The sequence below is a fragment of the Pseudorca crassidens genome, chromosome 7 (genome assembly GCF_039906515.1).
Source record: "Pseudorca crassidens isolate mPseCra1 chromosome 7, mPseCra1.hap1, whole genome shotgun sequence".
Lineage (NCBI taxonomy): Eukaryota > Metazoa > Chordata > Mammalia > Artiodactyla > Delphinidae > Pseudorca > Pseudorca crassidens.
This window is the reverse complement of record NC_090302.1, coordinates 62,842,733-62,914,821: the sequence shown is the minus strand read 5'-3', so window position 1 is coordinate 62,914,821 and position 72,089 is coordinate 62,842,733. Positions and strand designations below refer to the sequence as shown.

At 38.6% G+C, this 72,089-nt stretch overlaps 1 long non-coding RNA gene across 1 annotated transcript; it reads right to left on the bottom strand.

Annotated features, from left to right (window-relative positions):
* Positions 1-27,875: 27,875 nt before the first annotated feature.
* LOC137227057 (uncharacterized) lies at positions 27,876-56,101 on the bottom strand. Its single transcript, XR_010944673.1, has 4 exons — positions 55,894-56,101; positions 51,650-51,792; positions 30,665-30,721; positions 27,876-29,097 (listed from the first exon to the last, which is right to left on the bottom strand). It is a non-coding gene; the product is annotated as an uncharacterized lncRNA (long non-coding RNA).
* Positions 56,102-72,089: the final 15,988 nt, after the last annotated feature.

Below are 72,089 nucleotides of genomic sequence, written 5' to 3'. Positions count from 1 at the left end.
CTTGTTTCTTTCTTTCAGCAAAATCAGCCTGCCTTCTTTCTGACTTTTCCTGCCAAGCATATCGAATTGTGTGAGGTTTATGGATGTACAATCATTCCTGGGCAACCTGAAAGCCAGGGGGATGACAAGGAGATACTGCAAAACAAAATTTACAAAAAAAAAAAAAATGGTAAAAGTATGAGTGAATACTAGAAGACAGATTTGAGATAATTATTGGAGAGATGACAGAGTATATCAGCCATGATTTGTTTTGCCAGGTTGTCGTTTCAAAGATAATGAAGAACTATTAAATCAATTTCTTTTTTTTTAATCCCTCGGGGAAATGAGTACACAGATATTAAAGAATAAATGAAATGAATACACAGATACTAATTATAAATACTAATTATGATAAGTTTGAACAGCTAGCTACTTTAGATAACACTGGAAATATTCGCTATGCAAATGCATAAACTCTACCCAACGGCTTTCTAGATCCCTGGCATTAGGTCCAGAACTATTGTGCAGAAACAGGATGGTGGCTCAACTTGGTTGGGGGTCATTTTTATTGCCAATTTAACTCGTGTTAAATTAGTGGGTATTTAACTATCACTAAAACAATTTAGGGCTCAATTCACCAAAGTATCATTTTTACTAATATTTTAGTGAAAAGTGAAGAATTACTCCTCCCCATGCTGTCCTGTGATGCCAGAAGCACCACTCTCTCTAGTCTATAGTAATGAAACTCGCATTGCCAAGGGTGGGCTGCTTGCCTACCAAGGAAAACAATAGTCTCCTTGAGAGTTTGGTATCCTGCTGTATTTTATTGCTGTAAAAGCGTTTTACCATCCCTCTTCACTGAATGAGATTTTTAAAAAATTCCTAAATCACGAGCCAAATTAGCCTAATCCAATGCAGTATTTCATGGAAGACCTTCAATGTAGGATTGTTACATCAAACTACCAACTTTTCGTTTCAGGAAAGAAAAAAAAAAAAAAAACATATTTCTCTACCAACAAGAAACATGATCCACTCCGCATTCAGAAAGATTTACAAATGCCACAACACAGTTATCTACCAGCAAACATATCATTTCTTTGTTTTGTAGGACACCAAGGATGAATTATTCATGAGCCCCCATTTCAGATGCTTATTGTGTCTGGTGGCAAAGGCTCCGCCCGCTCAGCCTCAGGAAAGCTCCAGCGCTTTGCTGCAGGCACAGTGCTCTGTGCCATCCAGGGACCAGCCGCGTGCTCTCGAGTTACTGGAGCAGCGCATGCGGTTCCAGTGGCCTCAGCTGTGGAGACAGCTGTTTGCCCACAGTCTGTGATGGCAGAAATGTGTGGTAGGCTTCCCCCTAACAGCATGCACCCCCCCACACACACACACCCTCACACACTCCCATGCCATGCATCATACATCATACCACCAAGCGGATGCAAAGAAGCCCCATGATTTGGGGACCAGAATGAGCGATGCACCACAGTTTAGAATAGCTCTTTATCTTGTATGGAAAATTATTGGATAGTAGGCTGTACAGCCTCAGAATCTAAACCCTTCTTGTAATTTATGTATCAAAAGGTTTGTGCATGCGTGAAATTCAGAATGATTTATTGTTTAGTTATTGCCTTATTTACTTACTTAATGGATTGATTGATGTGCCAGGATCCCCAGACAGCAGCAGCTTTTTTTTTTTTTAAGATTATTTTAAAGGAAAGAGGTGGTTGTCAGGAGTTTCACCAACACAGTCAATGCCTCCCTACTGGTGTGTATTCACAATGAATTCCTTTTGGCTCTTGCTACCTGTCTGTGGCTATTCGTTGACACAAAATACTGCACCTTGCACACAATAGGAAGTGTTAGAGACGAAAAATAAATTAGGCGTGGAAGGGTAAACTACAGGGAGAAAATCTGAATGGAACACCAGAGTTTCAGCCAATATAAGCATCTATACTAGGCAATCCCTTATGTGGAGCTTGGGCTGCAAGCGATAGAAAAACTCCTCTACAATGGGAGTTATTAAAATTCCATGTGGCATCATTTCTTCACAGAAGAGGGAGGTGCAGACAGAAAAGTCCCACAATTTGAATTCCTCTTGTAGACCTCGGGTCATCTGTTTATCTTTCGGACACTGACTTACTTTCATTTTGTAAGGACATGCTACACCTGAATTAGTCAATGTAATAAAATAAAATTCTCCACAAACGTTGAAAAGGTAGTTACAAGAAAATTTTCACAAACCTCTTACTAGCACGGCCCTTGAATTCTATTTGTTACTTTATAAGGGGCTCAGGACAGGAGAAGGGTGGACCCGTTTCTAGAAATGGGATGTTGAATTTCTCTAGACTTTTATTCACTCAGTGTTCTATGCGTGCAATGTTTACGTAAGATCTTTGTACCCTCATTCCCAACCGAGCTCTAATTTGACATAATGCGGCGTAGAATGGCACCAGTCATCGGGCTTGCATCAGAAATGCATTTTATTTGGATTCAATTCAGACTCTTAACGAACTGATTCCTGTAAATGCAGCAGATGGGAGTGAGGCAAATGGGAGCGTGTGTGCGGCCTCACACCCAGCATCACTGCTGCTTCCCTGTGCTAAAGCCTTTCCTGAGTTAGCTGGTTAGTTAGTTAGCTAATTAGTTAGGCACACTCCAACTGAAACTTTTCATTATAATTAACACATTTATCCTAACAGTCCACCAAACTGAGGCATGAAAAGCTACCGTCCAGCCAAGGCAATTCGATTCTTTCGTTTGCTTTCTCTCCCCTCCTGATAAATGCACTGAATGTTGCCAGAGATGGTCTAACGGTTTATAAACCTGGCAAAGCTGTAGCCAGAGCTTCTTTTCTAAAAGTCAATTAAAAATGCTAGTTGCACTGTAAACAGAATTCTCCATAGAAGAATGCCACGCAGTGCCCAGAGTGGTCTCTTAATACAAAATATCAATCTGATTTTCCTCAGGAGATTTGCTCTCCTTTTGCAATGCAAATATTTTCAAGTGTACTAAACACGTTTTAGCACCTCAACATAGGCACTAAAACTATTTGCATGCAAAATTACCCAGAGTAGGCAGACAGGCACAAGCTTATGCTAGCACCATATGTGCTGAAGAATTTGAGCCAGGAAACAACTAGTATCTGGACGTTATTTACAATTTAAATTTAATTTTACATTATTATTCAAACCAGAGCTTATATATAAAGTCTCTATTAAAATTAATGTTTCACATGGAACAAAATTTCACCTAAAGTTACATGTTTAATAGTACTGGGCTTTTTTGTTCCAGCTGTCTAAACCACTCAAGAAGGACAATACGGGCACTTTTGTCCCTTGCCTTCCAACTCTACCTGCATGCGTGGTTCATTTTTCCCTCTAACAAATTCTCTCGGAAAGAGCAGCAAAATTAATGTTGATTGGAAAGCCCAGAAAGCAACACAAAACAGAGACCAAGCCAGACACATGGAAGCGCAGAAGTGATTTGAAGAACTACACACCACTTGGAAATAGCGTAGAACATTGTTCACATTCAGATTTTTTTAAAAAAAAAAATCTTTTTTTTTCTTCCTAAGAAACTCCCTTTCATGTTTTTTGAACATGAGCAATGACTCCGGTTTAGCATTTAGTTTGCAAATTGCAATGTGTCATAGTGTCCCAAGAAAACAGCACTTCTTTATGTACTCGGGAATACTGTTAACCCTTTATCTCCATTATGCTTTTAGAGCACCTTGATGGAGAAATCCGAAATCTGTTGGCAGTGTTTGGATGGTGTATTTAAAAATTACTTGTTAATGCAGATCAAAATAGAACTCTACTTTCTTCTTTCTCTCTTCAGGTAATTTAGCATTTCAAGTTTGGTGAGATTTCATCTCATTGTTTTAAATGTTTACTAGTTTATTTTTATGTTCATTTTAGGAGAAATATATTCAGCTGAATCAGAATGAGTATTTCTAACCCACAGCTATAGAAATAAATTTAGAGTGGAGGGAATATAAGAAAAATCAATATACTGTATTTCATCACAAGGCACGTCAGATATGCCCAGAATCTTAACTACAGAGAGTCCTTTCCCTTGGATTAGAGATACTCAAATTTTTTATAAATCTAGCATATATAATTTTTCTTTGAGAACTTCAAGTATTGTTCGCAGTTTAACAGCTTTTTGCTTTCTCTTTCTTTCTTCCTTTCCTTCTTTCTTTCATAAGAAGAAGAAGCTGCTTTCTTTCTTGACTTGCAATCAGCCTTAGAAATGTTGAATCATTGCCTAGGTGCATGAACTCAATTCTGAGTAGCTTTAATTTAGAGCTGCCAACATTTCTATAACATAAGCTCTCTAAAAGAGGCCCACAGAAGAACCAGAAATCTGTGGTTGTGTAGAAAGTTGAATGGGAATGGAAAATCTCCACGTTTACACGTCTATCCTTGCATATTAATATCATTACATTTAAAGGCTGGTTTGATTTCAAACATTGAATTAATTAAGGGAACTTCCAGGTCGAGTTATAAGGCCAAATCAAATGCCAACAGCTCCCTCTACTGGCTACTGGAGGAAATCATTTGATCTCCATCAATGAAAAAGAAATTTGCTGTTTATTTAAGAAGCATCTTCATCAAATTAAATTTTTTGCAAAACATAGAAGCTTCTGGGGAAAGCTGAAAAATGTTCACTTGTAGGGATATAAAGAAAAACACTAAGAATTATAGAAATAGAAGTTGACAGTCATGTGAATTTTCTGCCATCAGTAAAGAGTTCCTGTCTCCACTAAAAGAACATCTACTTATTCTCTTGCCCAGCACCCTCTATTATATAGAGTTTGGGTTAAGGTTAAAATATAATTAGGGCTAGGTTTAGGTTTGCATTTTCCCAAATCTAACACAAATATTAAATTTATTTTCTGGAAGTTGACAAATCTTAATAGAAGCTAAATATTTTTCATGATATTTCTTTGTCACTTGCTGAATTTTAAAAAAGAAAAAACCCAAGACTATCTTTATTGTTATTTCAGTGAGAATAAATAGAACACTTTTAACTTGTATATCATTTGGAAGCAAAAATGTTGGCTTCTTTTATTTAAACTCTAGCATTTGATATAACAAGTAGCTTAATTAGAGCTATAAAAGTAAAACATGTAAAAAATAAGCTGCGTTTTCCTCGCAGACTCTGTGCCTCAGCCTTCATGGAGACTACTGTCTTCCACCACCTGAAATAATCAATCTATTGGGTTTCACTCATTTAGAGCTGTCTCTCCCTTAAGTCTCCCCCAACCCCTCTGCAACACTTGGCCACATTTTCACGTAGCCATATTCCCTGAACATAAATGGAAAATGTAACAGCATACTCAGAACTTTTCAAATCCCACTCATTTCAACAAGTGAGACTTGACAAGGTTGATACTATAGGCGCATGCGAGAAGTTTTAGAATTTTGACGTAAATGCACCGTGAAGGACAAAACCCTTCTTTTTTAGAAGGGAAGAAATACAGCACTGCAGAGGCATCAACATCCCATTCTATGGGTGGGCCTTAACAATGCTGTCCCCAACCTCCAGCCCAGTTTACCACATAATTTGAAAACAAACATGTAATTTTTGAGAGATTACCAAGATAGAATAATTATTTCCCTCTCTCTACCAACCTGCCATTCCCCTTCCCCCTCCACCCACCCACACAGCCTCGAAATATATGTATGTATCCTTCATCTTTGGGAATAGGGCCATTTCTTTTAAAAGAACCATCCTGCATCTTAAACTTGATATCTTAATTTAGGAAATCACACTTATTTCCTAAAGCACCCATAATTGGTGTCAAAAGCCTCAGAGAATCTTTTTATGATAGGTTCTTCCTTGTTTAACAATATAATTATTGTTGAATTACAGTACATATTGGCATGCGGTATTTTTCGGGATTTTCTTATTTCACTAATTCTCTTCTAACACTAATTCTATTTTAGAAGTTGAATTTTTGAAACATTCAGTTAAAAATGTGGTTTCGGAGTCAGGCAGTTCTCCTGTATTCAAATCTCACCTCTGTCATTTACAAACGTGTAACCTAAGGTAAGCCACTTAAACTCAGGGAGACTCAATTTCCTCTTTGGTTAAGAGAGGATAATAATACATCTCTACCCCATTGCGTAACTCACTGAGGTTGCCTTGAGATAACATGTGTAAGATGCTCTAGCAAAATGGCACATAACAAACAACCAACGTTGCTATTCCTGCTTAATAAACAAGAAAAAGAAGTCGTATGTGAATGAAACAATGTAACTGGTCATTTGATTTCCTGAAAACAAATGCCACCATAGTCAACCAAGGGAGCATTGAATACCAATGGCTTTGACTAGAAAACTGAAAAGAAGACATTATCTAAAACAAGGATTCAGATTTGATGGGTGAAGCAACCATGCTTCTTACCTGGGAGAGCACAGCAGAGTTCTTCCCTGTGATGGGACAGGCACTGGTTTGCAGTGGGGCAGTAAGTTAGAACGTAGAACCAGAGAATAAAGTTGTCCTTCAGGGCTCATCTGGAGGGAACATCTACTGGACAATGGGTCCACAAAAGATGATGAATCATTGGCAGAATCCTTTGAGAATCCAAGCTTTGGAAGTGGATAGACCTTGTTCCAGTCCCACCACTGGGCAACTTTGAGCTGTGTGACCTTAAGCCCATTTCCTCACATGGTCTGAGCTTCAATTTTCAATTCTGAAAAATAAGGATATTGTCTAATTCACAGAGCTGGGTGAGAATTTTGATCACAGATTATTGTAAAAGATTCTACACGGTCCGGCTCCTCCTTTCCTCTGCAGCTCTTCTGCTTCAGTCCTCATCTTTGCTCCTTCTGCTGCAGACGAAGGGGCCTTCTTGGAAGCCTGAGGTCCTCATTCTTGCCGTGTCCCTCACAGTGCATCATCTCTTTAATGGCAGCTTCTTCATCATATCTTAGCTCGGTCATCCCTTTCTTGTGGAGGCCTTCCTTGATCTTGCTGAGTGGGCCAAATTCCTTCTGTGTCTTCTTCAACTACCTTATAGTTCTCCTCCATCGTGGTGCTTATCACAGGTTTAATTTAGTTTGATTGACTGTCTTCCTACTAGACTATGAACCACTTACTAAGGGCAGGAAGTGGCCGGGGTTTTTTTCACCATTACATCCTCCATGCCTGGTAAAGAATAGGTACCTAATAATTACTGTTGAACAAATAAATAGAAATCCAACACATAAGAGATACTTGGAAAATGGTCGTTACTACTACAAAATCTTAGCATCAGAGGGAGCTGAGAGGTCATCTAGAGATTAGTCCAAATCACTTTTGCTTCCACTATGTCTCCACCAAGTTCACACCCTCTTTAGATCCATGAGCAAGGAATCAAGATCTCAAAAATCAATGGATGCCTACTAAAGTCTACACTTATTATCCAATGGCATCCACATTTCCCTTGGTTCTCCTAAATCACATTCCCTTTTATAATTAAAACAATGTCTCAGTTGTAAAGAGCTATGAGTGTGATGACAGTAACTCTGAACCATGCCCTCCAATAGGGGATTTTATGCAGTGATGGGACTGGAAATTATTTACTTTGGGAAGAGAATCCTGTTGGGATTTCTGCACAAGCCTTTGTATACTGAGAGATGCTGCGCATATTTATGGGGCTGGGAGGTCCTAGAGCTGCATTTTCAGATGTTCCTTATTTCTCTATTTGTGTATTTATTCAACTCCCCACCTTCTGGAAATTCTGTCACTGGGTAGAAATGGTGATAATGGCTGGGAAACATTTTAGCGCCATAATAAAAGTCACTAGAAGTGTGGTAACGCAAGAAAGAAAATGTAGTGGTAAAACCATAGAAACATTTAACAAATTGTTTTCCACTAATTAAAAAAAAATAACCCTTGGAGACTTGAAGGGCAGGAAATGCTGCCACTCTATTGCCTTTTTAGTCAAATGCCTTCATAGGCATATCCCTTTAACGTATATTATTAATATTGATCCCGCAGGGCCTGAAACAGTTTCCACCTCATCCCTGTTCTAACTACCCCAGGACGCTCTGACCTTCTTTCTGAATTCCCATTATGCCTCTTTGCACTCTTTACTCTTTTGTGAATTGTTTTTGATATTCATTTTTCTCTCTCAACTAGCTTGGAAGTAGGGACCCCTTGGAGGAGGGCTTGGGACTTTGGAAACACATACGGATTTTGGAAGAGCAAAATCCGATTGGAATTCCATTTCTTTACCCTTACTACCAGGATCTATGCCTTATTTAGAGCTATCTGACCAAATTATTAGAATTAAAATAGACGAAATGTGGTGAAGTAGCAATAGTTTACCTTATCACCCTGCCCTCATCGTGTCCTTGGTTACAAATTTAGTTAAATTCATTTCAATACTTTTTATAAAACTTTTGTATATTTGTTTTTACTTTCTGGTTAGGAAACATAGACAAGTTCTTTTAGAAAATTTGAACAATTCAGAAAACTATAAAAGAAGAACTTACGAATTAGCAGCTGCCATGTTTGAGGGCTTACTGTGTGCAGAAACTGTGCTGTCTGTTGTGTATTTCTATTACCCCTTTTAATTTTGGCAGTAGTGCAGAAGGTAGATAATAATATTATTCCCATTTTACATGTGAAACAACAAAAGTAAAGGATCCCTGAGGGTATACAACCAGTGATGGATTTGGAAATCAAATCCAGCCGCTCACTCCATAGCATAACCATAATACTACAGTAGTTACTAAGATTATCCATAAATCAACCATGTCCCATCATAGAGGGAAAATCCATGCTATTCATTTTTTGTAGATTTAATAATATTTCCTTCCAATTACATGTACACACACACACACACGAGGCATGCACACACATATAGGGGGAGCTGTGCAGTATTTTTAAAATAAAAATTGGGATCATACCATATGTACAGTTTATTTCATTAACGTATATTTGGCATTTTCATGGCATAAAATTTATTCAGATATACACCTTTAGTAGTGACTACGTAAGCATTTTTTTACCCTCATTGAACCATCTTTATCTTGGACTTTCAAATGATTCCCAATCCTTAGCATGTAAGTTTTCTCCAGGTTAAATTTACTGCATATTAGGATTATGTACATTATAATCTCCAATGTATAAATTAGTTCTCATAGGAAGGAGATAATTATGTAACCTCCCAGATGTACCACTTGTGATTTAGACCTTGTAAAAAACAAAAGACTTTTATAATAATCCTCCAGCCCATTCCATTATATCATTCCATTTCTTAATAATGATGAAAAAAAAAGACAATCTACTTAATCCAGTTCTGCCCACAGTACCAAAGTACCTGGAGGCCAAGAATGAGCCCTCATACATCATTTCACCAAGTTTGGTCACTGGGCTAAGAAAGGCAATGTGGTGTCACAGAGAGGAGTTGGACCTATAGACAAAGGTCTGGGACCCTAACCATTGTCACCATTTATTACTGTGACTGTATTCTGAGCAAGGAAAATTGATCGTTGTAAGCCTCAGTTTCTTTGTTGTAAATTATAATAGCAATACATTCTCTCCTGTCTTGGAGGGTGGTGGTGAGAATTAAATGCTAGAACACTCTGTACACACTGTATTTTATTATTATTATTATTATTTAGGCTTGTCTAAACAACCATACACTTATTTAGAAAGAAAAATCACAGAAAATTTTTGGGTCCATCCTTTTCAATGCATGGAAATGTCTACAAAATTCACAGAAGCTCTATTTGTTCTGAAAAAAAAATTTTGTGGACCATTTGTGCCCCATGGAAGAGAGGAATGTATCAAGAATGGGAATTGACTTTATTTTTAATAGAACACATTTCTTATGATCCTTGATTTTTTTTTTTTTTTCTGTTGTTGAATTCTATTAGAAACTTAAAACCACTTCTGTGTTTCTCATCATCTCTACTTTCCCTCTTCTTGGGCCCATGACACAAAGCCTCATGCTCTTTAGAAGACAGAGTAAACAAAAATTAGTCAGAATTCCTCCCTTTAAGGCAGGCTTGATGCCCTCTCTGGTTGTGGCTCGTATGGGTTCTTTGTGGCTTAGAGCAGAATGTCTGGCCTGGAAAGCAGAAGGCTTTTAGCTGGCTCTTGGCATGCGTGTTTTGAGAACCTTCTCTGCTCATCGTCACTGTCTCGGTCACCCTGCATTTCTCTTCACACCTGGACACTGACCTACCATGTAAATAACCACATTGCATAAAAATCCAGTGAAGGGTGAACCTTCTCACTAGTGTGAGTTTCTAGGGTCCTTCTCATGAAAAACTTTGGTTAGGGCTTCCCTGGTGGCGCAGTGGTTGAGAGTCCGCCTGCCGATGCAGGGGACACGGGTTCGTGCCCCAGTCCGGGAAGATCCCACATGCCGTGGAGCGGCTGGGCCCGTGAGGCATGGCCTTTGAGCCTGCGCGTCCGGAGCCTGTGCTCCGCAACGGGAGAGGCCACAACTTTGGTCAGAGAATCATACCACAACTGTTGTGGAAGGGGGACACTTTCCAGGGCCCGAGAGTGGGCTCTCGTCTGACACTCGGAAATGAATTGTCCGAGGAGACACACGTGCTGACAAAGCAAGAGACTTTATTGGGAAGGGGCACCCGGGTGGAGAGTAGGTGGGTAAGAGGACCCAGGAGGACTGCTCTGCCACGTGGCTCACAGTCATGGGCTTTATGGTGATGGGATTAGTTTCTAGATTGTCTCTGGTCAGTCATTCGGACTCAGGGTCCTTCCTGGTGGCGCACACATCACTCAGCCGAGGTGGATTCCAGCGAGAAGGATTCTGGAAGATTCGTAGGACATATGGACTGGCGTCTCTCTTTGACCTTTCCTGAATTCTTCTGATTGGTGGTGGCTTGTTAGTTCCCTGTTCCTTACCAGGACCTCCTGTCGTAAAATAACTCATGCAAATGGTTACTGTGGTGTCTGGCCAGGGTGGGTGGTTTCAGTCAGTGTTTCCCCTAACACAACTGGTATGTTAGCTGTAATGTCTGTTCTCTTATTTTTCTCTGAAAAATTTCCTTGTCACATTATTTTCATTCTCTCAGTGATTATTTGGGAATATAACGCTTGAGTTGAGAATTCTCTTAGGGTTATCAGAATGCTAATCTGGGCCTGCACGGTGTGATATGAGCTTTATCGCTTTCTTTACTGAATTTGCCCCTGTGTTTTTTTTTTTTTTTTAACATCTTTATTGGGGTATAATTGCTTTACAATAGTGTGTTAGTTTCTGCTTTATAACAAAGTGAATCAGTTATACATATACATATGTTCCCATATGTCTTCCCTCTTGCGTCTCCCTCCCTCCCACCCTCCCTATCCCACCCCTCCAGGCTGTCACAAAGCACCGAGCCAATATCCCTGTGCCATGCAGCTGCTTCCCACTAGCTATCTACCTTACTACGTTTGTTAGTGTGTATATGTCCATGACACTCTCTCGCCCTGTCACAGCTCACCCTTCCCCCTCCCCATAACCTCAAGTCCGTTCTCTAGTAGGTCTGCGTCTTTATTCCTGCCTTACCCCTAGGTTCTTCATGACATTTCTTTTTCTTAAATTCCATATATATGTGTTAGCATACGGTATTTGTCTTTTTCTTTCTGACTTACTTCACTCTGTATGACAGACTCTAGGTCTATCCACCTCATTACAAATAGCTCAATTTCGTTTCTTTTTATGGCTGAGTAATATTCCATTGTATATATGTGCCACATCTTCTTTATCCATTCATCCGATGATGGGCACTTAGGTTGTTTCCATCTCTGGGCTATTGTAAATAGAGCTGCAATGAACATTTTGGTACATGACTCTTTTTGAATTTTGGTTTTCTCAGGGTATATGCCCAGTAGTGGGATTGCTGGGTCATATGGTAGTTCTATTTGTAGTTTTTTAAGGAACCTCCATACTGTTCTCCATAGTGGCTGAACCAATTCACATTCCCACCAGCAGTGCAAGAATGTTCCCTTTTCTCCACACCCTCTCCAGCATTTATTGTTTCTAGATTTTTTGATGATGGCCATTCTGACTGGTGTGAGATGATATCTCATTGTAGTTTTGATTTGCATTTCTCTAATGATTAATGATGTTGAGCATTCTTTCATGTGTTTGTTGGTAGTCTGTATATCTTCTTTGGAGAAATGTCTATTTAGGTCTTCTGCCCATTTTTGGATTGAGTTGTTTGTTTTTTTGTTATTGAGCTGCATGAGCTGCTTGTAAATTTTGGAGATTAATTCTTTGTCGGTTGCTTCACTTGCAAATATTTTCTCCCATTCTGAGGGTTGTCTTTTGGTCTTGTTTATGGTTTCCTTTGCTGTGCAAAAGCTTTGAAGTTTCATTAGGTCCCATTTGTTTATTTTTGTTTTTATTTCCATTACTCTAGGAGGTGGGTCAGAAAGGATCTTGCTGTGATTTATGTCATAGAGTGTTCTGCCTATGTTTTCCTCTAAGAGTTTGATAGTTTCTGGCCTTACATTTAGGTCTTTAATCCATTTTGAGCTTATTTTTGTGTATGGTGTTAGGGAGTGATCTAATCTCATACTTTTACATGTAGCTGTCCAGTTTTCCCAGCACCACTTATTGAAGAGGCTGTCCTTTCTCGACTGTACATTACTGCCACCTTTATCAAAGATAAGGTGTCCATATGTGCGTGGGTTTATCTCTGGGCTTTCTATCCTGTTCCATTGATCTATCTTTCTGTTTTTGTGCCAGTACCATACTGTCTTGATTACTGTAGCTTTGTAGTATAGTCTGAAGTCAGGGAGCCTGATTCCTCCAGCTCCGTTTTTCGTTCTCAAGATTGCTTTGGCTATTCGGGGACTTTTGTGTTTCCATACAAATTGCAAAATTTTTTGTTCTAGTTCTGTGAAAAATGCCAGTGGTAGTTTGATAGGGATTGCATTGAATCTATAGATTGCTTTGGATAGTAGAGTCATTTTCACAATGTTGATTCTTCCAATCCAAGAACATGGTATATCTCTCCATCTATTTGTATCATCTTTAATTTCTTTCATCAGTGTCTTATAATTTTCTGCATACAGGTCTTTTGTCTTCTTAGGTAGGTTTATTCCTAGATACTTTATTCTTTTTGTTGCAGTGGTAAATGGGAGTGTTTTCTTGATTTCACTTTCAGATTTTTCATCATTAGTATATAGGAATGCCAGAGATTTCTGTGCATTAATTTTGTATCCTGCCACTTTACCAAATTCATTGATTAGCTCTAGTAGTTTTCTGGTAGCATCTTTAGGATTCTCTATGTATAGGATCATGTCATCTGCAGACAGTGACAACTTAACTTCTTCTTTTCCGATTTGGATTCCTTTTATTTCCTTTTCTTCTCTGATTGCTGTGGCTAAAACTTCCAAAACTATGTTGAATAAGAGTGGTGAGAGTGGGCATCCTTGTCTTGTTCCTGATCTTAGTGGAAATGCTTTCAGTTTTTCACCATTGAGGATGATGTTTGCTGTGGGCTTGTCATATATGGCCTTTATTATGTTGAGGAAAGTTCCCTCTATGCCTACTTTCTGCAGGGTTTTTATCATAAATGGGCGTTGAATTTTGTCAAAAGCTCTCTCTGCATCTATTGAGGTGATCATATGGTTTTTCTCCTTCAATTTGTTAATATGGTTTATCACATTGATAGATTTGCGTATACTGAAGAATCCTTGCATTCCTGGAATAAACCCCACTTGATCATGGTGTATGATCCTTTTAATGTGCTGTTGGATTCTGTTTGCTAGTATTTTGTTGAGGATTTTTGCATCTAGTTCATCAGTGATATTGGCCTGTAGTTTTCTTTCTTTGTGACATCCTTGTCTGGTTTTGGTATCAAGGTGATGGTGGCCTCGTAGAAGGAGTTTGGGAGTGTTCCTCCCTCTGCTATATTTTGGAAGAGTTTGAGAAGGATAGGTGTTAGCTCTTCTCTAAATGTTTGATAGAATTCGCCTGTGAAGCCATCTGGTCCTGGGCTTTTGTTTGTTGGAAGATTTTTAATCACAGTTTCAATTTCAGTGCTTGTGATTGGTCTGTTCATATTTTCTATTTCTTCCTGATTCAGTCTTGGCAGGTTGTGCATTTCTAAGAATTTGTCCATTTCTTCCAGGTTGTCCATTTTATTGGCATAGAGTTGCTTGTAGTAATCTCTCATGATCTTTTTTATTTCTGCAGTGTCAGTTGTTACCTCTCCTTTTTCATTTCTAATTCTATTGATTTGAGTCTTCTCCCTTTTTTTCTTGATGAGTCTGGCTAGTGGTTTATCAATTTTGTTTATCTTCTCAAAGAACCAGCTTTTAGTTTTATTGATCTTTGCTATTGTTTCCTTCATTTCTTTTTCATTTATTTCTGATCTGATTTTTATGATTTCTTTCCTTCTGCTAGCTTTGGGGTTTTTTTGTTCTTCTTTCTCTAATTGCTTGAGGTGCAAGGTTAGGTTGTTTATTCGAGATGTTTCCTGTTTCTTAAGTAGGATTGTATTGCTATAAACTTCCTCCTTAGAACTGCTTTTGCTGCATCCCATAGGTTTTGGGTCGTTGTGTCTCCATTGTCATTTGTTTCTAGGTATTTTTTGATTTCCTCTTTGATTTCTTCAGTGATCACTTCATTATTAAGTAGTGTATTGTTTAGCCTCCGTGTGTTTGTATTTTTTACAGATCTTTCCCTGTAATTGATATCTAGTCTCATGGTATTGTGGTCAGAAAAGATACTTGATACAATTTCAATTTTCTTAAATTTACCAAGGCTTGATTTGTGACCCAAGATACGATCTATCCTGGAGAATGTTCCATGAGCACTTGAGAAACATGTGTATTCTGTTGTTTTTGGATGGAGTGTCCTATAAATATCAATTAAGTCCATCTTGTTTAATGTATCATTTAAAGCTTGTGTTTCCTTATTTATTTTCATTTTGGATGATCTGTCCATTGGTGAAAGTGGGGTGTTAAAGTCCCCTACTATGAATGTGTTACTGTCGATTTCCCCTTTTATGGCTGTTAGTATTTGCCTTATGTATTGAGGTGCTCCTATGTTGGGGGCATAAATATTTACAATTGTTATATCTTCTTCTTGGATCGATCCCTTGATCATTATGTAGTGTCCTTCTTTGTCTCTTCTAATAGTCCTTATTTTAAAGTCTATTTTGTCTGGTATGAGAATTGCTACTCCAGCTTTCTTTTGGTTTCCATTTGCATGGAATATCTTTTCCCATCCCCTTACTTTCAGTCTGTATGTGTCTCTAGGTCTGAAGTGGGTCTCTTGTAGACAGCATATATAAGGGTCTTGTTTTTGTATCCATTCAGCCAGTCTGTGTCTTTTGGTGGGAGCATTTAGTCCATTTACATTTAAGGTAATTATCAATATGTATTTTCCTATTCTCATTTTCTAAATTGTTTTGGGTTCGTTATTGTAGGTCTTTTCCTTCTCTTGTGTTTCTTGTCTAGAGAAGTTCCTTTAGCATTTGTTGTAAAGCTTGTTTGGTGGTGCTGAACTCTCTCAGCTTTTGCTTGTCTGTAAAGGTTTTAATTTCTCCATCAAATCTGAATGAGATCCTTGCTGGGTAGAGTAGTCTTGGCTGCAGGTTTTTCTCCTTCATCACTCTCAGTATGTCCTGCCACTCCCTTCTGGCTTGTAGGGTTTCTGCTGAGAGATCAGCTGCTAACCTTATGGGGATTCCCTTATGTGTTATTTGTTGTTTTTCCCTTGCTGCTTTTAATATGCTTTCTTTGTATTTAATTTTTGACAGTTTGATTAATATGTGTCTTGGCGTATTTCTCCTTGGATTTATCCTGTATGGGACTCTCTGTGCTTCCTGGACTTGATTAACTATTTCCTTTCCCATATTAGGAAGTTTTCATCTATAATCTCTTCAAATATTTTCTCAGTCCCTTTCTTTTTCTCTTCTTCTTCTGGAACCCCTATAATTCGAATGTTGGTGCGTTTAATGTTGTCCCAGAGGTCTCTGAGACTGTCCTCAGTTCTTTTCATTCTTTTTTCTTTATTCTGCTCTGCAGTAGTTATTTGCACTATTTTATCTTCCAGCTCACTTATCCGTTCTTCTGCCTCAGTTATTTTGCTATTGATCCCATCTAGAGTACTTTTAATTTCATTTATTGTGTTGTTCATCGTTGCTTGTTTCATCTTTATTTCTTCTAGGTCCTTGTTAACTGTTTCTTGCATTTTGTCTATTCTATTTCCAAGATTTCGGATCATCCTTACTATCATTATTCTGAATTCTTTTCAGGTAGACTGCCTATTTCCTCTTCATTTGCTAGGTCTGGTGCATTTTTATCTTGCTCCTTTATCTGCTGTGTGTTTTTCTGTCTTCTCATTTTGCTTATCTTACTGTGTTTGGGGTCTCCTTTTTGCAGACTGCAGGTTCGTAGTTCCCGCTGTTTTTGATGTCTGTCCCCAGTGGCTAAGGTTGGTTCAGTGGGTTGTGTAGGCTTCCTGGTGGAGGGGACTACTGCCTGTGCTGTGGTGGATGAGGCTGGATCTTGTCTCTCTAGTGGGCAGGTTCACGTCTGGTGGTGTGTTTTGGGTTGTCTGTGGCCTTATTATGATTTTAGGCAGCCTCTCTGCTAATGGGTGGGGTTGTGTTCCTGTTTTGCTAGTTGTTTGACATACGTTGTCCAGCACTGTGGCTTGCTGGTCGTTGAGTGAAGCTGGGTGCTGGTGTTAAGATGGAGGTCTCTGGGAGATTTTCGCCGTTTGATATTATGTGGAGCTGGGAGGTCTCTTGTTGACCAGTGTCCTGAAGTTGGCTCTCCTACCTCAGAGGCAGAGCCCTGACTCCTGGCTGGAGCACCAAGAGCCTTTCATCCACACGGCTCAGAATAAAAGGGAGAAAAAGTAGAGAGAATTAGTAGAAGTATGAGGAAAGAAAGAAGGAAAGGAGGGAAGGAAGGAAGGAAGGAAGAAAGAAAGAAAGAAGGAAAGAAAGGAGGGAGGGAGGGAGGAAGGAAGGAAGGAGGGAAAGAAGGAAAAAAGACAGAAAGAAAGAAGATACAGTAAAAATAAAATAAAGTATAATAAAGTTATTGAATTAAAAAATTCTTATTTAGAAAAAAAAAAAGGGACGGATAGAACCTTAGGACAAATGTTGGAAGCAAAGCTATACAGACAAAATCTTACACAGAAGCGTACACATACACCCTCACTAAAAGAGGTAAAGGGGGAAAAATCATAAATCTTGCTCTCAGAGACCACCTCCTCAATTTGGGATGATTCGTTGTCTAAAGGAGGGAAGGAAGGAAGGAAAGAAAGAAAGAAAGAAAGAACGAAGGTAAAGTATAATAACGTTATTAACATTAAAATTAATTATTAAGAAAAAATTTTTTTAAAAAACCATGGACGGATAGAACCCTAGGACAAATGGTGGAAGCAAGACTATACAGACAAGATCTCACACAGAAGCATACACATACACATTCACAAAAAGAGGAAAGGGGAAAAACTCATAGATCTTGCTCCTAAAGTCCACTTCCTTAATTTGGGATGATTGGTTGTCTATTCAGGTATTCCACAGATGCAGCGTATATCAATTTGATTGTGGAGCTTTAATCCGCTGCTTCTGAGGCTGCTGGGAGAGATTTCCCTTTCTCTTCTTTGTTCTTACAGCTCACCGGGGCTCAGCTTTGGATTTGGCCCTGCCTCTGCATGTAGGTCGCTGGAGGGCGTCTGTTTTTTGCTCAGACAGGACGCGGTTAAAGGAGCCGCTGATTCGGGGCTCTGGCGCACTCAGGCCGGCGGGGAGGGAGGGGCACTTCGTGCGGGGCGGGCCTGCAGCGGCAGAGGCCGGTGTGACTTTGCACCAGGCTGAGGCCCGCCGTGCGTTCTCCCGGGGAAGTTGTCCCTGGATCCCGGGAACCTGGCAGTGGTGGGCTGCACAGGCTCCGCGGAAGAGGGGTGTGGAGAGTGACCTGTGCTCGCACACAGGCCCCTTGGTGGCGACAGCAGCAGCCTTAGCATCTCCCGCCCGTCTCTGGGGTCCGCGCTTTTAGCCGCGGCTCGCGCCCGTCTCTGGAGTTCCTTTAAGCAGCATTCTTAAACCCCTCTCCTCACGCACCAGGAAACAAAGAGGGAAGAAAAAGTCTCTTGCCTCTTCGGCAGGTGCAGACTTTTCCCCGGACTCCCTCCCGGCTAGCCGTGGTGCACTAACCCCTTCAGGCTATGTTCAAGCCGCCAACCCCAGTCCTCTCCCTGCGCTCCATCCGAAACCGAAACCCGAGCCTCAGAGCCTCAGCTCGCAGCCCCGCGCGCCCCGGCGGGTGAGCAGACAAGCCTCTCGGGCTGGTGAGTGCCGGTCGGCACCGATCCTCTGTGCGGGAATCTCCCCGCTTTGCCCTCCGCACGCGTTGCTGTGCTCTCCTCCGCGGCTTCGAAGCTCCCCCCTCCACCTCCCGCAGTCTCCGCCCGCGAAGGGGCTTCCTAGTGTGTGGAAACTTGTCCTCCTTCACAGCTCCCTCCCACTGGTGCAGGTGCCGTCCCTGTTCTTTTGTCTCTGTTTTTTATTTTTTTTTTCTTTTGCCCTACCCAGGTACGTGGGGGGTTTCTTGCCTTTTGGGACGTCTGAGGTCTTCTGCCAGCGTTCAGTAGGTGTTCTGTAGGAGTTGTTCCACGTGTAGATGTACTTCTGGTGTATCTATGGGGAGGAAGGTGATCTCCGCATCTTACTCTTCCGCCATCTTCCTCTCCAAGACCCCCCCTGTGTTTTATTTCAAGAGTTTGTATCATGGTGAATATGGTTCCATAGGCATGTATTTCCAAGTGATGGACTGCTAGACAGATTTTACTTTCTTTCCCCTCTCTTTTGCTCTTAAACATCAGATGTTTCCTTTTTAGCAGGCTCTTAAAAATGAATCTCGTTCTCTAGAGTCAAAACTCTTAGCAGCCTCTGCCTTGCCTATCTGTGATAATGGGCCTGTAATCGTAGTTTTAAGCTTGAGCCTGAAATCCCAGAGAAAATATTAGTCTTATACTGTGTGCTCCATGTGTGGTAGTATGATTCCTGCATCAAGAATTAAATAATAATTACGGTTTACTTCAGTAATGTAAATGTTTACATAAAATAAAAAGTGAAGAAGAAGGGTTGGCTTTCCATTTGGCTCGCAGCTACCATGCCCAACTGCACGTTGTAACCCACCTCTGGATGAGAATTTCAAATCCTGTGGTTACCTACCCTCAAATTTCAAGACATCACTCTTCAGCTTTCTGTTATGTTTAAATGAGGAGACAGTCAAAAAAAACTTGTTAAGGCAACTTTTATCTTTAATAGTAGATTTAAATATAATATACTATCTACCTCTTCTCTCTTGTTTTAAAAAGATCCGCCAACCTGTCACACTTAAGAAATTGAACCAAGACGTGTTATTGTTACTGAACGCAAGTTCACGTACCCGACGCACAGTGAGGCCAAACAAAACCGAGCAGAGAAAGGTTCATTGCAGGCCCATGCAAGGAGAACAGATAGCTCATGCCCCCCAAAACCCAGGACTCTCCAAAGGGTTTCAGCAAAGCCCTTTTTTTTAACATCTTTATTGGAGTATAATTGCTTTACAATGGTGTGTTAGTTTCTGCTGTATAACAAAGTGAATCAGCTATACGTATACAGAGTGGAAATGTAAAAGTAAAAATACTTCGCCTTTTGAGAAATTGAGCAAGGTGAACAAGTGAAGGCAGCTGAGAGGTTCTTGGCCATTCCTCTGATTGGTTACAAGCATGAGAGAAGGACCTCAAAACGAGCTCACACAGAACTGATCAAATATTTTTTGATCACTTGCCGCAGAAGATTTGATGCCCCGTATTAACCCATATGATGTTTTTCGTCCTATCTTAATTTAACAGAGTTTCTGCCAAGTGGTGTGCAGAGTTTACCACTGCACACCCATTTACACAGTGGTGTGTAAACGGGTTTTGAAAAATATATATATTTTAAATATCTCCAAGCAATCGGTGTTCTCTAAGTACACCACAGTTCATTTTTAAAAACAGTAATTGAGTTTTACTATGTGCAAACACTGGAGTGTGCTCCTCTGTAAACACAGCTCTTGCACTAATTTATTTGAAGGAGAAAATATGGATGCTACCAGTGGTGTGCTGGGGCTGACTGGTGCCTGCTGGGGAAAGCCAACTGTTAGACTTAGGAATTTTGTGGGCCAGTTGTTAAAGATAGCCATTATTAAAAGCTAAATATTAGGGCTTCCCTGGTGGCGCAGTGGTTGAGCGTCCGCCTGCCTATGCAGGGGACACGGGTTCGTGCCCCGGTCCGGGAAGATCCCACATGCCGCGGAGCGGCTGGGCCCGTGAGCCATGGCTGCTGAGCCTGCGCGTCCGGAGCCTGTGCTCCGCAACGGGAGAGGCCACAGCGTTGAGAGGCCCGCATACCGAAAAAAAAAAAAAAAAAAAAAGCTAAATATTAAATTAAATTTAGATTTAAGCAAAAAGTAATAAATACTCAAAATTCATCATTCCTACTTATTTTACTACCTTATACTACGATCTGTGCTCTTGAGGTTATCGGCATCCATTGTATCTGAATGGTGAAATACTGGATAATGGTGTTTTACTGCACATCTTTCCCAAGGCTGTATTTAGTGATGTTCCATCAGTAGTTTGCAGTCTGCCAGGTGGAAGTATTTGCACTAAGGATGCTACGAATCAGAATTTTTTTTTCCTGGCAGGCTGGTGGTTTAACCAGCATACCACTGGCTTTATCTCAGTAGAGTGAAATAAGAGTTTATTTCAAATGGAACCTTCAGTTCATACAGCTATGAAGGGATGCAGCCAGAAACAGAACTGATGTTTCCAGTTCAGTTTTGCATCATCTTTACCCACTTTGATTATTAGTGGAACCCTGTCTTGAAAAGTCTGTGCAGCATCCTGGTTCAGCAAAGAGTAGGAGAGAGGTTGGTTATTGACAGCTCCAGGGATTAGAGAGGGGCAAGGATGGCCTGATTTTCTGCTCTTTGACTTTTTGGCTTACTCCTTGCTACCTTCTATGAGACTATATGTATTTAATTGCCTGGTGAATGATATAAAGAAGTCTCAGCTGCACTGGGAATATATTTGATCTTGTCTACATTAAACAGAAGGGAAAAAGTAGTTTTAAATTTTTTATTTATTTTTGACAAAAATTGCATATATGGTATACAACATGATGTTTTGATATATGTATACATTGTGAATGATTACAAAAATCAAACTAATTAACATACCCATCACCTCCCATAGTTACCTGTGTGTGTGTGTGTGTGTGTGTGTGTGTGTGTGTATGAGTGTGATGAGAACTCCTGGGATCTACTCTCAGCAAATTTCAAGTATATAATACATTATTATTCACTGTAGTCACCATACTATACATTAGGTCTCCAGAACTTATTCATCTTATAACTGAAATTTTGTACCCTTTGATCCACATTTCCTCTTTTCCCTCAGCCCCCAGCCTCTTGTAACCACCATATGTTACTATGAGTTTGACTTCTGGGGAAAAAAAGTTTTCAGGGGAAAGGATGGGATTTGAATAGAATCCTGAAGAATGGAAAGGATCCATCTGGATGAGAGAAAAGGTCAAAACATCAACAGATACACAAAGGGAAGGAAGGGCAATGACCGTACTAGAGCAAAGTAAAGAATTCAGTATGGTTGGAGAACAGGATTTATAGACAAGTGTAGTGTGGAAAGGGACTTGAAGGGTAGATGGAACCTGATTACCTAAATGGCAGTATTGAACTTTGATGCTAAACTGATGTAGGTTTGGGAGAGAGGGAAAGATTTGAAGAAGAAAAGGAGTTTCAGTGTTTGCTTTAAAAAGTTTATTTTTATTTTTAATAAATATGCTTGTAGTATACACTTAATTGATAATATAAGGCAATTTAATTTACCTTTCTCTATGCAAATTGGATCCAAAAACATGTTGCCTTTAGTATATTAAGAATGTGTAAAAGATCCTCTCAAATGCTGCTACATCAGGCATCAAGGACATGAGAAATTTACCTGTGGTTACTTCAGAAAATACATCCACTGCACATAAATTTTACCATAAAAACTTAAAACTTCATGAAAAATCATGAAGTATTTCCATGCCACCTTACACAAATTCAATATCTGTAATGTCATCTCGAGGGAAATAACATGTGCACATTTGAAACAGTCACAAAAGCTACCCGTGTTCAATTAATAGTGCATTGTAGATTACAGGTTTACACCAACCAATACTTAAGAAATTGAATCTGAGTGATACTATTAGCTCAACTAATCCTCTTGAATAAACAAGGAAGTTTAACGTATTGGTGGTCTACTTTTCTGATCATATAAATATATAATATACTGATATATATTAAATATATAACATATATAATATATGAATGAAATATTCGGTATCATCCTTAGCTTTGCAGAATTGGTAACTATACCACAGCAAGATGTTATGTCTACAATCAGTGTACATGGGATGACATGCCATCAGTTTCCTTGACTTAGAGTTGATAAGCACTCAATTACAATATATACCCTATAGAAGCTCCAGACAATCAACTTTTTTTTTTTTTTTTTGCGATACGCGGGCCTCTCACTGTTGTGGCCTCTCCCGTTGCGGAGCACAGGCTCCGGACGCGCAGGCTCAGCGGCCATGGCTCACGGGCCCAGCCGCTCCGTGGCATGTGAGATCTTCCCGGACCGGGGCATGAACCCGTGTCCCCTGCATCGGCAGGCAGACTCTCAACCACTGCGTCACCAGGGAAGCCCCAGACAATCAACTTTTAAAAAAAAGAAGGTGGTCCCTTGGAAGACTAAAGCAAAATGTTTAGCTGGACTTTTAAAAAGTTTTATCAATGAGAAGAAGCACCTAAAAGGAAAATACAGCTTTAACAACAGAGGGGGGGAAAACCCTTAAACATCTTGAAAACCAAAGCAAAATGCAATTTAAACAACATTTAAAGAGAAATACATTTTATGAGACTAATAAAAATTCGATCTACAGGATTTTAGGAGTTCATTACTAGTAAGTAAGCATAACCTTGCAAGTACCATGTCCCTTTTTCTTCCCCTTAGTCAGAATTTAAAGTGTTAGCTTCCATTCAGTCATGGCCAGAGGTGAGAGGGCAGGGAGGAGCTGATAAAGTAAAGGATCCAAAAACATTTTACATGAATGTCACAGACTTCCAATGAAAAGGAATACTCAACAGGACCAAAAGTTCATATTACTGATATACTCTTCACTGATTCAGTTTTTAACAAGTGAAAATAAATGGTATTAAGATACAGAATCTTAATATATAACCCTTACTGTCAAATCCTTGTTTTATGGAAGAAAAAACGAGATCTCTTGGGCTTCCCTGGTGGCGCAGTGGTTGAGAGTCCGCCTGCCGATGCAGGGGACACAGGTTTGTGCCCCGGTCCGGGAAGATCCCACATGCCGCGGAGCAGCTGGGCCCGTGAGCCATGGCCGCTGAGCCTGCGCGTCCGGAGCCTGTGCTCCGCAACGTGAGAGGCCACAGCAGTGAGAGGCCCGCATATCGCCAAAAAAAAACCAAGATCTCACTCAATTTCCAGTAACACACAAACGTATCTTACAGAAGAATTTTATAATAGAAGGGTTAATAAACCCTCGCTGCCTTTTTTTCAAAGGGGATTTTAAAAAGGTGTAACATGATCAATAAGTGGCCATGTTCAGAATAAACTAGAATGAATGGGGTAGAGCGAAGAAAAGCAAGAATATCTAGCAAAGCCAGATTATCTTCCTGTGTCCCAATTTTTGTGCAAAGGAAATCTTCCTGAGGGCAGTCACTCACATACAGCTCAGACCTGTCATCAGCTTGGTACGTGCATCTCATCATTTCATCGGTCACCATGCCCCATTCCTTTGAATAGGTCCTAGTTGGGACACAGCTAAAGAGGAATACAGTGGAAAGGCTTAGAGTTTAGGCTATGGGGTCACGCTCTCTAGACTGAAATCTGGGTTCCACTGCTCACCACCGCTGAGACTGCATAGGTCACTTAGATGCTTCAAGCTTCTCCTTTCTGTGAGATGTTGATAATAGTACCTCCCTTAGAGAGTAAGAGGAGTAAGCATATTAATGATTGTAAAATGCCTAGCACATGTCCAGGCATGTGGAGAGCAAGTTAACTATTGTTAGTGGTATTTTACTGATGTTAGTAGCCAAAGAAAGTATATCAACAGTTTGATCTGACCACAATAAGTAATTATATAACTTAACAGAAAATGAAGTCGTCTGAGGCTGTGTGGTTGTGTGTGTGTGTGTGTGTGTGTGTGTATGTGTGTGCAAACCTGCACATGCACCCACCCCCGTGTGTAAACCTGCGATGGTCATGTAACTCCTCTGTACAATTACTCCAATCCTCCTCTTTGCCCACCTCTCAAAGGTACCATATTCTAAGGTAAATCAGAGCTCCATCAGCTACCACTTTTCATTCTCTCACAAAGTTCCCAACTTAAGCTCTGACTGTGCTGGGGAGAAGACAAGACTGAGAACCAGCTGACCCCACCTGGAGTGTGGGTATAAGGACAGCCAGGAAATCCAAGAGAGCAAAGCACAGTCAACGCAGGGAATGCTCTGATCCTGGAAACTGAAGGGCAAGGACAGAGGGAAACCTTGGGGACCATTCTTCAGTAGTTTTTACCCAATCATGAGAGAGAAAAAAAGGACAAAACTAAAGCCCTTCTGAAGAGAATGTAATTATCTTGCTATTCCACCTCACTTCTAGCCTTAGACTTTATATTGACAAACTAAAGCATTTTTTTGCATTGAGATAATTTGACTGGATCAGGGTTTTTATTTTTTTTTTTAAAAAAAGAGCTTGCCTACAGTGTTTGATGCAGTGAAGCTTCATGAGAAGATGGATGAAATGTGAAATATTTGGATTCCTGGGTCAGCTGCTGCTTAGGTATTTACCTGCTTATTGTCCAGGAACTCATAGAGGATGCCTCCTAACAAGATCAAAGCATCACTACTTACAGTTTAAAACTGGCTGATTGTGGAAATCAACTTTACTTGACAGAAGCTTCAGGAAGAAATTGAAGCTTTCATTCCAAAAATGGTTATTAGGAGGTAGTCTCCTAATTTTATGTTAAGTCACAACTGGTAAATTTCTTCATTGACATATATGTTGAAGATACCACAATGGAAGATTTGTTTTTTTAAGTATTTCCCACATTTTCATGATTCCCGGACTTTTGTATTATTTATAAGAGCAATAAATATAATTATTTATACATTATTACTTATTATATTAGTTATTATTACTTATGATTCTATTCTGTGTCAGTGACTATAAACACATTTCCTTCTAAATTCTATAGCAAAATTATAAATGCGTTATTTTCCTTATTTTCACAGGTAAGGAATCTGAGGCTCTAACCTAAGGTCACATAGCCAGTAACTGACGGAGATGGATCTCTAACTCATATTCATCAGATACCAAAACACATTTTCTTTCCAAAGATGTCACATTACCTTTAGTGTTTAAGAAACATTTATTCTGTCCATATTTGCTCCCACAGTGAACATTAAACACTTATCAGAGACCAAGTAATGTGTTGGGTATAATACAAGCCATATTATGCCATGGGCATTTAAATGTCAATCTTTGAAATGAACTTACAGAAATTTCCATCCCTGATTGCAATAATGACATTACCCAATATTCTCATTCCCGACTCCACATTTCCTATGTATTCAAAGAGAAAGATGGCAGCAAAATGCAGAGTTCTTATTGGAACTGGTGAGATTTGAAGAGCTCCAGTGGATTATTTCTATAGTATAAAGTATTTATCTTCCAAATTTGAAGGACAGATGTTAACATATTTCTGAGTTGCTCCTGTTGCACGAACAGATGCTTAACCATAACCACCTAAAATAATCTATAGTAATTAATGGGCATTTTTATACTTGTAGTTATTGTTCTATTTCTACAATAATTCATACCTTTGACTTTAGCAAATTAGGTACAATTTTGAAACAGTTTTATGGAACTCAAAAATCTGAAACCTGCTCCCAGAATATCAAGTTTTGGGTTTTTGGTTTTTCGTACGCTATATTTGTATGACTAGACCCCAAATCCCAACCCCACTACCTACATGGTTCGTATATTCACTGCCAACTTTTAGGAATAAATATGGGACATGATTCTTCTCACAACAAGCTTCTGCAGCTGATAGCTTTAGAAATCAGAGTTGCATACAAAGGAAACAATGGTACGAATGTTTGAAGAGTTCCAATGACTGTAGTTGGTGAAAGTTAAAGGAAGTGTTTCAGCACAGATCACATGTCTTGGGTTGCTTTCTCCAAATATTTGAAAGCAAAATAACTTTATTCGAAAACCAGATATTAGTTTGAAGGAATTTTTACTTTATCTGGAAGGAAAGAAAGAACCCCAAACTAACCCTTGTCAAGACCTCCTCTGGGCTACAGCACAAAGTATTCAGCCAGAATGCATTTGGACGGAGGGCAGTTCTCTACCATTGGCCTCCATTTTGTCAGAACCAGCATTTGTTCTGGCTGGTCGATGCCAGTATATGTGAATTATTAAATATTTTGAATTGCACCCCTGACTAGTGCTTTGAAAATGTTGTTTATTTTTTTTAATTGTATTGAAGTATAGTTGATTTACAACGTTGTATTAATTTCTGCTGTACAGCAGTGACTCAGTTATACATATATGTATTCTTTCTTCAGATTCTTTTCCATTGTGGTTTGTCACAGGATACTGAATATAGTTCCCTGTACTATACAGTAGGACCTTGTTGTTTATCCATTGTATATATACTAGCTTGCATCTGCTATCCCACACTCCCAATCCATCCCTCCCCCACCTTCCCTCTGCCTTGGCAACTACAAGTCTATTCTGTGTCTGTAAGTTTGTTTCATAGATGTGTTCATTTTTGTCGTATTTTAGATTCTACATATAAGTCACATCGTATGGAATTTGTCTTTCTCTTTCTCACTTCACTCATTATGATAATCTCTAGGTCCATCCTTGTTGCTGCAAATGGCATTATTTCATTCTTTTTTATGGGAGTAGTATTCCATTGTGTATATGTACCACATCTTCTTTATCCATTCATCTATCAATGGACATTTAAGTTGTTTCCATGTGTTGGCTGTTGTAAGTAGTGCTGCTATGAACATAGGGGTGCTTGTATCTTTTTGAGTTATAGTTTTGTCTGGGTATATGCCCAGGAGTGGGATTGCTGGATTTTATGGCAACTCTATTTTTAGTTTTTTGAGGAACCTCTATACTATTTTCCAAAAATGCTGTTTAATTTAATCCTCACTGCAAGCTGTCGAAGTATTATTATCCCAATATACGGAGGAAGGAACTTTGAAATGAGAGGGAACGTTCATATCCACCCTGGTTTGGAAGTGTTTCCTCTGGGGTCAACTTTTATTACACAACAAGAGCAGAGCTATACCTTTGTCATCTCTGTGTTCTAGTGTCCAGGAGAGTCCTGCCATGGACTTGGTGCTCAAGAATGGTTTACTCCATTGAATTGAACAGACAACTGTTCATCTTTGTTGGGATGAAGAATATCTCACTTGTCCAAATTCCATGAGGAATCAACTCAGGATTTAACAGGTTTAAGAATTTGAAGGTTCCACTATGTTTAACATATCAATAAATGCAATTGCAGAAAATTTACTTACATTAATCTCTCTCCCTATTATGGTGTAATTTCTTCTCAGGAAAGGGGCAAATACTTCTAGAACTCTACCCCAAGTGAATGTGATACAGATGAATATATAAATACAAATATATTCAGAAAAGTATTATTTGAAATATTAGAAAGCAATAAACTGAATACCTAACAATGGAAGTATGGCCTAATTCATCATAATGAAGTTTTACAGTAGAATGTTATGCAGTCATTATGAATCATTTTTCAATTAATTCGTGATTTTGTATTAAATAAACTTTTTATTGAAGTATAACATACAGGACAGAAAAATACAAAAAACCTTAAGTATGCACTCAATGAGTTATCAGAGAATTACACCCTGTAACCACCATCCAATTTAAGAAATAACTTATTCCCATTATCCCAAAAATCTATTTCATGATCCCTCTTAAACGCTTCCCTCACCTTTCTTCTCAAAGGTATCTGTTATCTTGACTTCAAATCGTATATGGGGAAACACCTACTAAAACATAAGTGAAGAGGCCAGAACAAATTGTATGTGCAGTATTCTCCCAGTTATGTGATCATTGATATGTAACTAAATGTGCAGGCAATTATTAGAAGGAAATAACCAAAATGTTCTCAGCGGTTATCTCAGCAAGCAGATAAGGCGTGATTTTTATTTTCTTCTTCCACAGAAAATATATATTATTCTAATAAATAGTTAAAGGACAAATATTATGTAAATGGAGTAAAATATATTACAATCAATTATAAACATGATTTTTTTTCATATTTGCTAGGAGTTGGCATTATTTTTATAGTCCTAAAATGTGGAAGAGCTCAAAAGGTTGCCTAGGAAGTTCGGCTGTTACATACAATGGTATTTAAAATAATATATCCCCTATTAAAATGTAGGCAATTATGATGTGCCTTTGGTTACACCATGGACACGAATTACTGTGAACCCCAAGCACATACCACGAAACCACATGTGGTATGGTCCTAGCCAGTGTGAGTTATGATTTGCCACCAGCACAAACCTTGTAAGATTCCCATTATGCTAGCTTTACCATCTTCCAGAGAATTTCTTTCCCATCCTATGGCTCTGCTTGGGAAAGAGAGTAGAAAATGATGCTGGATATTATAAAGTCAGACTCGCAGGAATTATACAGACAGGGCAGCAGAAGTTTCTGAGAACAGGTATAGAGTTTTGGAAATCGGTCGAGATCCAGGAGCATGTAGATGGCATTTTCTACATCTTGCTTAAAATTAACAAGAAAAAAAATGTATCTGTTACCTTTGTTTTTGCAGATGGCAGATAATATATTGATGAGGGGGTAGAGATGTGGAGAAATACATAGTTCTCAAATAAGCATTAAATATGCAATCAGGATTAGCTGGATTCTTTTTCATTCCTCACTTCCTCTTAATATTTGTCAGTTGAGTATTTATTTTGAAAACAGATTAGAATTTACTATACAGAAGGGATGGATGAGACCTAGAGGGAATGAAACAAGAAGTAAATAGAAAACAAATGGAAAGGAATTCAACAGAATAATTCACAATATGATTTACCCAAGAGAGAAGTTGAAAAATTTCCTAATCACAAAAACTTCCTTCTTGGGAAGTGAGTTTTTCCAGAAGGAGCTGGAGAAGGGAACAAATATTTGAATCATTGATGATAAAAGCCTACTCCTCCATCCAAGCAGAAGACCCTGATTCTGCTCTGTACTGTGAAGAATATTCCAGACTGAGTTGTCCAGGTTGCTGAGAAATTGCAAAATTTGAGTTGGGGGAAGGGAGTGGAAATTGTTAAGAGTCACTGTGGCTCAAACTTCATACGTAGTTATGAAGTTAGCAAATTTTAGTTCTCAAACAGCTCTCTCTATCGTCTAGGAAGATACTATTTTTTCCTGGAAAGAAAAGCCCAGGACAGTGGAATTTCTAAAAATCCTGCTCTAATAGCCAGCCTGTAGAATTTAGTGGCCAGCGGTGACCCAAAGTGGTAATTTTTCAAGCCCTGACATTTATTTAATGCCTTTAATGTGGTTATATAAAAGTATTTAACATAAACACTATTAATATTTAAGTGGCAGGTGGCTGCTAGGCATAGTGGTTTATTATTTATAAGTCTTTTTCTTCTGGTTCATGGGAAGATGAGTGGCTGCCATTGACCCAAGAAGGATTCTTTTAATATCACCCATTAATTTCTTCAGAGAAAGAATGCCATTACCTTGCAGCTTGGAGGTGTTGCAAAATATACTAATGTACTAGACCCGAGGTCAAGAGAATTGCATTGAGGTTGTGCATCTGTACCTAGGGAGAACTGTAAGCTGGTGCATTTGCTTAGCCTCTCTGAGACTCAGTTTCCTCATCTGTCAAATGGGAATGTTAACAATGTTTTTCTTAGGAACACATGCTGTGTGCATAACAGAGTGCTTTGAAAATAGAAATTGCTTAAAATTCGTTTCCTACCTCCCATTAGGGGTTTCAGTTCCCTCAGTGAAAAGAAACAGTGGATTAAGTATGGAATATCAAATAGCTTCATTTCATAAGATAACTCCAATCAATTGATATGAATTTCCTAGAGGGTATCCTGAAAAGGATTTGAGATCTGGTATATCTGAAAATGATAGATAGATGATTCACATCTGCCTTGGATAAAGAAAGAAGAATGGCTGCCCATGTGCTACCTATTTCTCAGCTCCCACCCCCACCCCAGACTCAAAAGTCTCTGATTTTGAACTTGGCCTTTGTGTTTATGAACTACCTTGGGTAGAATTAAGGGAGGCTAATTAGGATCATTGTTACTAGGTCTTTAAAACAGCCCTAATAAAATTGGGCAGAGCCTGGCAATTTCCCTACTCAGCTTAGGGCCTTTTACTCACAGACATTGCACAGAAGCTGGCCTTGCCAACTTTTGACCAGTGAAGCTCTAAGTCAAAGGCTGGTATTTGAATATTTGCCAGTAAAAACAACTCTGTGGAGTTTTATTACCTTATAATTCCCAAAGGAGTCATGATAAGATCTCTGCTTATCTTACTTCTTTAAATCATTCCACTCACCTTTCTCCTTACTTCACTTCTCTGAATTTCACGGGAGGAAGACAGGGAGCAATGTGACTGGAAGAAATGAGACGTAGTCAACAATTTGATCATTAATAAACATAACTAAAAAGTAATTTCAGCAATTAAGTGCATCCTCGTGTATAATTATTAAATTCGTTAAGACCAATTGTTTTAAATATTACGTTCTATTTTCATGAGTTTTTTACTTTTATGTAAAAAAATTTTTGGAAAAATAATTTTTAACTGCCCCAAAAGGTCACAACCCTAATGCAGCTATTCAGATTACAGTTTATTCTATTCCAGGTTTTGTATATTTACATATGTACAGTTACTCTTAGTGGTTGTAAATATAATACACTTATGATTTTAAATTCTCATTATTCATTCAGAATTTTATTATAAAAACTTTGCTGTGTTTTTCATCTTCATTATAAACAGAAGTGGCCATGTTAATTGCAGCATAGTATGTCATTAGTGTTTGGATCAGAATTGATTAGCCATTTACTCCTCATAGGGTTTTTATATTGTCAGAGCCATATTATAATTCGAACTTATGTTTGTCTACACATTCCAACATGGTATACCACACAGACTGACTGAGCTTTGCTCTTGTTTCATTGAAGAAAAATATTTTGTGTAAAAAAACAAGTTCCACAGTCCATCATTAATTTTTTTAAAAAACAATGAGAATATGTCCTAGGTGAAATATTTTAAATATATCACATTTTGAAATAAATAGTTTCCAGCTATGTCATAGAGTTTGAATAATATAATAAATATAATGATGTTCCCTTAAACATTGTGCCATAAAAAATGACATCATGATATCTGAAATGTTCATCATCGTCTTAATTTTTGTCAACATGACAGCCAACACTAGGTCATACCTTTATGAATATGGACTTCCACTGGGCATACATGGAAAACTAGTGGAATGAGGTCACCAGGGCTCTCCCTGGTGTACAAGGAACCTCCTAAGTGAAAAATCTTTAAAAAGAGTTGAAATATAGTTGAAAAGTATAAAAGACTGGTTTTTAAGTAAGACAGCTTGGGTAACCTTGCTATGTGACCATGGTTAAAGTCATTTAACTTCTCTGTTTTTGTTTCCTTATCATATGATTGATATAAAGATCCAACTGCTCTTTGAACAGTGGCTGACATATAACCTGTCAATAGATTTTAGCTATTATTATACAGATTTAGTCCAAAGACAATGTCAGGATTGGAGGGAGGTAAGATTCTGAATAAGGCGTGATGCTTGTCATTCTGATGGTCTTCTAGCTCACATCCTAGGAACTCATGGCAAACTCTGAGGATGGGAATCTACTAAAATAAATAAAAAATGAAAACCAGAAGAATCATTTTGTGAAAAGCTTCAACTCATGAGAAGAGAAAGTAAGAAGACAAAGGCTCCTTACGTGGTAGATGATGACACTGGTAGCCTCACATTAGTCAACACGTCCATCTTTGATGCCCTCATTGTCTAAAATCATCAACAGAATAGCAGTGCCTTGAGGTGACAACTAATGACACATGTCTATTTGCCATTGGTAACAAAGGAGACATGATCCTAAAAAAGCCGGAGAGAAGACAAAAATGTAAGAAAAAGCCTGGAAGAAATTTCCCGGAATTCTCAAAGGAGAAATTTAGAGGGTCTATTCCTGATGGTGGGGGCAGTACTACAGAGAGTAATGTTTTGCGGCCCTTACTTCACCCACAGGCAGTTATGATATACCACACTCAGTTTTTAGTGGTGTGAATAATGATTTGCTATAAAAATCCGGAAATCGATTCATTCCACAAACATTTATTGAAGAGCTATAATGTGCCAGGCATTGTTTACTATACCAGTGAGGGTCAGACAGATTATATCGTCATAACAAAGTACGCCCAAATCTCACTGATTTACAACAACAAACGTCTTTCCTCATTTATGCTGTAGTTCTCTCATGGTAACGATGGCTCTCCTGCATCATGATCTTCACTTAGGAGACCCAGCCACTGGAGGAGCTTCTCTGTGGTATATCAGTGGTCTTATAATAGAAAAGAGAAAGGGTGAAGCCCTAGCTGAATGATGAAGCACTTCTGTGCTCAAGTACTACATGTCAGCCCCTCCCACGACCTTCTGAATTCAACAGAACAGTGATACATAATCTCTTACAGAGTGGGACAGCAGGGGGGGGGAAATGAATTTTCAGCCAACAGCAACACAATCTACTTGCCATGAAATCTATCCTCAATGGTTGTACTGTCTGGTAGAATTTCATTTGGTCAAATTAGTCTTAAATATGATACTTAATGGAGCAAATATTCAGACATCGGTGAAAGCACAAATGTGATAGTACAAAGTCAGTGTGCTTTTAAGTGTTAGTTGCTTGAGATTATTTGAAATTGAGGATCATATGAGTTCAGGGCTCTAGGATTCAGAAATGACTCCAGATTCTTTCATCATTCCCCAAAGGAAAAGCAAGAATAAGTAGGATACCAGACATTTATGCAATCCCTCTGAGATCATAAAGCTAACAAAGGAAAGTTTTCAAAGGGCAAAAATACTTTACAGTTTCTTTGCAATAGACATTATTCAGTAAATACAACATCATTCATGACCTGGAAACATACCACCTTGGGTTGCCATCCTGGCAGGTATCATAGATTGTACAAGGTTGGGCAGGTTAAATTCTTAAAAGGAAGACCTTTTTTGGAACACCCCAGGATTACAAAAAGCACAGCTGTCTTTCAGATGAGGTTTTATTCTCAGTGTTTCTTGTTCAGTGACCCTTCCTAACTGCATATAGGATACTTTTCATTCATTTGCTTTGGCCAGTTTTATCTTTGATTTTTGTAACTGAATTTGTCTTGCCCTTTACTGCATTTAAATAGATGGAATGGTCTCACTTTAGACTTCTGAAACTATTTGTAGACCTTTGCCTTCACATGTTTGAAATAAATGTGAGGCATTAATTTTAGTCAAACAACACTGAGCCCAATTCACTTGGGAAAATGCATTTCAATGTGTAATTTATCATCCAGGACCTGTCCACTAGTTCGTTACTCCCAGAGAGTAAATTAGGCACTTTGATAGGTGCATTAAACTCCTCCTGGCTACTAGGTACCATTTAGGGCTGTGGGGCAATAATTTACTTAATGGTACCTTGGTGACCTCAAAAAGTTTGTGTTATTTTGAAAGTTCTTAGTTTTCTTCCACAAAATAATTTATGCACTAGGAGGCTGGGTATGCTTATAAATATGTTTCCAAATAGGCAACAACTATTGAATAGAATAAATAAGATAACATCGTCATGCTGATGCAGACGTGAAATGTTTCATAACTGTGTTATCTATCCTATCCACGCAATAGATGTGTATCTCACAAAACAGTTATTTCTTTGGGTTTCTTTTTTTATTTACAAGACTGTCTTCCATTTTATTGTAATTCGTAACGCTTCATAGCTGTAAGGATTTCCAGATTCACATCACTGCATTTTTCCATAGTACAAGACACATTTATCCAAAATTAGAATAATGTGCTAAATATCCTGAAAGTTCTGACAGCAACTTACATCCTGCTTCTTCCTTGATTCACAGCAGAGCTTCATCCATGTTAAATAAGTTGCTTGTTAAGTTTTGATACCTCCTACTTCAGTCACTTGTTTGTTAAATTGCCTCAGATTAAGCTTGATCCACCAAGTCAGGTAAAAACTCTGGATTTTGCTTTCACCTGGGGGAGAGAATGACTGAGAAAAAGAAATATACCTTTCATATTTTAATGTCTCTAAAATTTGGATATGTCTTATAATTGATATGTGCCTGAGTTTCTTTGGTAACATTTTTTTCTCTCTTGTTGTCATAAAATGATGGTACGTCTTATAACTGATGGCGTATTGGATTTTTGAAATATAGTAGGGCAGTTTATTTTAGAATTTTGAAGATAAAGACCTGGGTGAAAATAGTTCTAAGAACATGAAAATATTGCCATTAAGAAGAGCAGAAGCTGATAATGTTTTCATACCCATTTCAGTTACACCGTCCCTCTGAAGATGAATTTATTGCCACCAATCAGTTTTGAAAATGTTTGAATGGGGCAGACACCGACAATTATATGAAAGTAAAACCTATGTGAAATTTTAAGGGAATATATGTATGCCATAATAAATCAGCAGAAATACCTGTTTAAACAATTAAAGACTATTCCTACTACTTTGCAACTAATGGAAGTTGAAATAGTGACTTGCCAGTGAAGCAGAGTTTTGGAAAGAAGCACTGACCCAACAAAACTTGTGTTTACAACTAATATACTTCTTTTGTCAGAAGAAACCTGTAAGGGAATGTCTTTTTCAGAATAACTCTACTCAAATCATCTCAGTTGCAACTTCTCTGGACCTCTTTGGATGGACCATCAAGTTCACATGTCAGTGACAATGGAGAAAGAGGATTAGAGTCATAGGAAACAAGAAAAAAAAGGGGGAAAAGGAGGAAGGAAGAAAAGGAGGATAGAAAGAAAGGAACAAAAAGAAGAAATTTTATAATTAATCAAGATATGGAATTCCTGAAATTATACCCTTAATGTTACCCTGAATTTAAAAAGATATTTGCCTAAATATTCTACACATTTTTATTAACAAGTAATAAAAGAACAAATGTGCCTCATTCTCTTAGTAAAATGTGATGCTTATTAGAGTTTGTTTGCTGTATTATCCCAAAGTACCAACATACAACTGGGAATCCCACTTCTAATATACAAAATGTCAGAATTCCAAAATGTGACTTCATGAGTATTTAACACCAAGCTCCTTGAATTGGGCACTTTTCAGGAGAGATTTCATTCAAATTTAAACAAGCAGCTATGTCATAATTAAAATTTCAAATGGAATATATATAGTTGAGTACCATTTGAATTTAAGTCCTGGAGTACAACAGAACCGTAAACTGTTACATGATAGGAGTTTTTTGTGTCTGCATACCTCTAGAGAATAAACTCAATTTTCTTTGTGAAGGGAGGAGTTAAGATGTGATACACATGACAATAGTGAGAGGTTCTGAGGTCTCTGCACTGTTCCAGCCGATATCACAGCACAGCTTCACATTGAAGTTGAATGTCAAACATGTATTTGAACTCTGAAAACTCTAATAAGATTGATACATCTACAAATTCTGTATTTGCTTGAAATTACTCTTTAGAGTCTCTTATTTTTATAATTTTTAAATTACAGAAATAATTAACATGATTAAGAAAGTCCTAACTTCTTTGGAAATTAGGGGAAATAATGTAACTAATTTTTTTCTTTGGATTCACTTCTGTTGACTCTGTTGATCCATCTGTACCTTGTGAGTATGACCAGGGTCTGGTGGCAGGCAGCAAAAATTATTAAGTTTGAAAGACATGACATTCAAACTCTTGGTTGTACTTATGACCTTTCAAACATCCAGGAAATTACATTACGTTCATAAAACAATGATAATGATATTTACTTTTATAGTCATCAATAAGATTAAATGAGCTCATGTATGTAAAGCACGTAGCACATCGAATATGTTCAATCACTGGTTGCTTAAAATAAGTCCCATAGTAACCAAAGAGTAGTAGTAGCTTACTTTTTAGTTATGTGGTTAGAATCTATTTGATGATTTACTTCTAATTTCTCCGTAAGTTTCATAAGCATCCAGTAACTCAACTCAATAAATAGTTATTGTATGACGTGATAGGACTAGAGAGGTAAAGTATTTCCCATAGAAGTGCTCACACAGCGTGTCGACATGTCAATAAACATTCACATGAGAAGAACCCTGTACACTTATTTTGCAGTCCTAGCAAGCAGTGTGGGACACCCTGTGACAAAACTGTGGTGGGGAAGATGAATGATAGCGGGTACCCTAAAACCACTGATGAGAAACATCCAGAAAGATGAGCTTGAAATTACTACCTAAAACACAGAAATAGCATCCATAAAAAGATGGGGAAAAACTGTAAAAGACATATTAACACTCAACTTTTAATATAGCTTAGAAACAAGAAGAATCAGCAAATACAAATATCTGGAAGAAATAGAATGGGATGGGAATCTTGGTCGCCTTGCTAGTTTGGTAGGTTAAAATACAGATAAGGTAAAATCCACATTATCTTTAATGTAGCAGACAGCTAATCAGAGATCTAATTTTAGCTTTGTTCATATATTAGGGTCAATGGTCTTTAGGGGTGAGAAACTTATTTTTTGCTTGAAGTCTTAGGTCCATGACGCATGAGATGATTTATTTTGTTGATCAAGAAACATGGGATGGCCTTGAGGGAGACATAAAATGACTCAAGAATGTGTGGGTCATAAGGAGACTCTGATCACAGTCTTTCAGTGGCCCTGAACTTCCTCTTCCATTCTTCATCTTCTCTGCCTTCCAAAGTCACCAGGTCTTCCTCTCCTCTCCTACAGGACAGATGATCTTTCACATTTGGTTCCTTTAGAATTATAACTGCTAACCCAAACAGGCATATCAGTAACTTTTCCAAAGAAGGCATTTTTTTTTCTCCATGTAAGAGAAATTCTTGTGCCAACTGTTAAGAGAATACTATGTTTGAAACAGACTAATAGATAAAGAGAACCAACTGGTGATCGCCAGAGGGGATGGGGTTAGGGCTTTGAGCAAAATAGGTGAAGGAAATTAAGAAGTACAAACTTCCAGTTATAAAATAAATAAGCCATGGGGATGTAACATACAGCATAGGGAATATAGTCATTAATATTATAATAACTTTGCATGGTGACAGATAACTACTAGACTTATCATGGTGATCCATGCATAATGTCTCCAAATGTCAAATCACTATTCGTACACCTGAAACTAATATAACACTATATGTCAACGATTCTTCAATAAAAAAAGAAAAGAAAGAGAATACCGTGTTCTCTATTTGAACACTCCACAATACATTAGATATTCTAGTAATTCACGCGTCTTCCTTTCTCCGCTTGCATAATCATAAAGCTTTAGAAAGTAGGGGATGAGGAGCAACTGAAGCGCAGCTATAAATCACGTGACCATCTGTCATCAACTTGTGAATCAAGGTCATGACCAGAATGTTGTTTGGCAATAGCATCCTTGATAACGATGCATAAGATAGTCAGTTATCCAGCCTTTTCAAAGATCTGTCATCTTCTGTTGCCAAAGGGTCATCCATTTTTGTTTTTGTTTTTTAACACAGTATTACTTCTTTGCTACAAGATAAAAAGAAAATTACCAGCATTGTAACAAGGGTTTATAAAAACAGGAGGGCTAGTTTTTACCCCCCTAAAAGAGCAGTTGATATGAAGATTACTCTTTTTTTTTTTTTTTCAGGAAAATCATGTACAATAGGGAAGATGGTGGTGGAGGGGAGAGCACGGTGGTGTAAGGGACCATGGGGATGAGAGGGAGGTAAAGAGATTCAATGACTATTATGAGTGGGAAATTTGGAAAGGGGGAAAAGTTCTTAAAGTACATGTGTGCTGTCTAAAAGTCCTTCAAGGAATCTTTAAAATTTAAGTTTTCTTCACAGAGCCAGTAAACACTACTGTTTCTTTATATGTTACACCACATAAAGATTAGACTCTATGGCGCCTCAGGTGTTATATGTGACGTAAATTTATATATAAGAAGGTTTATATATATGTATATATATGTTTTTTTCCATGCCAGGCTCTTATATATCTTTACATCTTCCACAACACCAAGCATAGTATTTTGCACATGGCAGGTACTCAATAAATATTTGCTAAAGCCACACAAATAGGTATGGTTCTCAAATTAGTATTTACTAACCTGGAAGCACTGTGATATGTTGGAAAGAGTATGTGTCTAGTTACGTGAAAAATTTCAGCTATACTCCCTGGCTTATTAAACTCAATGGCTTTGGAACCTTCAGCAAGTACTTTCTCTTTCCTGGAATCACATTCCTTCTCTGGATCATAAGAGCATTGACTACGTCATCTCTCACTGCCTGTCCAACACTCTAAGTCCAACACTGTAACCTTACAAGTTCCCAGGTACTTTTATTTGGCATGGATAGAATAAGCATTGTTTAGCCCCAGATCCTATCAGTTCTGCTCTGCAGTTCTTTAAGGCTGTATTGGATTGCTCATTGTTTATTGTTTTAAGATAAACAGCTGACAGTATACTCTGAGAGCAGGGTGATGAGAAGCACACATTTACAACTCATGCCACCGTTGTCTAAATGACTAGAGGTGATAAAGTAGCCTCAGTAACAATAGTAGCTACTGTACGTTCCCTATTTATTGTGTGTTCTAGGCACTGTGCTAGTCATTCAAGAAACATTTTCTCTTTTGCTTATAATAATTCTGATAAGTAGGCCTCATCTTAGCCTATGCAGTTTTAGCTGCATAGGTGTCTCTCCTAGATAGCACTCCTTGAAATCAGTATAACAATCACGAGAAAGAGTGCTGGTGGTCAGCTGGTATTAGGGGCTAAGGATGGGTTCTGTTCTTCCTTAGATGGTAACCTATGGACTCACAGCAAAGATACTGTGTAAGTTTGCATTCACAAATTTGTATTTGTAAATATGCTACTGTTAGTAGTTTTTTGTAAGGAATTGATATCTCTAAAGGAGCAACTTTAGGAATATTTGAATGGATCTTACTTGCGCTAATGAATTTTATGAGATATATACTTTGTCCTATTTTCAGCTGGTTCTATTGGAATTGGCTCTTCCTTACAAGTAGAGGAACTAAAGATTTATCGTCCTCAGAACATGTGGAAATTAGAAAATGGACTAATGGAATCCATTAATATCCTTTCAACAATTAGATGAATTGTAGATCAATACAGTGTATTAATAGAGTCAAACTGATTTATATAAATATCCCATCAGGACAGCCTCAGGAAGATAGCACTAGTCTGAATTGTCTTGAAAAGAACAACAACAAAAAAATCTTACAGGACAAAGGCCTCTTTCCCACCTTGTATTTTAATAATTTTGAAGTGAAACTAAAATAAGTTAGTCTATATGGCTTAATGGAAACACACCACAACTGATTGAAAATTAAACATCTAATAGTAGCAAGGTGAACAGCATTCTTGTAATAAAAAATTAGTTCTTTGTCATGCATTCCACAGTCAAATGTCTGTATTGTTTTTTAAAAATGATTTCATATAATAATTATTATTTTAGTTTAGATGTCCTTTTCATTTTCAGGATGCAACTCTGAATAAAGGTACCAATTAAATATGATTGATATAACAGTTACCCTCCCCTGTAGACGTTCTCCATAAACCTCAAAGCCTAACCTCAAAGATAAAAAATAGAATTCCAAAGGAAAATTACTGCAAAAGTACTTTGTGCTAAACTGGCATCAAACATAAAAGTAAAATAATGTCCATAAAGCTTAAGGGGCTAATTAAGATCTTAATGTGGTCTCATTCCTAGGAAAATATTAGGGCTTGTGACTCGAGAAGCCTTGTGTTTCACAAATTAAAACAAAAACAATTGAGGTAGTACGTCTATCAAAATGTTCCAGGATTGAAATTTAATGAAAATCTTTAATTAATTTATATCTGGATCACATTTTCTCATTATCAGTGACAATCATTAGGAAAATAGAGAATGGTATGAACTGCCCACATTCCCATAAAAAAAAAAAAAAAAGGAGCTCAAAAGGTAGAGCCTGGCAATTCAGCAAGAAAAAGAAAACAAACTATAAATTATCTTCTGCAGAAGGACAGCATGTTCAGCCAGACACGACAAGTTTTATTTTTTTTATTGCTCATGGTACTCCGGCACCCTCGCTTATGTGTTTAGATTTAACAAAAGCATAGCTGGGCTTTGGGAACACTCAGCGCCAAATGAGGGGCTGGGACACATCCATTCACATGTTCCTAAAAGGAGATGGGCACAACCGTAGTAGGTATCAGACCCTGTACAATTTGGAGCAGGACACAGAATAAAGAAGTCAGCTTTAATTCTGGAAGAAAGGTGGAGAAAAGCCCAAACATCCTTTTCCATTAACACTGACAGCATGTGGAAATGAAAAGCAAAACGGAAGCATAGGATAAGGAGAAAGCCGTTTCTTATTTTTCTGTCTCTGAAGAGGAGAAAAATAATGTATATTGGGTCAACATGAGGCATTGATTGTCATATCACTGATTATAAATTTAACGGCCATTAACACAGACGCTAGAAGAGCTGTCACTGACGTTCAGTAACAATTCACTGTTACTTAAATGCACCTTAAATTCCCATGTTGCTTCCAAAGGCAAGGTTTATGAAATTTTATAGGGCATATTGGAAAGCATCCCATAGCTGACTCATGCTGGTCAGTAAGGAAGTAAATTTTTCCTTCCCAACTGGTCACACCATTCTAAGACCATCCCTGTTCATACACCTGAACACTCAGTGATTGCTCCAATCCTTTGGTAAGGCTGGAAAGAATTGAGGGCACAAATCAAGGGGTACAAACACCAGCTCTTACCAAAATGGACCCACGGAGGGGGTTATTGTTTGTGAAACTGACCTTTGATGATTTCACCACAAAAGTCTAATCATCGCCACAAATGCCTTGCAGGGAACATGAAGTTAAAACCAGAAGTAATTCGATCACAGCCAACTAAATGTTCTATGGAGAATTTCCACATTCTTAAATTTTTAACGATAACACAAAATGAAATAGGAAGAAAGGAAAATGTTGAGAAGAAGCAAAGAGTGTTCAGAGGGAATAATATTAACTTAAGGAAGCTTAGGTCCCCGATTCCCAAGGTTCGCTCAGGAAGGATTTCTCTACCTCCTCAGTTCTTGAAAAACTGTATAGGTGTTCTTTGGAGAGAAAAAAGGAGGACTCTCACCTTAGGTTCTGAATACATTGTTTCAGCATCCTGATTCTGTGTCTAAACCATATCTCTTTTTTTAAATCAAATCTCTTAAAAAATCATACCTAATATGTATAACAAGTGTAATGTCAAAGGCACTGTGCCAAGGGTTTTGCACAGATTATCTATTTTACTCGCCCCAAAAGTCCTAAGAAGAAGGTACAATGATTGTCCCTACATTATAAAGGTGAGGTAGAGTATCCTCCAGGAACAGATTTATTACATGGCAGGTCAGAGATACATCTTCAACTTTTAACCAGTCTCTGGGCCCCGGTTCTGGTCACATTACTTCCTGGGACTGTGCTGTGAATACAGTAGCCACTAGCCACATGTGGCTCTTTGAAGTTAAATTAACACAAATTCAATAAACTTAAAACTCATTTCCTCAATCGCAATAGTCACATTTTAAGCACTCAATAGCTACTGTATTTTATAGTCCAGATAGAACACTTCCGTCATCACAGAAAGTTCTATTGGACAGCACCATCTTAGGACATTGGTTTTCCCTTGATGATGCTGTCAACTTTCCCTTCCATTCCCCACAGTAGCCTAAACCAGCATTAAATCCACAGCAAATACATGGGCTGTGATGAGTCTTTTCTTCCCACCTCCCAGGAAAGGGCTACCATCCTCTCAGCTGGAGAAAATTGTTTGTATCCCACTTCTCAAAACAAAGCTGTTTTAATTTTTCAAAAAGGATTAGGAGTAAATGTTTAAAATTACTATCAAGTAGAAATGCGAGGGGTACTCTATGGGAGTCAATGTGGACTTTTCACCAAACCATCTGTATGATCTTTGACGGCTGAGAAAGAAAAGCAAGTAAGATTATTATGAAGCATATTTTATGGTGATGATGTTATTTTGGCACCACATAAAGTACCGATGAAATTTCACTAGGGAATGCAGCTATGTGCACTTCTGCCTAGAATGCTATAGTAGGACATTCTGAGTCTAAGAACACACATCAGAGAATAATCAGAATGATTCAGTGCTAAACCATGACAAAGAATTAGCCAGTCTTGGCCTGAGTCCTATAGGCAAAAAGAAGATGTTAAGGAGTATCACAGAGGTAAATGAGATCCAGAAGGGAGCAGAACAAGTTATTGCCAATAATCTTCCAATAATGGCAACTCAGTTTAATGTTGTTAGTAGTGTAAATTTCCAATCGTTAAATTTGGAATTAAAGTGGTCGGCAGTATATTCAAAATCAAAGTTCAAACGTAATTGAGAAATCAATCCAGGTAGAACTTCAGTTGTGGTTTTTGAAGTTAGAAAAAGAAAGAAAGCGTCCCAAAATACTGACAGAATTAAGATAATGATTTCAGCTGATCTAGGAAAATATGTGGGGAATGAAATGAAGACTCAGTCCTGTTGGCTAACATACTGGCTTACTTGTAGTTTTCATTCCTAAAGTGAAGGGATTGTACTATCTAATTAAATAATATGCTATATTCAGGTTTTGCGTTGTCTTTGAATACAGGCACAACTTTGTCATGCACGTTCAAAAAAAATCTTAGACCCTTCTTCTTGAAAGAAGCTTTGGGAAGTTCTCTAGTTCATCCTCTAAATTTTATAGATCAGTATCCTAAGAAACGTTCAATAATTCAACCATGGTCACTTAGTTCATTGGCCACAGAGCTGGGAGTGAAACCGTGGCACCAGGTGAATAATTACAGCCAATGAAGTAACCAGCAGCAACAACATTTCCATATGTGTCTGAGGACCCAAGAAGTTCGGATGAGATGGATGATCTCTAGGGTCCTTCCAATGCTAATATTTTGAGAAGTCTTCTTCAAGCAAAAATAAACTTTAGAAGTTTTATTTTAGAATAAAAATTTTTTTAAACAGAAAAGAACAAAATGTTTAAAGTTCCATAAAGTCACCATCCAAGGAAAACTACCATGCCCATCATAGATCTTGCTTTAGAAGGCACAGATATTACATACTGGAAATGCTCTGTGCAGAACACCCAGCAACCATGTCTTTAAAAATAGTAGCAATGTCTCTTTCATCTTTGTATCCTAGGCCCTGGAACAATGTCTAGAGCGTGAGAAATGTTTATTGAATTGAATTGAATTCTTAATTTTAGAGATAAGGAAACTCAAGCCCATTCTGGCTAGGAGCCTGCCTTCTATTTAATAGATGCATTCTCAACAGAGGCAATATTGCCCCCAAAGGGGTGACTAAATCTTACTCTTGTTATGTATAAAACAAGGGCATACAGAGAGTACATAAAAAGGTATACAGTATAGCTGTGTATTAAGATTGCATAAGGATGGGACAATTAAGGGAAAAAAACCTAAAAAGGCCTTCTATGGGGACAAAAAAAATTTTTAATGTTGGGATACACTGGTCTAAGCCTATAGAAATTACATGAAGTAAAGAAAATATACATCACAAAATCAGAGGACAGTTACCAATTTTTTAGATGGATCCTCTTTGGCCCTCACAAATGTTTAAAATGTTTCACCTTCTGTTTACTGGCTCCAAGATGATATAAGTTGAATATAGTAAGCTTTCCCTTTCCCCCTGAGTAGGAAATTCCAGTAATAGATCTGTCCAATTTCATGGACAGTTATTTAAATGGCTTTATTGTGTTCTTATGATTCAATCGTTCATTTTAGAGCTTCACTCTCACATTCTAGTCAAAGCCATCTTCTTTCCAAGCATTCATTGCTAGTTCCTTGGGAAACTCTCTCACTTCCTCCAGGGGACCCCAGTTCTCCCTGTGATCTGCCAGCATCAGTGGCCCTCTGTTTTCCTTTGCCCCATGAGCTCCTCCTTCAGAACCCCTCTTCCACACTCTTTGGAAATCTCCGTGTCTCTCTGCAATACTGTTACCCCTACACTAGAAGGCAAATGAAGGTAACCAAGCTGGTGTCTAAACAGAAGGCCTGTGGGGTATGATATTACAGCTCCCCCAAATCTGGAAGCCCCTCTCAACTGACTTCAGTGAGGGGAAGCAATCCTGTCCTTTCTTCCACGAGGAAGTGAGATGAGGGAGTGGCTTTTCCTCACCAGCATTGCACTCCCATAAAACACAGCTGCCACTTCCAGCTCCTCCCCTGTCGCCCGCCCTGGCCTCCATTCAGAAGTGGGCCAGCTTCTCCTAATAGCTGAATGGGAGGTGTCAGTCCTCTACAAATAATACTTCTCTAATCATTGAATATGGAGCACTGCTTTCTTTAGTCTCAGCTGTGAGTCTCATTTTCTAAATCAAGCCCTGGGCCCCTAACATCATACTGTTAAACCTGCCGCCATTTAGCTTGGGGACTAAGCATTTGATACATGTTATCTCATTTATTTCTCTTCACCAACCAGTAAAATATTATTCTCTTCCTTCTAGAGATGAGGAAAGTGAGTCTTTGAAGTTAAGCAACTTTTCTAAGGCACAACTATTTCTAACAAATAAGTGGTTCAACTACTAGTGGACTCTAGACCGGTAAGACTCTAAAATCCAAGCTCTTAACCAATAATTTTTTTTAAGTGAAGGTTAATTAAAATTAACTTGATTGGAGGCCTCGTTGAGAGATACCCATTGAGGGACCTAATACGTGGCCAGTCAGGAAATCTGTGTCTAAATTTGGGGCTCAGGAAAACAATAGTTTGTACCATCAATTTTACTTTTTTTTCCCCTGGGTACATCAGATCTTATTTTTTCAACCTGAACTGAGAGAAGTATTTCATATGCAGAGCTACGTAATAGAAAATAACATGGTACCACCCAGGCATTTGGAGGAACACTTAAAGAACTAAGGACACTTTTCCTATTATTGATTTTTTTTTTTCAATTAAGTGTTAAGTGGAGAAGCAGAAAGAAGATGAAGGGCTCTTCCTAAGTAATAGGAATAATTCCAAAATCGCCTAGCCCACATTTGGGGCCACCATAGCTGAATCAGAGCACGGCACCGTTTCTGGTTGATGGATGAACAGTCTGTTGTGAGGCTGGCCAAGGATTCTGGCCCCCTGTGCCATCTCTGATTCATCTGTGTCACCAGAGTCTGAATCACAGCTGTGTGACCTCAACCAATTGATGAAAAACAGAGAAGAGAAAAGAGAAAAAGATTTGGAGGAGATTTGACTTAGAAGTTGATGTGCTTTATTTCTTACCTACAAATCCTTATAAAATCATCTCTATGTGTATAGTTTCTAAAATTCATTATGAATCTCACAGATGTTTATATGGCAAACTTTGCAGATCTTCTTGTCTGTTCTCTACAAAATATCCATTTCTTAGGGATATATTTTTAGCTTTCTAGTCCCCAGAGATCATCTCTGAGAGACTGGTTGACTCCAGTGATGATCCAAGGATCTTCTGATGGGGGCTCTGGGAAAGTCCCAGTAGCTGCCTGACTGAGTCGTTAAAAACTCCAGCTTTTCTATTGCACCTCTTAACAATGGCGTTGGATGTTCTTTGTCTGAAGACTTCTTACTGGTGCAGAGATTTCTAGGAGCCATAGACTCTCCCAGCCTACCTCTATTAAAAGCTACACGGGAGTGATTGAGGTATGTTGGGCTTTTAGTTACCAAGACAATTGACTTCTCTGAGGAAGCCATTCTGGGAACAGCGTTTCTTTCTCCTAAGTGAGCAGAGGGAGTAGGAAAATCAGAGTTCAAGGTCTGGCTGTCTAGCTTCAGGGGCTGCAAAAGCAGCAGTGAGGGCTCTTTAAATTTTAACAGTGCAGACAGCAGAGACATTGGGATTGCCAAATTCTTAAGCATTCCCCGTGAATGACACCAAATTCAAATTCTTGTTGGCAGAGTGCTACAGCTAGCCTGTGCAGAGACTTTAGAGAAAGTCTTCAGTAAACCCTTCTAATTTAGAAAGCTATGAAGTTAAGTTAGTCTCTGGGGAGAATTACCAGTTCACTAAAAAAGAAAAAAATAAATCACGGGAGGAGAGTAGGGTAGGGAAGAAGAAAAGAGGAAAATCAGGACTCTGCCTATGGTTTTGTACTTTCCCATGAACAGATAAAATAGCCAGGCTATTGAATGTCTGACAGTTCAAGCAATTGTTTTGAAATAAACAGGGTCATGGTGGTCAACAGATCTGAAAACCACTAATGGTGTAAGGACTTCTGCACTTAGTTTTATAACGTCTTTGCTACACAGCAATTTCCTCATCCAGGAAACAGAGCTACAATTGGCCACTAATACCTTAGAGATCATGATGCCCACTGCGTGTGTTTGGGACTAGTCCTTGAGCAGGCAGTGTCTTCTCCCCACCCCCAATTCTATGGAGGACCATCCTGCCTTCCCATCATCCACAGAGGCTCTACTACAAACCACTTATAGGCCCCAGCAGCAAAAATTTCTTTTAGACCCCCAAACACTACGAGCAGTACAATTCCAAGGCACGATAATGTAAGAAGAATTGATAAACTGAATTTTTTGGAAACTTTGACTCATTCCATAAATACAGTTTGATGGTCTCCTGCATGTCAGGCCCCGTCCTACACACTTGAGTGCACAAAACCAATATCTCCACTTTCAGGGACCTTATATACAAGCTGTAAAGAATATGAATCGCATATCCCTCTGCAAGGGCTACAGTCCAGGGCACCTGCTTTGAGTTATGAAATAATATTCATTTTACTTAAAACCATTGTCTAATGTCAAAATTTTTTTAAGGAAGAGGAGGAAAGGAGAATGAAAGTAAGAGAAACAAGAGAGGCAAGTAAAAAGTAAGAAATATAGTGAAGCTTTTTGTAATCCCAGTCTATATCAAATTAAATTTTAGAAATGGAAGAAAACGTATCGGTGTCAGGTCACAATGGGCTATTTTAGTTAACTTCTTCATCAGTCAGGTGAATAAGAACTGATAGAGAATGTATCATATTTTAGTTGCCTTAACTATGCCTCATTCAATTTTAAGGAATATCTCCAAACTTATGTTTAGTTTGTCCTAATTTCCATTTATGAATGCATTTATTGAGCATCCTTTATATTTAAGACACTGTGCTAGGTGATTGGCATAGTAGGTTACATGTTAAATCTTCACATACTTATTCTCCCCATTACATAGATGAGAAAACAGGCACTCAGAGATTACGTGACCTACTCAAGATCACCCTGCTAGTACATGGAGGAGGCAATATTTGCATCTAACCCCTTACTTCTCCAAGCCTATGTGTCCTAATCTAAAAATAAGGGCTAATAACAACTTCTTTGTAGAGATGTCCTAAGTATTACAAATAATATATGAAAAGTTGCTATGGCAGTACCTGGCACCTAAAAGACTGTATGATCGCTGATAGCTATTATACCACATATCTCATAAGGTCCCTGGGGACACCTTGTACCCCAAAATGTAGAGATGACTGTATAAAAACTCCATTATTTGCCCCACGGGAAACTCAGTGTCCTCCCCCATATTTCTATAATTAGCCAGTGCTTGATATTTCCCCTTTATGATTTCCTGATTCTAGTAAACTTTTTGTTCACTCTGCAGTTTATAGTTGTTCCACTGTTGGAACAACGTAAAATCAAATATTAGACGTCTCTTTTCTTAAAATGCCCTTGGCCATTTCAACCGAGTGGGCTCCAGCTACCACACTTAAACCATGCTCATTTCTTACACGGAGCAGGGTGGTTCCGTCTCCTCACTACTGTTGCCTTAAGGCTTCAGCCTTAGCCTCAACCAGGTTTCCAAGGCATTTTCCTAAGGCAAACAATTTCTTCCTTAGGACGACCCTTGATACCAGCTGATAAAATAAGATTTCACCTAGTTACGTGACTATTACCTACTACAGTACCTAGTGGGCCCCTCATTTATGCCTGATCTGGCTGGATTTCTAGCCTGGGCTCTGAGGTTTGCTGGTTGAATGACTATGAACGAGTCATCCTGGCATTTATTCTCTCAATTGTAGAGAAAGTTGGACTAGATGTTCAGCAAATGCCTTTTTTCCCAGTAATTTTATTCTATTCAGAGCTTTCAGATAATTCCTTTTCTCATAAATTTCAACACACGGGTGGGGCTTGGAGTGGAACTTGAGAATACTTTAAAACCAATTGCACGATAAAAGATACTTTATGCATAAGGAAAAATCATCAATTTTGTTTTTGCTGGTTCACCAAAAATGAAATCAAAGCCACAAATCTCCTTTAGTACTTTCAATCATAATATACTATACGCCCACACTAATAAAAACAGAGACAAAGGAGATAAAATGTTTTGAAAATGATGGAAAAGGGCAGAAATGTAACTGTTAAGGATAAAATGTATTACAATAATATTGATGAGACCAGGAAATGTTTTCCTATCTAGCCACCGAAATCCAGGGAGGTAACTGTTTTGCTGTGCTGAGGCATTTGGCAGGGCTTACGGTACCTGGCGGCAATCTATTTTTCTGGTTAAAAGTACACGCTCATTGTAAGGAAACTGGAACATTCAGAGGGATAAAAAATAAAAAGTAAATTGCTCACCGTATTATCATCCAGGAATAACGATTGTTAATGTTCTAATTTATTTTTTTCTATTGGGACTGATTGGAACTCTGGTATACACATAATGTTATATTCTGACTTATTTTGCTTAACGTGGGTGACAACTGTATCCTTCCCGTCAACCTAACCTTCTTTTATGAAGTGTTGAGCCGTGACAAAGGCCATATTAACCAGCATCAAGGTGGGTTGATGCCTTGGCCCTTGGAATGAGGATTATGATTTTGTTTTCAGATGAAATAGTATAGTTGAGCACTTGTTTTCAGAAACTCTGAGGGAGACTGAAAACCATCTCGATATCTAAAGATTGTTTTCATTTATAGCAGCCATATCTCTTAGTTGCATGTCATAGGCAGTTGCTATCACATACCTGACTGAGCACTCCCTAGAAGGCCTGAGAAGAGCCCATTCTTGGGTGGGAGACAGATGCATTGAAGTTTAGAAACAAAGCCTGTAGGGGCCCTGTAGTGCCATGGGGGAGCTCAGGCACTTGTGGATCTCCTCCACAGAGGTTCAAAACCTGGCTCTTAACCCTTGTCAGCTGAGTGGCCTTACACAAGTTATCCTCTTTGAAACTCAATTTCCTAATGTGTAATATTTTATCCCCTCTCTCACTGGGACTCTGTAGGAATTAATGAGTATGATGCATGCAAATCACTTAGCCCAGAATATAATTTTAAGTGCAAAAGAAATATTAACTAGATATTGTTACTGGTGTTGTAGTTATGGTTTTTATTGCCTCCAGTTTTTGGCAAGTTCTGGTCAGTATAAGTCTCAGTGGAACATAATCATGAAACCCTTTAATTTTTCTCTGGTCACAACTTTTCACTGCCATTATAACTGTCCCTTTCCCATCCCTCAGCAATATCTTGAGTTAAATGCTATGACTTCTCTCTCCCTTCGGATTATGAAAATTTAAATCTGTTTAAATTTCCATCCCAAGTAATTTAAATCTCACCTCTTACTTCCCCACTGTCCTCGCACCCAGCAGCCTTGAACCAGGCTCTGACTGCCCAGGGTGGAGGGCAGATTATATGGCTGGCTACAACGACTCTTTCCTACGCCCTTTTCAAGACCCAGCAACCTTGATCGGGACAAGCAGATTGAAGGAAAAGGGCAAATGTTTATTATTGTCTCATTTCTTTCCTGGCTGCTCCATGGACCTATCCCTGATGGGTGTCGCTTCTTCTCACACAGTGGTGACTGGCTTCTGTGCCTCTTGTAATGTTGGCTCCCTCATGACATGCTGGCTTCAGTTCCCTAGGAGGGGTCATGTGGGGCTTCCCTCACTGCGCGCTTATCTGACACGGTTATCGGGCTCAGTGCACTGGTTTGCTAGAGCTGCTGTAACAAAATACTACAGACCACGTGGCTCAAACAATAGAAATGTACTGTCTCATAGTTCTGGAGGCTAGAAGTCTGAGATCAAGGTGTCAGCAGAGTTGGTTGCTTAGCTTGTGGAAGCATCACCTCTATCTTTGCCTTCGTCTTCACATGGCGTTCTCCCTGGGTGTATGTGTTTCAGTGTGCAGATTTCCCCCTTTAATAAGGACACTAGTCATATAGGATTTGGGCCCACCCAAGGACCTCATCGTAACTAATTACATCTGCAATGACCCTATTTCCAACTTTAGTTGCATTCTGCGGTACTGATGGTTAGGACTTCAATATATGAATTTTGGGAAGACACAATTCCACCCTTAACAGTCAACATCAGCCATCCCATGCCAACCAGGCTGTCTCCAAGCTCTTGCCTCTGTTAGTGCACACACTGCAGGCAATGAGGGGGCTCATACGATGGACACTTTTCACTGTCTCCTGCCTTGTTACACGTGTGTTTATGGCAGGATTCAGTACCTAGGGTCTGTAATCACCCGTCCTCCCAGTTCAAGGAGATGGCTTGTAGACACCCAGCTTGAGTTTATCTGCTTTGTGATTCTAAGTGACTAAGCTTGTCCTGCATCCAAGGTGATATTCTGGAAGGAAGTATACTCCAGTCCAAAACTGTTTAACCTTTCATATTTATTAATGCCTTTTTCCAAATCTGGTTGCCCCCAAATGATTAGCATGAAGTAGATATTTTATTGCCCTTCTCCCTGGACCTCGTCTGTCTGGAAAGTAATAGAAGGGCATGGGAAGAGATAACAATGGGAAGCGGAAAGCCTAGTGCTGATTTGGTTAATTTCCTCAAAGGCAAATGCAGGTCTTCATCTGCTCTGGGTTGCCCAATGTGACGCATGGACTTCCATGATTCACTCTGTGCAGATTCTATCATATGTGTTCATTTCTTAATTTTAAAATGTCTTCTTTTCAATCTATTGCCTCAATGTCCTTATAGTTTGGAAAACTGGTTCCAGTATAATTCCTTGTTCTGTAAAACACATTTGGGGGCAGAGGCTTCACTGAGAGAGAGAGAGAATCACAACCCCAGACCCCATATGCCTGCCCAAAATAATTGGTACCTTATATGATAGGTACTTCTGGATATAAGATTTATATTTCCAAAAAGGATAGAGAAGAGCAAGCCTAATGCAAGTTGACTTTACCCCGGGTCCTAGCAGAAGTGATATAATCCTGGCCGATTTTATCATTTCTTCAAAGCAGTGGTTCTCAATGAATTCCCCAGACCAGCAACACCAGCATCCCCTGGGGTCTTACAGAAATGCAAATGTTCAGGCCCCAGGCCAGACCTACCCAATGGGAAACTCTGGGGGTGGGGTCCAGACAGCTGTGTCTGAGCAAGCTCCGAAGTGATGCTGACGCGCACTCCAATTTGAGTAGCACTGCTCTGAAGCAGTAGTTCTTAACCACGGCTGCGTTTTACAACATCTGGGGCCCTGAAAAAAAACAAAACAAAAAACAGTTGTCTATGTCCTAACTCGTATCAGTTGGATCACAATATCTGGGGGTGGGTTCTGAGCAGGGATATTTTTAACAAGTTCCTCAGATGATCTAACAGGCAAACAGGATTGAGAACCACTGCTCTCAGTCAACAGAGTCTATAGATTCTCTACTGCTCAGGAGAGCTCTTCTGGAGCCTCTGTTGGATGGGAATGATGGGGCCAGCTGCCAGGGCTTTGGGCCCCCTCCCTAATTCACCTGGAGCAACTAAACTTTTATCTGTTTTCCATCCTTGGCTTTAGTACAATGTTTTGTCTGAACAAAGGTTTCTGTGGCTCAAAAGTACAAGCATTAATTCTCTGAAGGATAATAAATTATAAAAGCCAAGAGCCCCTTGTTTCCTTCTAATTCCATTTTATGGAGAAGGTGAGACGGTAAAATAAATATATCTGGAGCTTATCAGGAGAGAATAGCGGCTGGAGGCTCCTCGTGAGGTTATAGGAAATCTGAGGTTTTGGAATGGACCAAAGTGCATGGAAACATTTGTGTGGGAAGTCCAGGAATGTGATCTGCTGTTCCAACTGCTCTACGCTTCACTAATCTGATCCTCTAAAACTTCATGCTTGTTAGAACATAAATTATACCATCACAGATTAAAAACATGTTCACCTTTTGAAAAATAAATCATGGTATGAAAGTACAAAGTAGAGATTTTTTTTTCCTGATTTTGGTTAGCCAGCATCAAATCTATGAGCAAAAAATTAAACACAAAATATAGAGATGCTTAAAATAATAAGATGATGGCCAAAGAGGGGCTCCATCAGCACAGATACATTGGGAATTTTTAATGGCAAATAAAATGTTGCAACTGAAACAATTTTAGAATATTTTAAATCCATTTATTTTAATTGGAGCAGTTTTTGTACGTAAAGATGCCAAGATACATGAGAAGGAATATATGTAAAAGGTGGATAGCTTCATTCATCAAGGTAGATAGGTATTTTAGAAGGCAATTTGACTCTCTCTCTCCCTCTCTCTCTCTCTCTCTCTCTCTCTCTCTCACACACACACACACACACACACACACACACACACACACACACACACACTACAATAAAAGTCTTTGCCAACTTTCGTGATTAGGAGCTTTTAAATATCCAGTAGGTCCCTGGAAAAGGAAACTTACTAAGGATAAAGTCTAGCGTATTACAGGCAGTTACCATGCTGATGATGGACATGAGTTCTGAGTAAGCAAAAAAAACAATGAACAATATTTAAATCCGGAGAGGTATGAAAACAAATGCTTGATGAGTGTCATAAGTGTCAATTGAACAGATGAAGAGAAGAATGAACCTCCAGGGTGGGGAGGCAGAGGTGCTGTCAAAGGTGGTGAAAACAGGAAACTCCAGTTGGTGGGATATGTGGTTAGAATTACAATAATAACAGTGATCATCATGGGTGCCTCCTTCCTCCTCCCCTGCAACTGAATAAATAAGGAACTAGAGTATGACGATCACTCCATAAAACTCTCATAAAATCACATTGTCCTATCAGCTCTCTTTACGTGCACGCTGCTCTAGAAACTCAACAAAGGGGCGAAATTCTCCTGGCAGAGAGGAGAGTTAAAACTTTTCCTTTATCAGGGAATGAGAAGTCAGGACAGACAGACAAAACAGAAAAAAAAATGCCACACTTCTTTCATCCAGAATCTTTAGTCTTAGGAGATCAGAAGCACTGTGGCTTGATTTGAGGGGCCTTTTGCCATGGCTTTTTTTTTTTTTGTGGCACGCAGGCCTCTCACTGTTGTGGCCTCTCCTGTTGCGGAGCATAGGCTCCGGATGAGCAGGCTCAGCGGCCGTGGCTCACGGGCCCAGCCGCTCCGTGGCATGTGGGATCCTCCCAGACCGGGGCACGAACCCGTGTCCCCTGCATCGGCAGGCGGACTCTCAACCACTGCACCACCAGGGAAGCCCTTGCCATGGCTTTTAAACTACTTAAGGATAAGGACTTTACCTGTTCATATTTCCAACACCCCAAAGCAAGCACAGGGCCGAGGAAAGTATACTTTGAATTTTCTGATTCTCAGAGCTTCTCGTAGGGCTTCAATCAAAATTCCTGATGGTCCTATGTTTTTTTTTTTTTAAAAAATGAAATTTTAAATCGCAGGTAATCTATGTATATCTTATGTGTAACTTCCTACAGTATTTTCAAACATTTTTATCAGTGGAATCTGTTTACAAATTTACTCTTATGGCCAAACCACGATTTATAAAACAGATTAAAGTAGAACTGTACGGCCATTAAGGGGCAGGGAGCTCAGACTGCTAGGTCACCTTCCCTTCATCCTACACAGTGACCTTGAGCATACTCCATGAAGCATCAGGGGTTAGAACTCTTTGAAGATCATTGTTCTAATATATTTATCCATATATATATATATATATATATATACACACATATATATACACACACACATATACATAATACCTATATATGCATATATTATCATTATTATATATTTATATGTTATACATATTATTATTATATATCATGAGTGCATATGGAACACATTCGTAAAATTAGTACAGATGAAGCGTGGTTCAGTAATAGTAACTGTTTACCACGGAAAGCAGTTAATGTATCTATGTACCTATGGTACAATCCAGTAATTCATCTCTCTGTAACCTAGGCACCATCCCCATAGAAACTGCCTTGCACCAGGGCCCTCAACTTCTCATCTTACTTTTCATTTTGGCATATATTTTCCCTTTTTTTAAAAAAAAGTAGAACCTTCACTTATTTTTCGTTGTAACTGAGGTACAACTTATAATAGTAAAATGCACAAATCTTAAGAGTACAGCTCTATCCCTTTTACTTACCTACAGACACACCTGTGAAATCCCTACCTATATCAACACAGAGAACATTTTAGCACCCCAAAATGTTCCCTCCAAGTCAGTACCATCTCCAGAAGGTAATAATTCTTCTAACCTCTAACACAGAAGATCAGTTTTGCCTGTTTTTGAACCTATATAATCTAAAGCATGTAGTATGAGCCTTATGCATCTGGCTTCTTTCACTCAGCATATGAGATTCATCCATGTGCCTGAATGTGATATTGGTTCATGGTGATGACCTTGACTTTTATTTTCATAAGAGCAAAAGTTATTTGACCTTTATAACTTTTCCCTACCACCCTTCATCTCAGCATGTATCATCGTCAGGATTTAGAGGTGAAAAGGACTTTAGGACCTTAAATATATCTAGCCCAGTAACATTAAGAGACGAGCCTAAGGTCACACCCCTGGTCCTTCCGAGAGCTAGGACAAGGAAAGCCTGGTGTCTTGACTCCCGTCCGGTAGCCTCTCCGTTACCTTTTGCTCCTGTCTCTCTTTTATTTCTCTTCCCTAATCTGTTGACCCTGCTTTTTGTTTGGAGAAGCAATAGGAAAGCTCATCTTCCCTATTGGCAATCTCCTGAGCAATGTGGCTTAAGCTCTTTCTCACTTCTTTTTTGTCCCAAACTCCTACTTCTGCCTTTCATCCTAATTAATCCTCAATTCTTTGAAATCTCTTAATGCATCACTCTAGGAAAATTACCATCACCATGCTGATTACCGATACCTTTCCAGCTATGTTTTCCAGTTCATCTTTCTAGCTACCTGTTCTCAGATTTTTGAGACTTTTCATTTCCATCTACTGGAAATATTGTCCTGTCTAATCTTCCATTACTTTCCCATCTCATCGTAGCCTTATCATTCTTAATGTAGATCTGTGTTCTACATTTGTTCCCTCGCTGATTGGTTCTTACTTCACATCACCCATTATTTTTACCATTAATTTTACCATTCTGATATATTGGAATGGCAAAATTACAAGGATACCTGACAGTATCAAGAACCCAGGGTGAGTGACCACAAACAAGCAGTAATAATAATGGTAAACATTTATATAGCATTTACTGTGTGTCAAACACTATTCTAAGCACTTTACACATATTAACTCATTTAATTGTCCTAACGACCCTCTACGGTAGGTACTAGGGTTAAGAACTCTGTTTTATAGATGAGGAAACGGAAGCAAAAAGAAGTAACTCACCTAAGTTCAAACAACTGGTTAGGATTTGAATTCAGGGGGTCTGGTTCCAAAGTCTTTGATCTTAACTGGCCTCCAAAGATGAAGATGGTGTGGGTACGAGAATAAAAAGAAGTCAACTTAGGGTGCTTGGGATAAATCTTCAGGAAAAATTTGGAGAGATGTCCAAGATGGGCAACAATATAGCAGACATGGGAATTTAGTCTGGCAAAGCCACCTGGAAGGCAATGACAGGTAGATAAAACAAAGACGATTCCTAAAGGCTCAGAAATAGCTGCCTTCATGTAAGAATAAAAGAAATGAAACTGAGCATTAAACCAGTGTTGCAGAGATAAATTGCTGATATAAACATGATGACTCATCTAGAGAAAGGGATAATGTCTAGGGTTCATCCAGAAGAATTACTTAGACCAAGTTGGTTTTATACATTATGTGATGACAGCCTATACATTTAAAAAAATAAAATGCTAGTTCATTGCTTTCTGTAATACATCAAATTGGATGAACTAAATGGGCAAAATAGTTGATTTGGCAGAAATTAAACTACATGTAATTTCTTCAAGAATATGGACAGTATTTAATTATTTCTATATCATCCATGGTGCCTAGAATAGCATTTTCACATTTTTCATATCAGAATTGCTGAGTCCATGTGGAATTTACAGTGGAATTAAAATAGTGGTGGATGGTTGCAACCTATTAGGACAATAATAGTCAATATTTATTAAATCTTTACTATGTGTTGGGCCTTTTTCTAAGTGCTTTATGCCATTCAGTCCTTTAAAAAATCTTGAATGGAAGATGCTATTCCCATTTTAAAATAAGAAAATTGAGACTCAGAGACGTTATGCAACAGGCTCATGGTGGCACAATTAAGTGGTGAAGCTGGGGCTCAAATCAATCTGTTTGCCTCTAGGACCAAAGGTAATATATTATCCACCAGGCTAGAGACAGATCTAGAGAGAACGAGACAGAGAACTGAAGATTTTTGCCTATATGTAGAGACAATATTAATTTAATGATGCTAATGAAATGGCTATACAGAGCTATGAAATGTTTCATTTGATAGTAGAGCATAATTCTGCTTTCCCCACATATACCTTCTCTTGTGAAGCTCAGTGTCTGCATGAAAAGATCTCTGGTCAATGATTATGCCTGTAAGTCCATTAGAAATGAATAGTGCCAAATATATCTATTGCTGTTTGTGCTTTGTAAACTATCTTATTTAATCTCATTTTATGATCACAATTGTGAAATGTAATACAGAGTTTATTATGCAAAAGCCTAGTCACAGGGAAGGACTCATATGTCATATTTCACAGCAAGACAGTGATAGCAGATCACTGCAGTAGAACCCAGAACTGCTGATTCTTAATTTTGACCCAGGGCTTGCTCCTTAGTTTTATTTAAACTGAATCCCTTTCCTCATTATATGCCTCCAGTATTTACTCAGCTCTGTGCCTGACCCAAAGAAGGTCTACAGAAAACATAAACTGAAAGAAGACAAGCTTTTCTGCCTGAATAGGCTGAAATTTTACAGAAAGATACAGAAAGATGAGTTTTACCACCTAACGATGCCATCATTGATCTAACTTTATTATCATTGTGAGAGTGCCATGCAGAAATTATGACACTTTGCAAATGCAGGCTTTTGGACAAAAGTGGACATGAATGAGTTGTTTTTTAAGTTGGTCCATTGTGCCCCTCTTAAAAGATCAAGCTTTTGCATCAGCATACCTGAATCCAAACCCTAACCTCAACATTTACAATGAGTGGCAGGGCAAGTTACATGCAAATTCTCCAGGCCTTAAGTTTCCTCACCTATGGAAATTATCTAACAATTATCTGCTTTTTTGGTGTATTTGTGAACATTGAATAAGGTATGTAAGGTATTCAAGCAGTACCTAAGACAGTGTAAACAGTAAATAGTGGTTATTATATTCCCAGCACCATCATCATCATCATCAACCTCCTCAACCTCTATCTTATCTATGAGAGCATTGGTTGTAAAATTTCACATCATCATTTTTACCATAAAGAAAAGAAAACACTCCAACCCAACTATGTCTTGCCATTGACTATAAGATGCATCAAATTTCAATAATGTTAAAAATGTGGAAAAAAAATTTTCATCTTAAGTACATAAAATACAGTAGTGTGTGTGTGTGTGTGTGTGTGTGTGTGTGTGTGTGTGTTTTCAAAGATTTAAACTGTGGTCTGGATCAAGTTTAAGAGTGGAAAGTTTTAACTAAATTTCCCAAAAGAAAGTTTAAGAGCAGTTTGCTGTTCAACCAAGTAAAATTCTTTCAACAGTACAATGGAAATGTTCTAAGGTACAGAGAACTCTATATGCCTCTCTAGCTAGTATATTTTTAAACTTATGAATGATGTTTTCATAATGTGCATGTGCTCACAGGGTTTTGTGATGGGCTAATGATGTATATTGCAAATAACAAATAAATACTTCTGCAATGTCATTTGAAAAAGTAAAGCATATTTTTGTTTATAGCCAGATAAATACACTTGCAGATGTTTTCCCATAAAAAGAAGTGATATCTAGTGAATTTCAGGAACTTTATTGGAATGACAAAGTTCAAACTGCTGCCAAAGCCAACACATAAGGTTTATATATAGAGAGAGAAGAACAGATTTCACTGTGTTGATGAGATTTTTATTTCTTGGTTCACGTTTTCCAGTACTGCTTGGTCAGTAGCCATGAAAGATTCAGGGTGGTTTCACTCAATAAATGCCTCCAGTCTCATACCCTTCTCTCCTAACTTTATTCAAAACCAAACACAAATCTGAACAAAAATTAAATATCTAGAGAACCTAGCAAATCACTAGACAGCTATACTAAGCTCTTCGTGCATATTTGAAGATAATCCAATATATAAGCTATCTTTGGAACAATGACTTTAAGGTTTAATGATATCATGACTCTAGTATAACTAAATCAGTCATGACACAGTTAATTCAGAATTGTAGACGCTTTCACTATTGCAGTAATTGATCAGATCGAATGCATCAATCCAATTCAGGATATTCTTTTGTTGGAAGTAGAGATTAATGATACAGCAGTAGTTATTTGGTTACCATGGCTCACCATTTGCAAATGAAGGCCTCATTTGTTATGGACACTTGAGCTTAAAAGGAAAAGAGCTCTCAGAACAACAGCTTATATAGTAAATGACAATAAATTGAAACATTAAATGTTTTCTAAACATTTTGTAGTGTTCATTAATTTGTTTTATTTTAAATTGTACTTTCAAATGTTCTTGCTTTGGAGAATAGAATACAGAGGTGGCCAGGATTGTGATTCCTATTGCCATTCTAGATTTGAAAGGTAGGAGATCTTTGAAGGTGCACTTAAAGAGGTATAATGTAACTCATTAAGTCTAAGATGGCTTTGATTGTAATAGGGAACATTACTCTTATGTGCCACTAAGAAGAAAAAAATACTGGCAATCAAATTATGAGGCACCATCAATTGCAAGACACATTTCAATTTCAGAGAAGTTAAAATGTGAAAATATGAATGGCTTAGAATTGATAAAATATGGTAGTTTCCATGATAAAATGTAGCCGCTTCATCTCAGAAGCATTCAAGAGAAAACCACATATTATGCTACAGGGAAAATCAGGGAACTTGATAACTTTAGAAGGTGTAATGGTGTTTCTACATCACTCTGGATGCTTTGGAATTACCCAATGGAATAGATCCCTAATTCTGTACTCCGGAAATTCAAGACATCTTCACTCCCCACTGTCTTCCCACCTGCCAGGACAAATTCCAGAGCAAAGAAAATAGTCACAGCTTGCAAGATAGATGTTTGAATGCTCCCTGCCAGTTTTGCACAAAGAAAGGTTCAAGAAAGAATTCTAATTCTCCTTTAAATAAAATTGCTGATAAAGGTATTGCAATGGGAGGCCTGAAGCCTGAGAAATTGCTGAAATTTCAGAATGTGAAATGACCTCTAGGTTCTCATATTCTGAGGTAGTTTTATTCTTCCAAGGCAAGTGAATGCTTCACATCTCCCTTTTGCCCACCAGCCCCATTTATTTTCATTTCTCAAGTTTCATTATGTCTTTTTTTTTAATTTTTTAGCATCTTCATTGGAGTATAATTGTTTTACATTGTTGTGTTAGTTTCTGCTGTATAGCGAAGTGAATCAGCTATGTGTATACATATATCCCCATATCCCCTCCCTCTTGCGTCTCCCTCCCACCCTCCCTATCCCACCCCTCTAGGTGGTCACAAAGTACCGAGCTGATCTCCCTGTGCTATGCGGCTGCTTCCCTTGAGCCATCCATTTTACATTTGGTAGTGTATATCTGTCAGTGCTACTCTCTCACTTCATCCCAGCCTCCCCTCCCCTCACTGTGTCCTCAAGTCCGTTCTCTACGTCTGCGTCTTTATTCCTGCCCTATATTCCATTGTGTATATGTGTCACACCTTCTTTATCCATTCACCTGTCGATGGACATTTAGGTTGCTTCCATGTCCTGGCTATTGTAAATAGTGCTGCAATGAACACTGTGGTACGTGTATCTTTTTGAATTATGGTTTTCTCAGGGTATATGCCCAGTAGTGGGATTGCCCACCAGCCCCATTTTAGTTCATTAAGCCAAAGTGGGACAAATATAGTGTACTACGGGGGACAGGGAGATGGAGGACAAATACTGGAAACCATGTTCCAAAGGGTTACTGAGGTTAATTAAAATAGTTCTTCCCAATATTCTAGCATTCGAGGGTTAGATTGACAACAGTAAAAAGCCACACACACACACACACACACACACACACACACACACACACACAGAAAAAAGAAAAAAAAAACAAAAAACAAAACAGGTCATGGAAATAGGGAAGTTAACAAGTGGTGGTAAAGGAAGCAAACTGAGTTTATCTGAATGCATTGTAGATGCAATGCAAGTATCTGAGGACCTTCTTCCATACATCTGGCATGACTGGGGATGGATAAGCCCTATCTGCAGGGTGAGAAAGGAAGCAGTCAGCAGCAGCATCCTTGACTAGATCCCTCTTCTCAACTCCCAGTGACAAATGTGGTTTTTGAAGGGAAGGAAGTTCTAGGGAAATCATCTCTCAAGGGTATACCAGAAAAAAATTCTTCTACATTTTATAGACATTATAGAGGGGCTGTTCATGCCCAGGCATCTTCATATCTGCATACTTCAGTGAAGGAGAAAAAAACAAATCATCTTACACTTACATAGTCTACCAAGTCTCCATAAACCTATGTTAGCAGGAAATTAAGAAGTTGCCCCCAATCTGTGCAGGATTCTTTACTATTTCTTTTTTCTTCTCATTAAAAATTTTTCTTCTCTCTTAAAAAATGGAAGTGGAATCAAGAGAAAATGTGCAGAACCTGTGTACCTATGTGAAGTGCACATAAAAATAAATCACAATGAAACCCAACTTCAAGTGTGCCAAACCACACAAAACTCTGAAATAACTTCAGGCCAACTGTGAGGCAAAAAGGTTTAGGTTGCTTTTACGTTTAATGTTTAAGGAGTTTGTGACCGTGGGAAAAGAAGAGAATAAAGTTGTGTGCAATGTAGTAGTTTTTTTTTCAAATTACTTTTAAACTACTTTTATTCAAAAAAATATATGATCTTTTATATGCATGATTCTACCATTTTTGAAAATTTTCAGGGACTTAACTGGGCTTTGGAGCCTGAGGATTTCACGTGTATGTAGAGTCTCTGTCCTTAACTCAGTGGGTGCCTCATAGGGCAGAACAGCTCCATGCTTGCCTGGCATTTCTCTTGTTCCTTACACACCGTGGTCCTGAGAACCAGAACCAAGAAAGGCTCAGCAGTGCTGTGCTTGGCCTTTCTTCCATGTGCATGCACATTCCTTTATGGAAGGTGCTTCCTCTCTACCGCAAATTTCTGCTCACTACCTTCAATTTTTTAATAATAAAATTAGTACTTTGTTCCCATGTAAAGGATTAGCTCTGATAAGAAATAAAAATTCCTCTTAAGATTGGAGCAACTTATTTTTTTAATGATGTGATTAAAGGGACAAGATTTCTTGCAATTCACAAATGGTCATACTAGAGACAAATTAACAGCCTGTCCTGAGAGTTAGCCTCTAGGCAGTACACTTGCAATAAAGAAAATAAAGCCTAAGATGTTGAAGACCTATCCCACTCTGGGACAGTTGAGGTCTGTAAAGCAACAGATTGCATGCAAATGGATCTCTGCTGGCCTTCCTCTTAACAGAGCTTTGATTGGACAGTGGTGTGTCTAACTTTAATGTGCGTAGAAATTGGACAGTGGTGCGTCTCAACTTTAATGTGCATAGAAATCACCTGGGATCTTGTTCACCTGCAGATGCTGCTTCTGGGAGTCTGGAGCAGACCAAGGATTCTGCATTTCTAACAAGCTCCCAAGTGATGCTGATGCTGTTGATCCAGGGACCACACTTTGAGGAGCAAGGGTCTAGAGGAAACCATAAACCAGGGCTCCAGACAGACCAGGACTAGCAACCAAGCTCCACCACTTAATAAGCATATGAATTACGGTAAGTGCCTTTACCGCTGAGCTTCTGTTTCCTTGTCAGTAAAGTGGAAATAATAATAATATTAAATTAGCATTCTATTCCAGACACTGTTTTAAATGCATAATAGTAATTAACTCAATAACCTGATTTTTACTGTTCATGTTGATGAAAGTGTTAACAAAGAAAGCTCAAATTACCTGCACCAAAGCCAGGTGGCTAGTAAGTGGCCAAGAGTGAATCCAGATCCCAGGCAGCTTAGCTCAGGAGCCCACTATTTGCAACCACACCTTAGAAGAGCACACACAGAGGTCTTGCTAGCAGACATGTGATGTACCATAGCTAGTGCTCACTAAATCTGAGTTCCACTTTCCTTACTTCCCTTCTCCTACACCAAGTTCCGGTGTCCTTAAGCAGAATCTACTTATAAAATTTAGAAAATGGTACTGCTTTCTAGGATTCCTTTTTCACAATGATCTCTCTGGTGGACTTTTCTTTAGCTGAAGAGAGTCTTTGGTGTTTAGAGAGTTGCATGAATTGCTACTACTGACAGAAGGAATTGCTTTGATCTCTCTTGCATCGTTACTGGATCCATTGTTTCCCTTCTTTCTAGAAGTGCCAAAAAAGTCTCCAAGAGACAGAAAATAGCATTTGCTATAGCTATGAACTTATAACTATATCTGGCCTTTAGAAAAATAAAAATCTAGATTTATTAAATATTAAACAGTGGTAGTTCATTCAACAAAGGGATTTACCAAAGTCTTGATTTAAATAGTAAGCTCCCCTGATATTTTAAATTTTTCATTAAGGTTTCTTTTATTTAAAAATAAGCTCTTTAAAAAGTATAACCATTGTGTTAAAATTAGAAGCAATAGAAAAAATACTTTGCACACTGGTTTGCAGATACACTTATCTTACCATGAACAGACTTGTGTAGGAAATATGACTGAAAAAAAACTATTTTACATACCATAGTGGCAGAATAGTTTGCTTTAAGAAGAAGCTTCAAATATTTCATATTCAAACTTTATTATGAATACATTCTAAAGCATGGAAGTTGTTTATCTTCCTGATGTCGGTGCTAAAGAATGATGCGGCACTTCTGATGGAGGGAACTTTCTGAAACCAGAGCTGATATTTCTGGAAATATTTCTCTCATATGCTAGAATTCTTTCTTTTTTCTACAACAGAGCTGCCTCTTGCAATATCTGTCATTTGGGAAAGCACACTGTGGAAATCCCCAATTTTTAAGTAAATATGTTCTAGGTAAATGCTTATGCGGGGAAAGAGATGATGACAGTGAATCAGAATCATCATCTGACTGACCCTAGGGAAAAATATGAAAAATGTTAAAGAATTTGTCTTTTAAGAGTATGGGATGCAGGCATGATGTAGGGACAAGGGATATCAGATTTTTTTATTTATTTATAAATTAATTTATTTGTTTATTTTTGGTGGCATTGGGTCTTCGTTGCTGCCCGAGGGCTTTCTCTAGTTGTGGCAAGCAGGGGCTGCTCTTCATCGCAGTGCACAGGCTTCTCATTGCGGTGGCTTCTCTTATTGGGGAGCACAGGAGCTGGGCACACAGGCTTCAGTAGTTGTGGCACATGGGCTCAGTAGTTGTGGCTCACAGGCTCTAGAGCGCAGGCTCAGTAGTTATGACACATGGGCTTAGTTGCTCTGCGGCATGTGAGATCTTCCTGGACCAGGGCTCGAACCCATGTCCCCTGCAATGGCAGGCGGATTCTTAACCACTGTGCCACCAGGGAAGTCCTGGATTTTTTTAATTTAAATTCTAGTGATTAAAACAGTGTGGTACTGATGCATGAGTCAACAGACAGGGCAAGGACATACAGTAGAGAACCCAGAAATAAATTCAAATACATAAAGCAATTTAGAATATAAAGGGGGAGCATATCAGTCCAGTTGAAAAATTATATATTATTCAGTAAGTGGTATTAGACAACTGGGTAGTTACTTGAAAACATAAGTTGGACCCATACGGGACACTTTACACCAACTGTAAATTTCTAATAAATCAAAGATTTAATGGTGAAAAGATAATCCATAAAATTTAAGGGAAAAGCAATGGAAAATTTTTTAAGAAGCTTGGTATAGAAATGAAGTGTGGCCACCACTTGAAGACTCATGAGAAGGGAAGAGATTATTCCTCTTTACACACCAGCCTCACCACCACCCACTACTGGCTTCCACTACACCAGTGAGCCAGAGCATTTCAGTGGCACATATTGTAGGCTCTGAAGTCTCTTACTTCATTTGCAGACTTCCCAGTTCCTGAGCCAATCTTGACTAAGACAGAAAGCATACTGTAAAACCCATTCTTAAGCTAGAGGTATCACCTGCCCTGATTTCAAACTATATTACAAAGCTATAGTAATCAAAACAGCGTGGTATTCGCTGAAAAACAGACACATAATGGAACAGAACTGAAAGCCCAGAAATAAGCCCATACACATATGGACAATTAATTTACAACAAAAGAACCAAGAACATAAAATGGAAAAAAAAACAAATGGTGTTGGGAAAACTGGACAGCCACATGCAACACAACAACAACAACAAATGAAACTAGACCACTATCTCATCCCATGCACGAAAATCAACTCAAATGTATTAAAGACTTGAATGTAAGACCTGAAACTATAAAACTCCTAGAGGAAAACATAGGCATTTTGCTCTTTGAAATCAGTCTTGGCAATTACTTCTGCATACATCTCCTCAGGCAAGGGAAACAAAAGCAAAAATAAAAAGACTGTATCAGATGAAAGAGCTTTTGCACAGCAAAGGAAACTACAAACAAAGTGAAACAAAAAAGCTGTCTGCTGAATGGGAGAAAATATTTGCAAACAAAGATCTGATAAGGGTTTAATTTCCAAAATATAAAAAGAGCTCATACAACTCAACATCAAAAAAACAAACAAATTGATTAAAAAATGGGCAGAGGATCTGAATAGACATTTTTCCAAAGCAAACATACAAATGGCCAAGAGGGATATGAATAGGCATTCAACATCACTAATCATCAGGGAAATGCAAATCAAAACCATAATGAGATATCACCTCACGCCTGTTCGAATGGCTGTTATCAAAAAAGCAAGAAATAACAAGTGTTGGCAAGGATGTGGAGAAAAGAGGACCCTCATACATTGTTGGTGGGAATGTAAATTGGTACAGCCACTGTGGAAAACATTATGGAAATTCCTAAAAAAAATTAAGAATAGAACTAGCATGTGATCTAGCTATCCCACTTCTAGGTATTTATCCAAAGAATATGAAAACTCTACTTTGAAATGATATATGCACCCTTATGTTCATCTCAGCATTATTTACAATAGGCAAAGCATGGAAACAAGGTAAGTGCCCATCAACTGATGAATGGATAAAGAGACGTGATACACACACACACACGCATGCGCGCGCACACAGACACACACAGTGGAATAATACACAGCCATAAAATGGTGAAATCTTGCCATTTGCAGCAATTTGGATAGACCTTGAGAGTATCATGCTAAGTGAAGTATGTCAGATAAAGACAAATACTGTATGATTTCACTCATACGTGGAATATAAAAAACAAACAAAGCAAAACAAAATAAATGAACAAACCAAAGAAAAAAAAAACTTAGATACAGAGAACAGAATAGCAGTTACCAGAGGGGAAGGCGTGGAGGAGAGTAAAATGGGTAAAGGGGAGCAACTATAAGGTGACAGATGGAAGCTAAATTTTTGGTGGTAAGCACGGTCTAGTATATGTATATAGTATATGCAGTGTATTATATGTTTCACATGTACAACATAATATTTCTACTTTTGAAGTAGAAATATTATGTTGTACATATGAAATGTATATAATGTTACAAACCAATGTTCCCTCAATAAAAAATAAATTTTTTTAAATGTCCTTGAGTCAGTCTCCTGTTCTAATTGGCTATATATGAGGTAAATACTGATACCCCCGTGCCCACCAAAGCATAGTCTTTATCTTTATTGTGTTCTATAAACTCATACATTTCTCCTTCCATTTTTCCAGGGTAGAGTCCATTCCCAGATTTTAAAAATGAAGTGTTACCTAACACTCATAATCACTATTATGAGTCCATATTAACAAAATAAGAATTTGAACCTGTGTCTGATTCTCTAGGTCAGAGTGCATCTGTCTATTCACTTGTTTCTGCAAATAATGTTTGTGCTAATATCTGGTTGATTACAGCACAGACTATTTGGTCATAACACATAGGCATCTATAAAATAAGATTGTGCATAGAATCCTTCTACATTCTTAATCTTCTAAAAAATATAAGTCCTGCCCACATGAAATCTGGTTCCCTTAATGAGTTCACTAGGAGAGTCACCGTAGCTTGCAGTTGTTTGATTAAAAGAGCATAAATTGGGATGTTTGAAGGTTCAGAGGCATTTCCTATTGTAATTTAAATAAAGCAATCTTGAGGTAGGAGACATTATTGATGGGAGCTTATAATGGGATTAGTAAAGGTTTCACAAGTGAACCCAAATTCACCAAATAGCCAAAGTTTTAAAATATCATTAAAAACCACTGATAAAATATACCTTTTTTTGAGAATAAACTTATAGGGGCTAGAGAGTGCTGGAAAATAAGAAAAGCAGATGCAAATTTAAAATTTAGAACAACAAATAAAAGAAGTTATTGGATTTTTTAAAAATCACTGCACACATTAAAAAAACCCTACAGTTCATGGTAAGTCTAAATTACAGTTGGAAGCATGCCAGCTAGTTACAGAGCACAGAAAAGGTGAAAATCTCTCAAACCAGAGTACAATTAATGCTGCCTGGGCTCTCTGGAATCCTTTTCAAATGTATTTCCAAATAAAAGTACTCTGTTTCTCTGTTGGATGCCAATAAATGGTAAACCTTAAACTTGGGAACTTACTACCCAGCAATAGCCAAGAATTCATTTACAAAATGCCATGGAAGGATCCTTTTTCTCACGTGACAGGAGGGAGAAAACGTTCTCTTTCTTTAAAGGGTCCTACCACTTAATGCACATTCTACCCATTACGATCAACATTTCATCTTCGTCCTTGGTAACAGAATGACTAATGGACAGATTTGGTTATGAAACTACATGATGAAGTTTCCACATTGCCTAAGTATAGTATGCTTCTTCTTCGGTGGGTTTTGGGCTTTCTTTTCTTCTTTCTTTTTGCAAACCACTGAAGTATGCCCAGGGATATCACTGATCTTTAAAGCTGCAAGTGAGCTTACAGATTCTAGCACAACTCCCACCTTTAACAGAAGTGGAAAATGAGGCCCAGAAAGTTGATCATCTTAGCCAAAAACACACAGCTAGCTAATGTGAAAAGTAAGCCTTAATTTCTAATCAAGAAATATATTTGGTACTTAATAATAAATAATATTTATTGGACACTTTCTTTCAGTGACACTGCACTAAATTCTTTACACAAATTTCCACATTGTATTCCCACACACACACACACACACAGATGCACAACCCTCAACAAATTTCCACATTGTATTCCCACACACACACACACACACAGATGCACAACCCTCAACAAATTTCCACATTGTATTCACACACACACACACACACAGAAATACGCACAACCCTCAAGGCAGTTGTTAGTATATTCCTAGATAATGAAGAAACTGAGATCAAGTAACTTGCCCAAGGTCACACTAGTCCTGAGTAATGGAGTCAGGATTTGAATCCAAGCCCTGTGAGAGATACAGCAAAAAAACTAACAGCATTCCTCTCCTCAAGGAATGATCTAGAAAAGGAGCTAAGACATGCTTACTAATACAGTACTGCATATAGTACTGCATACAGTACTGCATATACTGCATCCCCATTCCTTACTCTCTGATGCTGGACCTGACCCATAATTGTGAATGCACCCATGATTTAGCTTCATTAATACTGAGCATTCGGGCTTCCCTGGTGCTGCGGTGGTTGGGAATCCGCCTGCCAATGCAGGGGACACGGGTTCGAGCCCTGGTCCGGGAAGATCCCACATGCCGCAGAGCAACTAAGCCTGTGCACCACAGCTACTGAGCCTGTGCTGTAGAGCCCGTGAGCCACAACTACTGAGCCCGCATGCCACAACTACTGAAGCCCACACGCCTGGAGCCCGTGCTCCGTGGCGAGAGGGGCCCCTGCAGTGGGAGGCCCGTGCACTGCAGCTGGAGAGAGCCCGCTCGCAGCAATAGGACCCAAGGCAGCCAAAAATAAATAACTAAAATAAATTAATTAAAAAAACAAAATACTGAGCATCCAGTAATCCCAGAATCATACACAGATGCTCTGTGGGCAATTGCAACACTTACCACATGGAATGCAAACTATTCTGCGTAGCTTCTGCCACAGCACTGTAATTCTTCAGCTGATATTTGGAAATTAGCCTCAGTGTCAATTGTCTTAAGCTGAGAATTCCATTGTCCTTGATATAAAAGAGCAATAAAAAGTTCTCCAAGCCGGAGTTATCTATGGTAGGCTTGGCAAAGAAAGAACTTGGACTATCTAGGATTCACCTGAGAAACACTAAGTAGCATATAGAATTTGCACGTATAGAAGTAAAGGAACTCTCATCTTAAATCACTTTCTTGAGAAACATTAAGACTTTTTCCATCATATCATTATGGTGGTCTTTCCCTTTGAAGAAATGTTTCTTAATTGGTTTCTGAAACTCTGTATGGGGTCCAAGACACTGTTGGTTGCCTGTCAGTTTCTTCCCCCTCATTCCATACAAACATAGAGTTTGAAAATGCCAGATACTCATTTTCCCAAACTTCTTTGCAGGTAGGGGTAGCCATATGATTTCTGGGTAATAAGGCTGGGTCAGACCACAAAGGAATGGTCTAGGTTAAAAGATGGCTGTGAAGAATGATTTGGACTGGGCTCAAGGTTGCTTTCACTTTGATTTATGACCAAACAAGGAAACAAGCGTACATTAGACATACATTAGATAAGTATGCAAGAAAGTGTGCATGTAGCTTCCTGGAGCTTCTCTAAAGTCAGTGCTCAGTGGAACCCACATAGAATGAGAAACCCCCCAGTTCTAAGGAGCCAAAAAACTGAAGTCTCAAGTCCTTCCTTTGATTAGACTGGGAGAAAGACCACGTTGGTTATAGAGGGTCCACCTACTACATTATAAGGCAATTCCCTTCTGCATCATAGTTACATACCTCCAGGTTCTGTTTTTAATTGCACTGCGTAGCCTATAAAAGACCTGGTCATAGCCTTCCATGGAAGGGGGAATATTCTTAGGGGCAGGGTAGAGAATGAGGTGCTTCTGGAAGTGATTTTTTTTTCTAATAAAAAGAGAGATGAAAGTTAAGCAAACTCTCCTTCCCATTTCCTTCCTGCCTTTGGAAGCCAACCATGAATCCTGGAGTACAAGCAGTCATCTTAGGACTGTACAGGCCTGAGGAGAAAGGCCAGCCTGCTGAGGAAGCTTGAGAAGGATGAAATATCTTAGATCCTTGACAGCTTTGTTAAACTGTTAAAATCATCCCCCCTGGGATTTCCTATCTCTCAGCTTCTTCTTAGGAGAATAAGGGGTATATTTGCTTGGGTTTATTCTGTCTCTTGCAGTTTCAAAGACCTTAGGCGATGCAATTGGCACACTAATTCATTAAGGAAATCAGCCCTTAGGAAAAAAATGTCTTAAGGGAAATAATCTCTATGAAAATTGTTCTGTAAAGAGAACTCTACCTTCTTTACCTCATCCTTTGGATCTCAGTGTAAATAACCCTGCTTCCAAAAATCTATGATATTTAATAAGAACCCTGTTTGGCCACTTGTCCTTTTACCACTCATGTAATTTACTGTTATTTCATAAATGCCTGTGTGTCTTTACTAGCAGCGTGACTGTAAGCTTCAGAAAATCAGGGGTTATAACTCACATAGTCTGAGACTGTATTCGTCACACCATGCCCTGCATATAGTGTCATGCAGTTTTTCCTGAATAAAAACTTCCAAGGAGATTACTTGAATCTCTAACGGCCAACCCTAAACAACAGCCATTCATTATGTAAAATGGTCTTTAGTGGTTCCTTCATTTTATTTCTATTACTTCCCTCTCATAAAAACGTTCTGCTCCCCCAAACTTCCCTTTACTTCAGGCCTGCCTGATTTCCTTAAAACTTCATGCTGCCCAGGGGTTATAATTCTGTGTTTCCTTGCATAAATGTACATTCCTTCAGCACCAGGCATAGAGTTCTACATCTTCCATTAATTACAACTGGCTGAATACAGGTACTTAATAGATGTTGAATAAATGAATACATAAGTGGGTATATTAACTCAGTGACTATGGCTGGCCAGATTAATATTTTGAGCCTTCTTTTCTTTTTTTTTTAATTCTATTGTATTTATTTTTTAAACAGCATGTTCTTATTAGTTATCTATTTTATATATATTAGTGTATATATGTCCATTCCAATCTCCCAGTACATCCCCCCACCACCATCCCCCCACCATATTCCCCACTTGGTGTCCATCCATTTGTTTTCTACATCTGTGTCACTATTTCTGCCTTGCAAACCAGTTCACCTGTACCAGTTTTCTAGATTCCACATATATGCATTAATATATGATATTTGTTTTTCTCTTTCTGACTTACTTCACTCACGTCTCTACAAATGACCGATTTCATTCTTTTTTATGGCTGAGTAATATTCCATTGTATATATGTGCCACACCTTCTTTATCCATTCGTCTGTCGATGGGCATTTAGGTTGCTTCCATGACCTGGCTATTGTAAATAGTGCTTCAATGAACTTTGGGGTACATGTGTCTTTTTTTTTTTTTTTTGTGGTACGCGGGCCTCTCACTGTCGTGGCCTCTCCCGTTGCAGAGCACAGGCTCCGGACGCGCAGGCTCAGCGGCCATGGCTCACGGGCCCAGCCGCTCCGCGGCCTGTGGGATCTTCCCGGACCGGGGCACGAGCCCGTCTCCCCTGCATCGGCAGGCGGACTCTCAACCACTGCGCCACCAGGGAAGCCCCATGTGTCTTTTTGAATTATGGTTTTCTCTGGGTATATGCCCAGTAGTGGGATTGCTGGGTCATATGGTAATTCTATTTTTAGTTTTTTTAAGGAACCTCCATACTGTTCTCTATAGTGGCTGTATCAATTTACATTCCCACGAACAGTGCAAGAGGGTTCCCTTTTTGCCATACCCTCACCAGCATTTGTTGTTTGTAGATTTTCTGATACGCCCATTCTAAACAGTGTGAGGTGATACCTCATTGTAGTTTTGATTTGCACTTCTCTAATAAGTAGTGATGTTGAGCAGCTTTTCATGTGCTTCTTGGCCATCTGTATGTCTTCCTTGGAAAGATGTCTATTTAGGTCTTCTGCCCATTTTTTGATTGGGTTGTTTTTTTTTTTTTTTACTATTGAGCTGCATGAGCTGTTTCTGTACTTCGCAGATTAATCCTTTGTCCGTTGATTCATTTGCAAATATTTTCTCCCATTGTGAGGGTTGTCTTTTCATTTTGTTTGTAGTTTCCTTTGCTTTGCAAAAGTTTTTAAGTTTCATTAGGTCCCATTTGTTTATTTTTGTTTTTATTTCTGTTACTCTAGGAGGTGGGTCAAAAAAGATCTTGCTGTGATTTATGTCAAAGCATGTTCTTCCTATGTTTTCCAGTAAG